This window comes from Canis lupus, chromosome 6 (genome assembly GCF_011100685.1).
Source record: "Canis lupus familiaris isolate Mischka breed German Shepherd chromosome 6, alternate assembly UU_Cfam_GSD_1.0, whole genome shotgun sequence".
In the NCBI taxonomy this organism is placed as follows: domain Eukaryota; kingdom Metazoa; phylum Chordata; class Mammalia; order Carnivora; family Canidae; genus Canis; species Canis lupus.
Genome location: NC_049227.1, coordinates 29,547,076 through 29,619,164, shown reverse-complemented (window position 1 = coordinate 29,619,164; position 72,089 = coordinate 29,547,076). Strand labels below are relative to the sequence as shown.

Here is a 72,089-nt window from a genome sequence, read left to right as displayed (position 1 = left end):
TCAGGCTGATCTTCTGATCCCCTGGAACAGAAGATCTGCCCCTTTTGGTATATCTCAAAGAAAGCTCATTGCATCTATCACCTTCCATGCAACAGCAAATGCACATCATGCTAAAATTTTAGTTGTTTGCCCTGTGTTTTAGAAATGCATTCATAGGAAATGACTGAAAAGAAATAAAGACATCAAACTATTAACTGGGTTATCTTTTAGTCATGATTTTTATTATCATCTAAATGTACTATTTAATATTTTCCAAAATGTCTACAAGAAGCAGGTATCTACTGGTTGGCTTTGTGTTGCAAATTCCATTCATTGGACCTACTTTATAAAATAGATTTACTTTTTCAACAAATATTTGTGAAGCACCTACTCTGCGCCATCTCTGGACCAGCAAACTATGGTCCTCAAGCCATAGCCTCCTTTTATAAATAAAGTTTTATGGAAACACAGCCACTCCTCTTTGTTTACTTTTTGCCTATGGCTGCTTTTGCACTACAGAAGCAGAGTTAAATAGTTGTAAGGCACGCCACAGGGCTCACACAGTCTAAAGGATTTGTTATCTGGCTCTTTCCAGAAAAAGTATGCTGACTCCTGTGCTATATGAGAGACAGTAAGGCTCTAAGTTAGGTAATAAAAATCAACAGTGAACAAAAACAAGACACGTTCCCAGGAATACAGAATTTATCAGATTTTTTGCCCCCTACTTCAAGGGTGTTCATATTCCTAAAAACAATTGCCCTGCAGTTACAGGAAATGTAATGATAATTACGGTATTCACGACTTTATTCTCTATGGTTAGAGAAGATTCTTGGTGGCTCAGAGATGAAGAGTCTCCCAATTTTCTTCTCTGTTAACAATGGAAGCACAATATTAACCTGCTTCCCCATCCCCAACACAGTGCCTGGCTCATAGTTAAGCACTCAATACCCTTTAATTATTATGATCAGCATCATCCAGGGACCCCCAAATGTATTTGGCATCCCGTCTGGGACCCAAACTTCATCCCACATTTAAGGGGCCAGTGTCTGTATGACAAGCCAGCTGAACTCTCAGGTCTGGAGAACTTAACACACTTCTCTTTATCTGAAATCACTTATTTGAGGGCCACAAAACTGGGAGTTTCAGAAACATGAAACACGAAGGCACATGATTCCTTCCTAAACTCAAGCACCACCTCGTCTGGGAAGTGGAGGTGAATAAGAAAGAGATGAGTTTCCAAATCCTGTTCAGTAAGCAAGGTCCCAACGACAAACAACAACCACCCTTTGCTTTCTGCTGGACTACATCTCCTTGGAAACATCATAATAGACCTAAGATAAGCTCAAATGATTCTTAAAAGATCTGCTGTTCCCTCCACAACAGGAATGGGCTTAAGGATTCTATTAAAGAGGCGCACATTGGGTTGGCCTCAGCATTAACCTGCTAGTCATGCAGAAGCACGTCAGAAACAGGTGGAGAGAGAAGCAGGGCTCTGAGCCACCTCTGCAGGTAAATGCTCTAATTAAGAGCTTGGAGTCTGTTCAGCATTCAGTAGGATCCTTCCAAGTCTGTCTCCTTTATTCAATTAAGGAAATGATAGGAACCTTCAATTTTCCCTATGATTTAAAATAATAATAAATGATAAGGTAAAATTTGGGGATGTTTTTAAGGCACATTTCTAAAAGAAACTTCTGCTGAATTTAATCATGCCTGCTTCTAGGAAACAGTCATCAAGCAGACTATTGGCAATTCCAATCTTCCCCCACACAAACACACCCTTTGTCAGCAGCAATATCCAACACAGAATGAATCATTCAGAGCTGGGAGGGAAGCTCTGCATTGCAAAGATAAACAAAACAACAATAACAATTATTATCATGAAGCTAACTTAGCTTAGAGAGAAATGATCCAGGTAAATGTTCAAATTGGAAGGTGTAACAAAAGAAACAAAGAAGAGGGGCACCTGGGTGGCTCAGTAGGTTAAGTGTCTGCCTTCAGCTCAGGTCAAGATCTCAGGGTCCTGGGATTGAGCCTGCATCAGGATCCCTGCTCCGTGGGAGGGTCTGCATCCCAACTGCCTCTGCCCCTACTTTGTTCATTTTCTCTCCCTCTCTCTCTCTTTCTCTCATAAATAAATAAATTAAGTCTTTAAAAAAATGGAGAAAAGCACACATCCAGTAACTCAGCTGGATATATTCAGTGGGCTGCCCGCGAACAGGAGGGAATCGCTGTGCTCTGAGGACCATTTGCTTTTACCATCTTTACTGAATCTAGTGTGTCTAGGATGCCTGAACTTTTATTCATGTGAAGTATTGTTACTCAGGGCCCAACTACCCTAGGTTTTTGCTTTTCTTTTTTATTTGGGAGCCATTTCTGAGATGTGGAATAAGGAAAAGGGGCTGAAATCCTATGAGCCTTGGGGGCTGCAGTGGAATAAGAGTCTAAACGAGACTAAAGAGTCTCGTTCCTAGGTTCTCAAGTACGGCGGGGTTAAACCTGCCTCATTGGATGAATGACCTTGTGAGGATTAAATGAGATACTGTGTGTTAAATACTTATTATGGTGCCTGGGAAACAGGAAGTATATAAAACTGTTAGCTGCCATCATCATTGTCACCATTAACCAGCTGGATCCTGGAATTGATGCTTAAATCCTCTTGATAACATTATATCTAAGTGGATGACCAGCCTTTGTTTGGAAACGTCTAGGATATGAGGCTTATCACCACTATTCTCTGTGGGTCTCCAGCCCTGAGAAAATTCTTTCATGTATTCAGCTGAAATTTCTCCCACTGTGGCTTTTCTCCCACTGTTCCTTGGTCTTATAGTTCTATCTTTTGGGAGTCTAAAAGACAGGGATAATCTCTCTTGGACTTTGTAATAGTTGAAGGTTTGGTTTTACTGTGAGTAAAGTAAAAAAAAAAAAAATTCTGGGAAGCTTTGGCATTAAAGAAAAGATCCTGGGGCATCTGATTAAATCAAGGAGGAGGAGGACAGAAGGGAAGAATGAGGAGGAGGAGGCAAGGCAGGAGAAAGAGTTGGGAAATGGAAGGAAAACAAGGAGGACAATCAGCCTCAGAGAATGCAGGAACCAAGCAAGTTCAAGATCCATTTTATCAGAAGGAGTCAGAAGGCTTACCCACAGCTCCAATAACGTGATTGGCTCCACCTGAGTCAGGTGTCTGCCCTTGGGCCAATCACTTTTGGGCAGGGGACAGAATCACCTACTCCGGGTTGTGTTGGGAGCTTACCTGTTGTTGGGGAAGTAAAAAAGCATCACACAAAATTAAGGTGCCTGGATGGCTCAGTCAGTCAAGCATCTCACTCTTGGTTTCATCTCAAGTTGTGCTCTCAGGGTCATGAGATAGGCCTCCACATCAGGTTCCATGCTCAGCAGGGAGTCTGCTTGAGATTGTCTCTCTTCCTTCCCCTCTGCCCTCCCCCTGCTCACTCTCTCTCCCAATAAATAAATAAATAAATAAATAAATAAATAAATAAATAAATAAACGTCACACAGAACAGCACTAGTATGAAATGAGCAGCCTCCCAGCCACCATACCATGAGGAAACCCAAGTCATGAGTGGGAATCACAGCACGATCCCTAGACACTTGGGAGAAGCTGTTCTCTAGGATAAATATTCTTCAGTTCTCTCAACCACGGTGATTAAATTAATTGTTAATTTAAAATAATTGTTTGATTATTTATTTAGTTTTCTCACTATAATGTTAACCTTCATGAAGACAGAGGACCATGTCTCGCTTATCCACTGACCTATCCCACCACATAGCCAGGGGTTTGGACCACAGCAGGTACTCACATAATTGCTGAATTAACTGATTGATAAATGCACTAATTATCATTTTGGAGATCCTCATGGTTACTCGCTTCCAAATGTGGCTATATCCCTCTCTGTCAATCCCACTGATGGTAAAAATAAACTCCAGTGTCAGGAGGCTTTTTGCATGAAATGGGAAGGAAGGTATAATGCCTCACATCTTATTTTAAATCACCTGACAATTTCATTTATCCTTCTGTTCCTGTTATTTATTCCGGTGTAACACTTTAAAACATAATGGCTTAAAACAACACTAGCCATTGTCTAGGTCATGAATCTACAAATTGGACAGGGCATGATGGAATGGCTCATCTCTGTTCCACATGCCAACAGCTGGAGTAGCTTGGCTGGGGGCTGGAGAATCCACTTCCAAGACGGCTGGCAAGTTGATGCTGGCCATCAGCTAGAAGCTCAGTGGAGGATGTGAGCCAAAACCTCATTTCCTCTCCATGGGTATCTCTCCATAACTGTGCTTGGGCATACTCACAACATGGCAGCTGGGTTCCAAGGGTGAGCATTCCAAGAGAACAGAACAGAGAAATATGTGAAATTTTTATGATGTGACCTCAGAACACACACGCATCATTTCTGCAACATGCTCTTGGTCGAGGTAGTCACGAAGGTCCACCCACTTCAAGGGGAAGGGGCACTGATGTCCCCATGCTACGAGGAGTGTGAAGGTCACATTGAAAGAGCAAGTGGGATGGGAGCTACTGCCATGACATCTTTGAAAAATACAATCTGTCCCACCATCTCGTCTCTTTTGGCGCAGGCAATCAAATTGGGTTTCAGCATTGCAAGTTTAAACACTATTTCCCGATCTTCCACTCAATCATCAATTTTTGAGTCATTTGTGCTAGGCAGAGGATGAAGTTCTGGAAGTACAAAGATAAATGAGAAAACTCTCTTCCACTGGCGAGTCCACAGATGGGCAGAAAAGATGAATAATGAAAATCCAATGTGATAAGTGATTCAGCCAAGATGTATGTATACAGGCAGAGGAAGAAATGATCGATTTTGCCTGGAATAGAAGCTGGTTTACCTTACCACTTTTCCTTAGTGGACATGAGTGCTGTCGGGCTCCTCAGTTACCATTTTGTTAAGTTAATCTGTATATTCCTAGATGAGCATCTAGTCAGAACTCAATCAGATCCTCCGAGTCATATCATGTGGGGGTCATACTAACCACAACCAAAAAAAACAGGACTTCTTGGTTCACAAAGGTGGTAGCAACTGGGACTGATCTCTTGGACTTAACAGGTCCTCGTGGAAGCCTTAGAATTTTCACAGGAGAGAGAACTCCAGAGAAGAACTCATAATAATGAAAATGACTTTTAAAATACTTTATTTTTCAGAACATTTTTAGATTTACAGAAAATTTGAGAAGACAACACAAAGAATTCCCATATGCCCTGAACCCAGTGCCCCCAATAACTAGCACCTTAGGTTAGTACAGTAATTTATTACAGTTAATTAACCAATATTGATACATTATTATTATTAACTAAGGTCTATGGTTTATTCAAATTTATTTAATTTTTACCTAGTGTCTTTTTTTTCCCCCCAGGATCCCATCCAGGATACTATGGCACATTTACTCAATGTCTCCTTAGACTTCTCTTGGCCAGTCTTGACAGTTTCTCAGACATTCTTTGTTGTCAAAGACTGAGACAGTTTTGAGGCATACTGATTATGTATTTTGTAGGACTCCTCTCTCTCAGGACTCGTCTGGTGTTTTTCTCAGGATGAGACCAGGCTTTGGGACTTGGGGGATGAAGACCAGAAAGATAAACACCCTTTCTATCCCATCACATCGAGGGCAAATAGTTTCAGCAAGATTTATCACTGTTGATTTTAACCTTGATCAGCTGGCCTTGATCAGTCTTTTTTTTTTTTTAAGATTTTTATTTATTCATGAGAGACACAGAGAGGCAGAGACATAGGCAGAGAGAGAAACAGGCTCCCTGTGGGGAGCCCAATGTGGAACCCCAGGATTCCAACTTGAGCCAAAAGCAGATGCTCAACCACTGAGCTACTCAGGGGTCCCTGAGCTAGTCTTTGTCAGATTTCTCCATTGCACAGTAACCACCCTCCCTCCTTTAAACTGTCCCCCTTGGAAGGAAGTCACAGTGTGCAACCCATACATTTTTTTTAATAATAAATTTATTTTTTATTGGTGTTCAATTTGCCAACATACAGAATAACACCCAGTGTTCATCCTGTCAAGTGCCCCCCTCAGTGCCCATCACCCATTCACCCCCACCCCCGCCCTCCTCCCCTTCCACCCCCCCTAGTTCGTTTCCCAGAGTTAGGAGTCTTCATGTTCTGTCTCCCTTTCTGATATTTCCTACTCATTTCTCCTCCCTTCCCTTCTATTCCCTTTCACTATTATTTATATGAGACCATATAATGTTTGTCCTTCTCCGATTGACTTATTTCATACTTAAGGAGTGGGCAGCTATGCTCCTGCCTTCTTGAGAAGAGAGTATCTACATAAACTATCTGGAATTCTCCTGTACAAGATATATGTCTCTATTCCTATTTATCTATTTTTTTCAATCACTCATTTATGATAATGTGGGCTCATGGATATTTATTTTATACTTTGGGTTATAATCCAATACTAATTTATTTTTGTTGCTGGAAGTGCTCCCGCTTTGCCATTGGAAGCTCTTTCCTTTGCCCTCCCCCCATTACTGGACTGTCATAATGACTTTTTTACATGCATGTGCAAGCACTAGAACAGAAAGGGTGTGTTATTCTGTGTACTTCTAACTTAATCATTCAAATAATCCTATGGCGTAAGTGCTCCCATTTACACAAAAGGAATCTGAGATCGAAGGGATTCAGTAAACTATCCAAGGTCACAGAGCTCATAAATGGTAGAGCTGGGATGTGAATCCATGCTGGCTAGCTCCAGATCCCTCACTTTTAAAAAGTTGAATCTCAAAAGTACTACAACTTTGCATTGTCCCACAACTTGTTGCAACACAAACATGGTTTGTCCATATTGATGTGTTAAAGAAACCCAGAGGCAGCTAAGGAGTGGCCAGTGGCCATCACTGCTCATGGCCACTTCTCTGTATCTCCTGGCTTCAGTTCTGCACTCCATCACCCCCTATACACAGTCAAGGGGAAAACCCTGCCCAAGGGAAACTGCCCTCGTGGAAGTGTCACAGACTTAGCACGCTGCCCCCTCACAGGAAGTTGTGGAAAGACATGATGGACACGTAGGGATGGATGCTAAACCTGACATTTTCAAAGTCTGAAGGGGTGGTATTTTGGGGCTTGAGTGGATCTTCTCAGAGGCACTTAAATTAGATTTCATGAACCCACTCCACCCGCTCAGGAGCAAGCCCTCAGCACAACACACTCCCTTCCAAACCCTGGAGCTGAACTCCCTCCATCTTCCCCTCCAACCCTGTAAGTTGCCAAAACAGCTTCAAGGGAATCTGTGGAGAATTGCTATTCATTTTTACACTGGGTTGGTTTAAAGCTCAGAGCAAAAGAAAGAACACAGATGCAGGTACCCTTCTGAAAGCCCCATAAGTACCCAGAGATCTGGATCCAGAGACAGGATCCAGGATCCCTATGCCATGTGTACAGGCTGCATGTAGGGAGTTCGGTTGACTGATTTCTGCTTCCCTGTCCAGCCCAGCCTGGAACTACCATGCAGAACGTTCACTCCTACCCTCCCCCAGGTTGGGCACCCATGGTCCTGCCTCCCCCAAGTTATGCTCCATTCTTCCTAAGCTACCAGCCTGCTTTCTGTTGGTAGAAGACAGTGGCATCTTGCACAATAAAAGTCCATTTTAGCAATTTCTCTGCTGCCTCCGTGAAAGGGGGTGGGGGGGATTCTCAGTATGAGGGCGGCCTTTCTTTATCAGTTTCTGCTTTGGAAGAGGGGAGTGCCATCCTTTAGATTTCTTAAGGAAATAGAGCAGAGCCAAAGTAGTCGGTGGCACTCAGCTGGGGTTCAAGACCTCGTTCATAATGCCTAAAGAACTTCAAAAAGTTTCAAGGACAATACCTAGCGTAATACACTCATTGGCATCTAAAGAGCCTGAGAAAACTAGGCCATGGGTATAATGAGCGGCAAAAATACTGATGAATGGAAGGAGAGACGCACCAGAGTGTCCCTGCGAGCTTTTGCTTCCTACTTTAAGAACAAAATTGGGTGGGAGAAGTGGCTTTCAGAAGACGTCAGAACCGCCTTGCAATTCTGGCAGGAGCTAACTTTGTTTTCTAAATTTAAAGACATCGCAGCTTCTATAATTTGTCTCCAATGAAGCTACGCCATTTTTTTTGAGTCTTGATTTTATTGCTAACTTGCTATATGGCCACAGTTACCCTCTTGGAGAATATTCCATTTTTATGGAAATGGGGTTTAGTGCACATCCTTATGGGTAGATATTTACCTGGAAGCTTTCCTCATTAGGCACTTTAAGGAGATTGGCTAAAATGGTCAGGGCCCTCTGAGACAAATCAGGGTGTTTCTGTCCTCCAGAAGCATAATTACGTAGCAGAGAAAGTGAAATTCACATGGACACGTAGTCTGGGATACACACACACACACACTCACACACACTCACACACACACACTCACATACATACACAAATCCCCAGAGCTACTGGCAACTCACTAAGTTCTCATCTTTTCTAATCTTTTACTGACTAATATACTTTCCAGAAAATAGCAGTTAATTCACTCTAGAGGCAAAAGGTTAGTTGCATGCCAGGACACTTCCTCTGTATTATGTCAGGGCCATTGGTCAAGGTTAAAGAGTATCTTGACCTTCTGCTGCGCTCTTCTCAACAACCTTCTCCCTGTGGACCACCATCCACTAGCATGACCGTAACACGGTAGCCCACAGAAGGAGAAGAGAGAGATAATCAAAGTGAGTTATTTTCAGCTGGAAGCTATGTTCAAAGACCTCATCGATTCATTTATTCATTGGCTCCCTCCACAAATATTTACTCAATGGTACTCTCGGTGGTCAAGTACTTTACCAGCATTGAGAATACAGCCAGCGAGCAAGATATTCACAGTGTGGGGAGAAGATGGAAAATTTTAAAAGGCTGTTATAACACAGGATCACAAGCTCTGGGATGGGGTAAGTGTGAAGGCGCTGTGGGAGCCCAGATGGTAGGCACCTTCTCTCCTGTGAAGCAATAAGGGAAGACTTCCTGGAGGAGGTGACAGGGAGGCTGAAGCCATCCAAACAAGCAGGAGCTGACTAGGTGAGGAAGTGTGATGAGCAGGCTTAGCAAAGGGAACAGCAGGTGCAAAGGCGTGGAGGTGGGAGAGAGCGTACGGCATTCCTGACGGAGGTTGCAGTAGGGGAGGGGAGGGTTGAAACTTGAGCCCACAGAGATCCATTCAAGTACATAACAGAAGTCCACGGAAAAAGCACAGAGAGCTTTTAAGGAAAGAAGTGGCAGGTCAGATTTGCATATTAGGAAGACTTCTGTGACCGTGGTAGGCGGGGTGGAGAAGTAAAATCTGGGGTTGCCCTAGAGATCTCCAGTGAAGACAGCCGCCCCTTGTAGGAAGCACCCTCCTACATACTGCCATCCTTACTACTTAGAACAACCAGGCGAAGAGCCGTAGATCTGCTCCCATTTTACAGATGAAGGAATCAAAGTGTGAAAACACCTTCTCAACTTGGGCTTTATGGCTATTTGGGATCAGATACATCTTTGTCTGGGGGCTGTCCTACACATTGTAGGATGGTTAGCAGGACCTCTGGTCTTCACACATGGGCAGAACCCTCCCGCCAAATATGACAACCCAAAATGTCTTCAGACTCCACCAGATGACCCCTGGGAGGGCACAGCCACCCCTGCTTGAGACCCACTCTTGGAGAAACTCAAACCCCACTGTTCACGCCAGCTGGGACTTCTATCTCCAGACTCTGCCCTCTTTGGACTCCACTGAGCACACTCCCCACTTCCTTGCCAGCCTCATCTCTTCTGGTCTTGGCCAATACATCGCTTGCATCAATTTGCCTCTAAGGCTTTACTGGGAATCTTAAGAAGAGATGTCACTTTCTCTCATCATTTTAGTTTTCTCATACATTAAAGCAAGGACTTTTTTTTTCCTCCCTTGAGAGCTAAAAATTGTTACCGCACTAGAAGCGAAAGAGTTTTTTTTCTCATCACATGTGCATTTCTATACATGTCCTTTCAAACCAGTAGAGCACTGGCATCCAGAATGAGGATGATTCACATGACATCAGAGCCCATTTCTGCACAATCCCAAGGTGTGTCTGCCCCTGTCTTGGGCACTGCCATTCATTTGGTGATTTGAAGTTGCCTCTTATACATTTTTTTTAAAACCCTGAATTATTCTTCTGGTGGATCTGCATCAGAAAGTTTTCCTTGTGATTAAATCTGCAGATGTAAAAAAAAAAAAAAATTGGAATTTCACAGAGTGGTACATGCAGCGAGAGCATGGTCGAGCCAATTTCCTCTGTTCCATCTTTATGTGGAAGTGTGGCGGCTGGGGAGATTGTCTTCCCCACACTCAAATTACCCTGCCAGACAAAGAGAATTTTTTAGAAGAGTCCTGAGCATGTAATTTTATTACCTTAGCATCGATTTTAATATAATTCATGTAATTTCTTCTACAGGAGAAAAGTTATTTTCCTAAATGCTTGGTAAAATGAGAACTGATGGATTTTTGACTCCCACCAACTCTCTTCTGTAGAATTTTCTACTAAAAGAAGAAATGCCAAGAGGTGCTCAGCTCAAATAGCCTCACCTGGGAGCAGAGAGTGTTCATGGGGTTTTTCGAGCTTGATGATTTCTAATGACTCTGTATCTCAAAAGAGACCAAATGCATCTTTAAAAACTGCCATCTTACACCAACACCGAGCCAAGGTCAGATTTGGTCAGGATTCTCAAACTCTGCACCTACTGCCATGGGGGGTGGATCATTCCATGTCGTGGGGGTTGTCCTTGTGTTGTTGAGTGTTTAGCAGCTTCACTTGTCTCTACCCATTTGATGCCAGTTGCACAGCACACCAGTTGCAACAACTAAAAGTGTCTCCATTCATTGTCACATGTGAGTATCACTGAATTTTGCTTCTTTGTTCCAGGACCTCTCTGGTCTATTTCTGGGACCCACCTACATAGAAGAGAGGAGGAAGCTGTATTCAGTGCTGCTCAAAATTAATTCATGGGTGATCCAGAGGGGCTGATGCACACACAGCCCAAGAAAATCAAAAAGGTTGAACTATCCAGTGTCCAATACCATGACATCCCGTAATTTCTTGCCAGTACCTAAGGGTCAGAGGCTGCTAGAGCTGGACATTATTCTCTGGTCTGCTATGTATTTAACAAATGTTCTTATAGTCTACATGTGCCAGGCAGTGTTCTAAGGGCTTCAGAGAAGCAGCTCATTTAATCCTCATTACAATTCTAAGAGGTAAGAACTATCGTCACCCCATTTTACAGATTAGAAAACTGAGACACAGAGACATTAAGTGTGAGTTAGTGAGTAACATATCAGAATCTGGACTAAGGGTTTGATTCCCTCATCTGGGCTCTCTATCAGTAGGCTATGGTGCATGTGCTATGTATTAGGGAAAGGGAATTGAATTTGGACTCAGATTCAATTGGGCTCAACTCCTGGCTCTGTTGCTTACTAGCTGGTGAACTTGGTCAAGTTCCCTGACATCCCTAATCCCAATAACCTCCCATCCCCAACACCAACACGCTGGCTTCAACATATGAACAGCTGGGAGAGTGGACATAATTCAGCTCATAGCAAACTCCTTACCCCAACAGTTGCCAGCATGATCACTTTAAAACCAAAGTCAGAGTATGCTACTCCCCTGATTATAATCCTTTACTGGGGACTCACACTTAGAAAGGAAGTGGGATCCCAAACCATGAACTTGCTGCAGGATCTAGCCCCTGCCTGTCTCTCCAAACTCATCACCCACTGCTCTCCTCATTATTTACTACGCTCTGACCACACTGCCATTTCCTCTGTCCCCAGCACACACCAACTCTGTCCCTGCCTCAGGTGCTTTGCATACCCTTCCCTCTGTCTGGAACACTCTTCCCAGACCTGTTCGAATGACTGGCTCCTTCTTGAGACCATTGAGACCTCAGCTCTGATGTCAACTATTCCTTCCAGGCCACCCAAAAGTTACCCCCACTCACAGTTCCTGTTTGCATTCTATCTGCTTTGTTTTCTTAAAAACACATATCAATCAGTGGAGCAACTGAAATGGCTCAGCTAGTTAGGCATCATCCTTCAGCTCAGGTCATGATCCTAGGGTCCTGGGATTGAGCCCCAATCTAGGCTGTCTGCCCAGCAAGGAGTCTGCTTGTCCCTCTCCCTCTACCTTTCCCCCTCCACCCCATTTGTGTGTGCTGTATCTCTAAAATAAATAAATTAAGATCTTTAAAAATATACACACATATGAGTTTCTGAAAAAGCACATGCCCTTCCAAACAGAGCAGAGGCTCTCTGAGAGCAGAGACCATGCTGGTCACGTGCACCATCATAGCCCAGCACCTGTCACCAAGCCTGGCACCTCACAGGAGCTCCTTAAATAACCCGTGAAGGAGGCAAGGAGGACAAGGCAGCCTTTCGGCTCAGGCACACGCCTCTCCCTCCACCAGCTCTCTTTAAGCGCCCCCCAAGGTAAGTGGCTCATGAAAACTAGAGAGAGTTATGTCCTGCAGTCACCAGATCCACAGCTCAAGAATGAAGCAGAATTAGACTTGGAAATGACATCACAGGCAAGCCCACCCCTCGAGGCCCTGTTAGGACCCCAAAGAGCCAACTGCTGGTTGCCTCCTCCCACCACCAGATCCCAGAAGGAGAGAGAAAACCGAGCCCCCATCCTTCATTGTGTCTCCTGATGGGCATGGGGAAGGGATGCTGATTGTCTCCTTGCGCCAAAAATCTCTCCAATCTTTCAGTCCCGGTGGTTACTTTCCTAAATAACAAGAAGAAATAAATACACAAAAGAGGAGAAGCCCAAGTCGTGTCTGTCAATGGGCTCAGGCACAAGCAGTAACAAACCCCTGTGACCGGGTGCCCAAAGGGATTCCTCTGCTAAATCCCACCCCCGACAGAGAAAGCGATGAATTTTTCTTACCTTCATCCAGCTGCAGTGCTCATCCCAGCAGCCCAGCGCCAGCTGTGCAAATAAGACCACCGAGTTCTCTCTGTTCACACTATTTTTGTCAGTGGTTCCTACCTGCCAGCAACCAGGCCCACAGAGAGCCCGTAGATGTGTCTTATTGAATCCACGGTATAATTTTTTTGTAGTTAGTGGACAGCATTTGAAACCAACCTCTCTAGAAAATCAAGCTAATGTCAGTCTCCTGTCCCTGCAATGCAAAATTCCTCCTGGCACTGAGAAATGACTGTCCACTGTGGCATTCTAGGATTTCCGTTCCATCCTAGTATCCACTCAGCCCACTTCACTCATTGATTTTACCTGTCTGGACTCCATAAGGATTAAGTGGGCAACCCCTGCTGTGTACACACACACGCACACACACACATGCACACACACTCAGTAGTAATATTAATAGACTCGGAACTTTTTTGCTGGTCAATAGCATTGCATGGCTTGAATGGAGAACATGTTGGAACACGGGTCTCTTGAATCAGATGGGAAGATCCAAAATTCTAAACGTCTCCTTTGCCACATACTAAGCAACCTCCTCACAGGTGATAAAGAAGAGAAGCCACCCATCCTAATCAGTCTCACCCCACAGAACCAGCATTTGCTGTGATGAGTAGGTAAATGTCGTTCTCATAGGGACACACAGCAGGGCAGGAATCTGGTTTTAAAGACACTCAATATGGCAGAGGTGGCTAACTGTTCACCCAAATCCATTTCTTCTTCCTGGGCATGCCTACTTCTCCCACCCTTTCTTGTGATTGGGTGTGACTGTATGACTGGTTCTCACGAACAGATGCCGCCAGACGCTGATGATGATGGGGTGCTCAGGGATAATGCAAAGGGACAGGATGAAAGAAGGTTGGGTCCCTGAATCACCATACAGAGGTGAGCCATCCAACAACTAGAAACACCCAGCTGGGACTGGTTAATGAGAAAGAATAATCATGTGTTGGAGCCACGAGGCATTCTGATGACTATCTGTTGCCTCAGTTTTGTCTGTCTAATACCCCCTTATCAGCTTCCAAGAAAAACAAATTAAAATAAAAATTCCAACTGGGTGACAGGCACTGAGGAGGGCACTTGACGGGATGAGCACTGGGTGTTATACAATATGTTGGCAAATTGAACTTCAATTAAAAAATATTTTAAAATAATAATAATAAATAAATAAAATAAACACTCCATGTACACACAGCTACTTGAGTAGCTGCCATTATGAAGTATCAAATGTGTGCCAGGCACTCTATGTATTATTCCTAATTGTACCAGTGATTGTAGATACTATATTCTAGTATCATGTTACATACACTACATTCTGACGTCATATTATAGACACTCAATAATGCTGAATGAAGTAATATGAGTAATGAACTCCTCGGAGCCTCCCACCCATGTGCTATTTGATACTCCCACAACCTTGCCCTTTCTAGGGATACCCTCTCACACATATACCTTTGTTCCCCGACCAATTTCTGCACATCTTTCAATCCTCAGCCCAAGTATCTCTTCCTCCAAGAAGTCTTCCCTGAAGGCCCAGGAAAAGCCAATAACCTTTCTTCTGTGTTCTCACAGGATATCCTCTCTACTTTTGTCCTTGTTTCTACCACATTATATTGAAATTGCATGATCTCCGTTCTCTCCCCCCACTAATCCATAAATTCCTTAAGAACAAGAACCAAAAAAAAAAAGAACAAGAACTAAATTTTTTTTAATTTTTATATGGAAAAGAATGACACATACTCAGTGCTTAATAGATACAATTTTTCCTCATCTAAACAGAGGCAATGTAGGCTGGAAACATAAAGAATTTCCAGTGAGGTTTAGGCAAAACTTAAGTTCTCATTCCAGAGGAAATTAAGACCATCTGAAACTCCTCACATGGGAGACTGACCATCCCTTCTTTCACTCTGTTGGTACCACTTAGAATGCAGAATGATAAACCACATGGACTAAAATGGATCAGACACATGGCAGGTGTTCAATAAATATTTGCTGAGTGAATGAACAAATGTGTGATTATTCCCCATCATTAAGGGAACCATTAGCATGCGTAGGATGATGAAATGCACCACCAACCAAAATCCTTTTCTATGAACCATGCTACCGAATGTCATTTAGCACCTGTAAAATGTAACCCATATAAATTCTGAGGGCCCATGGGGCCCAGATCCCACTAGGAATCATATATAGTGAAGCACAATCTGCCAATCAAAGCAAATGAAAAAGGAAATTGCATTCTCTACTTGGGTCTCTCAGAGGACATTATGAGGGAGCCAAGTCATAAACTTGAGCCAGACTTCTTGCAACACCATTTCCTCTCTTCAAATTTCTCTCATCTCAAAACATCTCCAGATCCTCTCTCTTGCCAACCTGCCGGAAAACTCTACCCAACCTCAATACTACAAAAGAATTGTTCTTCTCTCCTCTTCCCATTCTCCGTCTACTCTTTGTCACCCTTCTGACTTCTCCTCTTCTTCCTTTCTACTTCAAGGAAGAATCCTGTCCTATGACCTAGAGTCCTGTCTTTCACTTTCCCTGTTCCCCCATTTTTTTCAACCTAAGGAGCCTGGAGGTGACTGGACTGGCAAGGACTCAATTCTCTTTAACGTGATGGTGGAGGAGGGAGGTGACAAAAGCTGGAAACACCACATATTAAAAAAAAAAAATCTCATCCCCATACACACATGTTCTTCCCTCTGCCTAGAATGCTTGATTTTATTTTGCCCTGCTCAGTGTTTTATCACCTCAAATGTTCCTTTTCCAAGACTATCCTCTTCACTCCTCTCAGTGTTAGCCACCAGGTGGCGGCCTGGCTTCCCTAGCGCCAAGATTGTTCCACCATTAAAGACTCTTCAGGGTGTCATGGGAGCATGTACACCTGTCTCATCCCCAGCCTTGGGAGCCTTTTAGGGAATGGGGCCACCTCCTTTGCCCCTCTGCCCCATAGCCTCATGCAGTGCCTGGGACAAGGTAAGCTCTCCGTGAACACATGCTGAATAAATTAATGGGAAATGCCTGCTAGCCCACCTTCAGAACTTTATCTCTCTGACTGAGGTTGAAAATGTAGTTAAAATGTGACTCCTCCTATAAAGCAATATCTTAAAGCTTCATTCGCTTTTACCCTTGTATCAGGAGAAAGGGCGGCCAGGAGGGCACTGAACATCTCAAGAAAAAGTTGAATAAATTAAAGGAAGATGAAGACCCTGTAGCCAAATTTCCTTTCTCCCCAGTTTTTGCCAAAGAGCCTATAATTTTGAACTTCTTCTTCACTGGTGATGCTTAAGAATACTGGAGTTCCCAGAACTTATTAGGTAAAGAAAGACATGTACAAATCACCAACACAGAAGTGTCTGAATCTTCCCATGTACACCATGATCTGGTCCAAGTGGTAAATAAAACCCTGGAATCAGACGGGTATGGGTCCAAATCTCCGCAACCTTAAGCAAGTCTCCTGCTCTTGGTTTTCTCATCTATAAAATGAGGATAATAATTCACTTACCTGAAAAGGCTGTTGGGTGGAATAAATTAGGCAATATACAGAACATGCTTAGCACACTGTCTGGAACACAGTAGGACTCAATATACGTTTCCATTATCATTTTCAAATATGAACTTGACTCCAAAGACAACCCCAGTGTCTCTGTCATGGACAGATAGATGGCTAAGCAACAGCCAATGCTGACACCCGTGAGAACTGAAAGGACAATAAACACAAGAAGGGAATGGTTCCGGAGGGAAAGTCAAAGAGGGATCTATGGACACAGAGATTGGCATTACCTGATTTCTCCCTAATACGCCATCCCCTGCCATTACCAGCTGCTGAGATCAGCCACCTGCTAGGAAATCATCAGGAGAGAAATGCCACATCACAGTTCCAGAATCTGAGCACAAAATACTACAGACTCAAAGGAAAAACATATGGTACGACAGGGGGGGAAAAAAACAGTGTTGAATGTCTCCAAGAAGCAGGACTAATCAGATGAAGGAGAGACAGCCACCACCATGAAGCAGTTTGTGAAAGAGCAATCTCTCCTAAATGAAGAAACACTAAATAAATGGCTCCCAGAGTTCCAGGAGCCCTGAAAAGCCCTCACGCAGAAAGAGAGCATCTCTGTACCGAGCATCCTTGGTGCACTGCGCCAAGCCACGCTGGAGCTGGAGGTGTGCTGGAGAGAAAAGCCATTACCAGCTACTGTGAATCCCCTGTGATGATTTCCCTTCTGCCTCCAGACTCCTGTGAGGTGGGCGGCACCCTCCTCAGAGGAAGAAATCGGCAAGGAGAACAGTCAAGGTACCAGGTGCTCCCATAGCAGCCTGTACTGACTGTGTGTTTTCATTTTCTGTTATCTTGATGCTTTGGCATATGGGGCCCTGCTGACCTGGCGGGACTGCCCCTCCCAGAATTAGCTCATTCCTGCAGATGGACAACTGGGAGTGCACCTTTCCTATGCAAACCCACCAACCCAGAGCCCAGAGCACACACCGCCTGCATCTCAGGGCTGTCCCATTCCAGACTACCATCCCCATCGTCCAAATCATCCTGGGACCAGGCGCCAGACACCCAGGAACAGCCCTAACCTTACACCCTAGGGCCTTCTAGAATCATTCACACTGACCAATCCTAAACCTGATTCCCCTGCCTCACTCTTGCCCTCCTGAGGAGCTACCCAGTAAAGATTCCAGCTCATGTTTTCCCCTCATTCCCTCTGCCTCCTAACTTACCATGGGTCTTCCCTATGTGCACCCCCCCACCATGATGCGGCACTTTCCTTCTCTTGGGAACTGTGAGTATAGCAAACAGACTTCTCAGTGGCAGCCATCTCCTGATCTGTTGACCATGCTGAGCCTAAATATTAACAAAACATGCATTTAAAAACACAGCCTAGGGCAGCCCAGGTGGCTCAGTGGTTTAGCGCCGCCTTCAGCCCCTGATCTTGGAGACCCAGGATCGAGTCCCATGTTGGGCTCCCTGCATGGAGGCTGCTTCTCCCTCTGCCTGTGTCTCTGCCTCTATGTGTGTGTGTGTGTGTGTGTGTGTGTGTGATGAATAAATAAAATAAAATCTTTTTTTAAAAAAAATTAAAAATAAAAATAAAAAAATAGAAACACAGCCTAAGCCATCTGCCCCCAAGAGATCTTTTGTATTCAGATCTTGGAGCTCAAGTAGCCATCAGATAAAAACAGCAGAGATAAGGGAGCTCAGCAAAGCATTAGTTGGCTTGCACTGATCATGACCTTGGGGAGTTCTCTCTTGCTAACCATCCAAGTCTATCTTCTTGAGGTCTTCCTTGTCCTTCAGGTCACCCCAATCCCTCTAGTGATGAGCTGTTGGAGAGGTGACATTTGAGCTCAGATGTGAAATGAAATGAAGGAGCCAGTCACACATATGCACCAGGAGAAAGTGTTCCAGGTGAAGGGAACAGCAAGTGCAAATGCCCTGAGAATGGAACCTACGTCTACCTGTCTCCTTATCAAAGGCATGACTTAGCACGACAGTTTTGAGGTTTATGATGATAAGTAAAAGAAGCCAGACACAAAGGGCCATGTATTGAATGATTCCATTTATATAAACAGCCAGAATCTGCAAACCCATGGAATTCAAAAGCAGATTAATGATTACCAGGGCCTGGGGTGGGGAGACACAAGAATGAGGGAATAAGATTTCTTTTCCGAGTGATGAAAATGTCTTGGAACTCAACAGAGGTGCTGGTTGCACAACATTGTGAATGTTCTAGATGCTACGGAATTGCAAACTTCAAAATGGTTAATGCTAATTTTATGTTGTATGAATTTTACCACAATCTTTTTATAAAAAAAAAAAGCTACCTCTTTATTTCCTCACACCCTGCTCTCCTAGACTCCACACCCTCCAAATGAATCTTTTTTTTTTTAACTAGGCTCCATGCCCAGCCCAATGTGGGGCTTGAACTCTTGACCCCTAAGATCAAGACCTGAACTGAGATGGAGAGTCAGACCCTCAACCTACTGAGCCACCCAGGCACCCCCCAGGAGTCTATCTTTTCCTAGACTTAGTGCTATTTATTTGTTTCCTCCTTCCATTACCCATCTTCCATCTGTGCCCAAATGTGAATAACTTTCATAAGCACAAACTCACCAGAAGACCAAGCCAAACAATTGAGATACCAGGCTTTCCACAAAGAAGAGCCAGTATTCAAAGAGAACAACAGGTCTCACTAGGGATGGTGAGATGGATATCTTGAGTGCAGCAGCAGCCCTAACTAAAAAGACAGCATATCCACCATTTCACCCATGTCCTGCCTCTGCTTCCCCCTTCTGCCCCCTGAAGAAAAGCCCATTATTAATAGACTCAGACCACCTCTTGCCCAATGAGGGCATATTTCTTCTGTTTCTTTTGTTTTTAAGATTGTATTTATTTATTCATGAGAGACACAGGCAGAGGAAGAAACAGGCTCCATGCAGGAAGCCTGATGTGGGACTCAATTCTGGAACTCCAGGACCACACCCTGAGCCAAAGCCTGACGCTCAACTGCTGAGCCACCCAGGTGTCACTATTTCTTCTGTTTCTTCCAATATTTCTGTTTCTTCCAATATTTCTCTAATTCCAGCCTCTTATCTGGACCTTCGATTGGAATAGTCTCTTTCCTGCTTTCCACACCTCCCCACCTAAGATCCTTCACACTTGGAACTGAAGACTTTTTAATAGATCAGTTTATCACGTTAGTGCCCTGATCTGAAGCATCCAATGACTCCTCATTACTAATACAAAAAAAGTTTAAATTCAAATGGGAGATGCCATTGCAAGATGACCTCAACCCCATCTTTCTGGCTCCAGCCTGATTCCTGATGGACTAGATGCAGTCACTAAAGCATTCTTTCACGTCTCCTCCTTCTGTTTGAAATAGTTGCCCATCCTCCTCTTTCCTGACTCTAAAACCTGTCTCATCCTTCCAGACCCAGGCCTGTCCCCAAGTTGGGGCACACCTTTGCTGACTCTCATGCTCAGAGTTAACCTCCCTCGTATATTTCCAGTAGCATTGATAAGGCTGGTTTGCTCATGGTAAGACCATCTTGTGCAGGCTAGGAACACCTTGGAAGTAGACTTCACCTCAACGATCTCCACGCCCCCAGTCTCTAACAAGGACTGGCCCACATGCACCGAGACATCAGTTTGCAGAAGTGAAATGGCTTGAAAATTCTCAAGGGCACCAAGAGGACTATTAGCATGGTGTCCTGAACTTCCAGAGCCTCCTCACTTCCATGAAAATAAGATCCGTGACAGAGACCTTGGAAATTAATTATTAGGACATCTCTATGCTCAGACACGGGCGTCCAGATACTTCTGTAACACTCCTACAAAATGGCACCATCAGACCATGTTCTCCTTTCTTAATTCATTAATATTTGACTTCTCTGGCCCTTAGATGTCTTGAATAGTTTAATTACAGAATCCTATTACATGCTCAGGGATTTTAAAAGAAATAGATACAATTTTCATAAAAGTTCTATGAATCTGACTCAATACATGAATATATTTCAATCCAATAAGTATTAATAATTAAAATTTATGGCCCACTTACTTGGTGCCAAGAATTATCTCATTTAATCCTGACTACTGTCTTAATGAGGTTCAGAGAAGTTAACTATTTGCCCAAGGTCACACAGAGTCTAACTTAACTGACACCCTTTGCCAATTTCCAAAGTTGACTGTCTTACCATTTTTTTATTAATAGGTACGACTTACGGAGCCCTTACTACATTCAAGATGGTATGCCCATTCTCAGAAATACCAGGAGATTAATGCTGCCCTCCTTTCCCAACAACTGACCCTACTCCTTGGATCTAGTAACACAAAGTCTGCATTCTACCCCAATTCACAGGGATGCCCAGTGGGATGAGGCCCCAGTGATCCACCTGGATAATACACCTTTTCCTGGCTTCCCTTCCCTTGCATGAGTCTCTCATTCTTCAAGGGTATGTAAGAGGCTGGATAGTAAATATTTTCAGCTTTGTGAGCCAGGCTGTCTTTATCACAGCTATTCAACTCCACCTTTGTAGCAAAATACCGTAGAGACAACATGTCAAAGAATGAGCATGGTTGTGTTTCTATAAAACTTTATTTGTAAATACTGAAATTTGAATTTCATATAACTTTTCCAGATTGTGAAATACTATTTTTCTTTTGATTTTTTTCAACCATTTAAAAGTGCAAAATCTAGGGGCACCTGGGTGGCTCAGTGGTTGAGCATCTGCCTTTGTCTCAGGTCATGATCCCAGGGTCCTAGGATTGAGTCCCACATCGGGATCCCCTCAGGGAGTCTGCTTCTCCCTCTGCCTATGTCTCTGCCTCTCTCTGTGTGTCTCTCATGAATAAATAAACGAAATCTTTAAAATAAATAAATAAATAAAAGTGCAAAATCCATTCTTAGCTAGTAAGCAGTAGTTTGCCAATCCCTGCTTTGTAATATTCTTCTCAATCCTACTGTTAACCATATGAGACAAAAACCATCATTGTTCCCATTTTCCAGATGAGGGAAACTAATGTTTAGGAGGATTAGGTGGCTTTAAGATAACACAATGGGGAAGGCTCCCAGGTGATTCAATCAGTTAAGCATCCAACTCTTGATTTTGGCTCAGGTCCTGATCTCAGGGCTGTAAGACTGAGCCCCAGATCAGGCTCTGCCCTCAGTGGGGAGTCTGTTTATCCCTCTCCCTGCTCCTCCTCCCCCATGCCCTGCTCTCTCTCTCTCTTCCTCTCTGTCTCTTTCTCTAAAATAAATATTTTTTTAATCTTTAAAAGAAATTTTTTTAAGATGCACAATTTGGGTAAATTGCAACCACTAACTGTGATCTGTGAGGTCCTGGAATGGTCCTCTGGAATGCCTATTCAAAAGATCTCAATACCCAGTTACTTTAGAGAATAAAGGGATGCCCTCCCTGATGGTTCTTGAATTGGTATCTTCCTCTCTGCACACCTTGGCTCTAACAGAGCAGCGTGGTGACTCAACATGCAGTACTGGCAGCAGTTGCACCCAGATGCCAGCCGAAAATGGCTTGCTAGAACACTCCTGAGAAACAGCTGCTCATCCTTACTTTGCTAAGAAACCATGCAGTGTCACAGCAGGACAGGAGAGCTTGAGAAAATGCGAGGGTTGGCTGAGCGATGCCTTGGAGACAGGACAGCTGGAGCAAGCCTCTATTCACCTGCCGTTCTGTTGGCATGAGACTAACCCACATTTCTCTATAGCACTTATGTGCATATATAAAGACACCTGCAAGTATGGTTAAGAACAGAGTACATCACACACCTGGGGCTAAAGAGAGCTTGGCTTAGATGAACTCAAAGCTTGAAGCCTGCATGCCAAGTCTTAAGCTTAGTCAACATAACACTATGAAAGTGTGTTATATTCCCTCCACCTGGTCTGCCCCATGCCCCTGTGGACACCAATAAGAGGTAGGACCTACATGGTCCTTACCTTGCGCCAGGTATTGGTCTAAGACATTACATACAAGAGTTCATTTAATTCTCAAAGCAATTCTATGAGGTAGGTGCTGTTGGCAACCCCATTTTACAGATGAGGCATCTGAATGGTCAAGGAACTTGCCCAGATCATCAGTGAGTGGCAAGTGTGCCCAGTGTGTTCATGGGCTCTCTGAACACAGAGCTGAGTTTTGAACTAACTGGACTGACTCTAGAATCCATGCTTTAAGCCAGGGCTTGGCGGATTTTTTTCTGTAAAGGGCCAGATAGTGAATATTTTAGGTTTTGAAGGATACAGATGGTCTCCATCACAAACTATTTATTATTATTATTATTATTATTATTATTATTATTATTATTATTATGTAACCCTTTAAAAATAGAAAAAAACATTCTTATCAAGGACCATTCAAGAACTGCGTTCTGAAGACCATTATCCTATGATGTGGCCATGTTAAAAACGGGCCTCAATATTGGCCATTGAGACATAATGGAACTCTGCTGCAAGGGTTTCTAGGACCTGGGTAGGCTTTAACTTTCTTGGCAAAAAGTTAAAAATGCAGCAGCCATTACCCTTTTTTCTATTATCCAGGTTTGGATGAAGAAAGGATGACTAGAGAAGCACGCAGCCACCCTGACCATGAGGGAAAGTTCAAGAGAATACAGAGATATGAGACACAACCATATTAAAACCATGGAACCATTGCCAGCCATTGCCTAGATTTGGAATTCTCATTACAAGAGAAAAACACAGTCTGGAATGGTATCCTGGAACTCAAAAGAAAGCAGTTCCACATAGTGAACATAGGGGGCACAGCCCTAAAGATGTTTCTCTATGAAAGGGTGGTACACGTAAGTGTGGGGCATGCTGCATCCTTATGTGGTACACATAAGTCCAATCCTAGAATGTACAATGTATGAAGTGCTCCTGAATTTTGCATGTTATGGTAAGAGAAAGCCTTTCCTTGCACAAAGGTACAGATTCCGAGAAGGGACTTATCAGTTGAAGGGAGTAGCATATTGTGATTATTTCAGTTTGATTCAGGCAATCACTCTCTGAGACTATGGGAGCAGGTGATGCTACACAGCTGCTCCTGCTATCATGTGGTTAAGGAAGAGGAAATTCCTGGCAAGGGATACTAGATATCCCAGACTATAGTGTGTCCCAATATAAATTCCTTAATGTAGGGAAATCACTGTGGTGAAGATCAGAGGGCTGATCCGAAAGGCTCTGAAAAGTCCTGCAGTAAAGGTACCTGTACAATTCTGCTTAATTCAATGTTCCTCAAACTCATAGAATCATGATATTCTTTTCCTTTTGTAAAAAAAATAAAAATAAAAATAAAAATAAATTCTTAAAAATTAGCTTAACATTCCATAATATCAAACTATGGATTTTGTGTTTTTCAAAATTCACTTAGAGAAAATAACCTACAACAAACCTAGCTTCTTTTTCTTTTTTCTTTTTTCCCAAGATGGAGAGGGTGAGCGTGAGCAGTGAGGATGAGCAGAGGAAGAAGGAAAAAAGAGAATCCCAAGCAGGCCCCACACCCAGCACTAAGTCCAACATGGGGCTCGATCTCACAATGCTGAGACCATGATCTGAGCCACAATCAAGAGTCAGATGCTTAACCAACTGGGCCACTCAGGTGCCCCCACAAACCCAGCTTCTTGAGTGTCCCAGCATTTTCATACTGGAATTGATACAAATTTATTTAAACACAGACTTCTCCAGAGAGCAAGGTGGCGATGAAAATAGTCAAATATGGCCTGAGATGAAACAGACCTTAGAAATGAACCAATTCAAAGTTCTCGTTGTACACGTGAGGAAACAGAAGATCCAAACGGAGTAGTTTGCTCATGGGGCCAATGACTCTAGCTATTGGTAGAACATGGGCTCTCTGAACATAGAACAACCTCTTCACCACAGTGTGGTCTCCTCCAATCTCCAATGCTGTATCCTAAAGCATTAGCTTTCCCACATGGACCTTGCCCTACCATGGTAGAGCACAAGACCAGTAAAGGCCCAGAATTTGGCTCAGGACCATCCATGTTTTCCCATTTCCTCAGTACAAGTTAGTATAGGTTAAGAACTATTTTCAGGGAAGAATGCCTAGCAAGGAATTCAAGTTCCACTACTTACTAGTTGTGTGACCATGGCAAAGCTACTTAACCTATCTGTGCCTCGGTCTTCTCATCTGATACATGGGTTCAGTGGATCTCTACTTGATAGGCTAGTTGTTAAGAATTAGAGAATATGCTTCAAATGCCCTGGGCTGTGCCTGGCATATCAAATAAGTGATCAAAAAGATTTGCTTTTATTACATAATTCCATTTATATGAAATATCCAAAAATAGGCAAATCTTTAGAGGCAGAATGTGCATGAGTGATAGCCACAGGCTGGGGTGAGGGAAGAATGAGGAGTAGCTTGTAAGGTGTACAGAGTTTCCCACTGGAGGGAGAAAACTGATCAAAAATTGATTGTGGTGATGGCCACACCACTCTGTGAATTGTAAACTTCAAACTGGTCAATTGTATGGTATGTGACTCACAGCTCAATGAAGATGTTAAATAAAAAATAAGGGTGCACTTTGATTGATTTTAGGGGAGGAACCACCTCAAAGTCTAGACGAGAGCTCTGCACTTGGAAAGGCAGTCAGTGCTGTGGAAGTGAATACACAGTTGATCCTTGAGCAACACAGGTTTGACCTGTGCAGGTTCACTTATACACAGTTATTTTTTGATAAAGACAAGCAATGTGTTTTCTCTTCCTTATGATTTTCTTTTCTCTAGCTTACTTCCCTGAAAGAATACAGTGTAGAATACATACAAACACAAAATGTGTTCATCAAATGTTTGTCATCGGTAAGGCTTCTGGTCAACAGTAGGCTACTAGTTAAGTTCTAGAGGAGCCAAAAGTTATGTGTGGATTTTTGACTGCATGGGGGTCCCACCCCTCATCCCCGCATTGTTCTGAGAGTCAACTGTATTCTATTTTCTTGTTTCTGAGATGCATTTTTATCTTCACATTTTAATTCTTCTGAAATTGGGATGTGTCATGTAACTGATATGTATATTTAATGTCACTTTTTCCTCCAAAAGTGAGCTGCTATTAAATCAATCGTTTGTTGACGACAGTTTGTCTTACAATCAACTGCATCCAGGAATTAAGAAATATGGTAACTATGATCCCAGCAATCCCACCTCTGGGTATGTATATCCAAAGAAAATGAAATCACTGTCTCTAAGACATATCCACACCTCCATGTTTATTACAGCATTATTTACAATAGACAAGACATGGAAACAACCCAACCATCCACTGATGGATAAATAGATGAGGAAAAAATTCATATTTTTTAGAGAGAGAGAAGGAGGGAAGGAATGAAATATTATCCATCTATAAAAAAAATCAAGGAAATCCTGCCATTTATAACAACATGGATGAACTTGGGGGCATCATGCTAAGTGAAGTAAATCAGACAGAGAAAGACAATAGACAAATAAGAAAGACAAATAATGTACAATCACTTATATGTGGACCCTAAGGGACACTGAACCCATAGAAACAAAGAACAGACTGGTGGGGTGATTGCCAGCAGCTGGAGGGTGGGAGATGTGAGGAGATGTTGGTCAAATGGTACAAATTCTCAGCTACGACATGAGTAAGTTCTGGGGGTGTAATGTGCAGTACACTAACTATAGTTGAACAGTACTGTAAGGTATGCTTGAAAGTTGCTAAGAGTAGATCTTAAAAGCTCTCACCACGACCAAAAAATAAATAAATAACCGGTAGTGGATGTGTTAACTAATTTTGTTGTGATAATCATTTCACAATATATATATGTGTACCTAATCATTACCTTGTACACCTTGGCCTTCTACAATGTTTTATCTCAATAAAGCAGGGATGGGGGACAGGGAGGCTGGGGGGAGAGAAATGTGGTAACAAAAGATTCACCCAAACTTCCACTGATCATTGTTCCGTGCCAGACCAGCGACAGGCAGGCGGTGTGCTCTTGGGGATATTCATCATCACTCAATGGGACCTTCTCCCACCAAAAGAATAAAGGGAAAACAAGCTAAGGAAGACCTTCCTTGGCTTCCAGGGCTACATTTCTGAGTTTTCTTGGTCGAAAGCTCCCTGGCATCTCTCCTAAAGAAACCAGCCCGGCTGATAAACTCTCGTCAACGCCATGGCTTTCTCCCCAACACCCAACGATCGACTTCACCTATATTCCTTGTAACAGGTAGCAATATGCAGAGCCATCGTTAACTCGTAGCTACATTCTCTGGAGATAGTACTTATGTATTGCTTAAAATAATAATTAATAATAATAATAATAATAATAATAATACTGCAAAGTGCCCCAAAACTCAGTGTTCTGAAAAAAGGTTATTTTAGCTCACAAATCCTCTTGGCCTTATGGCTCTTTATTTTTTTATGATTTTATTTATTTATTCATGAGAGACAGAGGCAGGGGGAGAAGTAGGCTCCCTATGGGGAGCCCGACGTGGGACTCGATCCCAGGACCCCGGGGTCACGCCCTGGGTCAAAGGCAGACGCTCAACCACTGAGCCACCCAGGCGTCTCTGGCTTCAGGGCTCTTCTGGTCTCAGCTAGATGTCCGCTGGCATGGCTGAGAGATTCAGTTCCGCCCCACGTGTCTGTCCCTCGTCTCCTCTTTGGGGCCAGCCTGGGACGGCCCCGCTCAAAGCAGGTACAGCCCACGGGCCCACCACCAAGCATCTCCCGGCCTCTACCAGCGCGCCATTTGCTCACATCTCATTGGCCAAACCAAGTCACATGACTGTCCAGAGTCAGAGTGGGCGGGATCTGCAGAGTCACATGACACCGTCCTCTCGCGAGAAGTACAGAATGGGTACCATTTTTTTTTTTTGCATCCAAGGGAGCGGGCCTGAGGATGCTGCTGGTACAGTTTGGGGGCCCCGTTCGTTGGTATTAAGCAGGAGAAAGGAGCGGGTTTCAGCTGCCCGAAGTGGTGACATTTTCCTGACTTTGCCTTAAGTGTTTTGTTTTGTTTTGTTTTGTTTTGTTTTGTTTTGTTTTGTTTTGTTTTGTTTTGTTTTGTTGGAGGACAGAAATAGAAGCCTCCCATGGATTTGGAATGTCAGGTAAGAAAACTCCAGATACCTGAGGATACCTGAGGACTGGAAGGAAGGAGAGAAGACGGGCACTCAAAGACATCCGGAAATTTGCCATGAAGGAGCTGGGAACTCCAGATGTGCGCATTGACACCAGGCTCAACAAAGCTGTCTGGGCCAAAGGAATAAGGAATGTTCCATACCGTATCCGTGTGCGATTGTCCAGAAAACGTAACGAGGATGAAGATTCACCAAACAAGCTCTACACGCTGGTTACCTACGTACCTGTCACCACTTTGAAAAATCTACAGACTGTTAATGTGGATGAGAACTAATCGCTGATTGTCAAAGGTATAAAACTGAAAAAAAAAAAAAAGAAGAAGAAGAAGACTTTCCTATCAAATGAATAAAATCACAGCCTCAAGAGAGGAGCTCCCTCCCCGCGGCGAGGAGGGTGGGGGGTGTCTACGCCACCTGATTACCTGAGAAATCCTCAAGGTGACCCCATGCAGGGACTCCAGGCTTAGGGATGGGGAGATGGGGGCGGGGGGGGCGGGGGAGCCTTCCACCGAGCCACGCACTTTCTCAAGTGGTTCGAAAACCCGCGGGCCGAGCCTAAAATCAGGGAATTAAACCGAAGTAAGAGACTTCAGGCCGAATCATTTCCATCAAAAGCAGCAAGCCTACGGGGCCCCGCCGTCAGGTGCAGACCATCAAACCGGAAAGTGTAAATGAATCAGGGAGATTAGACGGATCCATTGGAAACGGAGCAACGTGCCTTTTGAAAGCCCGAATTGGGGGGGACCTGGTGTGTCACCCGCAGGAAAGCTGCCCTCCGGTTCCCGCCAGCCCTTGGAACATTCAGTGTTGCCCCCTGGAAAACTTTCTACAAAGAAAATAAATAAAAGTGTCTCTTCCCCCCACCCCCACCCCCACCCCCCAAAATCCCCGCCTCGGGATATTAACTCTTTGTGAAAGCGTCTCTAACAGCCTGTTGTGTGTTTTAAGGAGTTGAAACGTGTGCCTCGATTGGCTGGGATTTTAAAGAGAGGCTCGGTCCGCCTACTGCCTCTGGCGTCCACCAGTTCCCGTTTGATTCTGCATATTCATAAAATGCTCGGCAGGACAAGGCGCGGTTCAAAGGCGCTTTCCGCTTTGAGGACTTCAATCAGCTTGTTCGTCGCCACTCAGCAGTTAATTCCCTGAGCTCCTCAGACACTCCTACTGGGCATTTGAGCAGTGAGTGGGCAGAGAGCGAGGTGCAGATTTCAAAGGCAGGTAATGACCTTTGTCGGGATCTGGGAGAAAGGGTCGGCCAGATGGGCTGTGCCCACTTCTGATTAGCAGGGACATGAGAAGCTTTTCCCCCGGTTCCAGCTTGCAAATACTTTCTATTTTTCTTCCCTTCTCCCTTGGGGATTTCTATTAAGCAAGAAGGCGTTGTAAAAATCCACAAAACAAAAGAGGAATAACAGAAAATGCCTGCCAGGAATGTATCAAGACAAAGCTTCCTTCATAGCTCTTGACGTCATCATGCCCTTCTGTCCACCCGTGTTGTCACCATCTTTGCTCAAGGCCACCTTGACTTTCATTTGGTTTGGAGCAATGGGCTCCTCACTGACCTCCCTGCCTCCACCGTGGCCCTGTGTCCTTTCCACCATGTGACCTGAACAATATTTCTGTTGTGTTGGGCATCTACCATGTATCAGGTGAGGTGCTAGGCTCTGAGAGAGAATGGTGGGCAAAGCCAAGCCCCCAGCCTCACCAAGCACAGTGTAGTGTGGAGATTGGTTTTGTCACCTAACCACACAAGTAAGTATGAAGCTGCCTGGAGGAGGTGGAGGAGGTGGATGGAGGTTGAGGATGTGACCACCTGGGGACATGTCACAGAAGGGAGTGAGAGATCAGGAACCTCCCTGAGGAGGTGATGGTTGAGAGCCAACTGGAAGACCTTCAGGAGTTAATGTGACACAGGATGAGTTTGAGAGAGGAGTCAAAGAACATTCTAGCAAAGGGGGTCAAGCTTAAAGCCCTGTGGTGGAAGGTAGCATGGCAAACTTTGAGGATCCAAACCTGTCCATCTCCTGCTCCCCTTGATCTTAAGAAAGAGACAAAAGTCCCTTTGCTGACCTCAAAGCCCTGCATGACCTAGCCCCTGACAGCCTCATCTCCTTCCATTTCTATCCCACCTCTCAGACTTCTACCTTCCAGCTGATGCCAAACGCCTCCCCCACACCTTCTGTGGGACTCCTTAGAGCAGGAAGAAAAGGAATCTCATTTGACCTCAAGCATCTAGTCAAACATCATACTAGATATTTGTGTGTGCACAAACACACACACACACACATACACACACGCTGGATCACTTCTCCTATGAGGTAGATGCTGGTATTGCCTCACTGCATAGGAAAGGAAGTTGAGGCTTAGAGTGGATAAGCAATGAGACAAAGATCACATACCATAGGAGGTAGGGCTGGGATTCCCACCCCAGGGGGCTCCACCAGAACCCTAACTAACTAACCTTATACTGCTTTCCTCCAACACAGTGGAAATCAGGAAGAAGAGGTTGGGTGAGGTCTTGGGTAGAGCATCGGGGAGATCCCATACAGTTCTTCCCTTGTGCCAAGTCCATTAGGTTGGTAGTAGCAGTGTTGGAGAGGACTCTGAGGCCACATGCAGGCTTCCAAGACAGCCTGTTGGGTTTGATCAGCAATGACTGCTATGAGTGCAGGACAGGGAAGGGACAGCACATGTACTAGGGATTTTTCATCCCTGGCCAGCTGGATGCATACTCTGGAGTTCTCCCTCCAGTTCTCTTCTCCAGATTTGGGAAGTATAGACCAGAGTTCCTTCTCTTAAGACTTTCCTAGGCCTTCTCTGGCCACTTCAGGGCTGCTATTCCAAAGACCCCCAACTCAAGTACAGATAAAGTCCTAGATCCAGCTTAAACCCATGTGAGCCAAGTCTCCTCCCAACGCCCTGACATTTCTTCCCACCAGGCTTTTCCTCCCAGGAACCCCACAGCCCCACCTTGTAAGAGACTCAAACCCACCCTCCCCATCATGCTAGTTGGCTTCCTCTTCAAATCCACCCACAAAAATCAAATGCAGAAAAGTGAGAACTTGATGATCTCAGACTCCATGACCAGCCTTCAACCATCTGGAGGCTTCCCATTTTCAGAGACCCTCACTGCTTTCCCAAAACCTCTACAGAAACTTCATTTGCACTTGGAAACCTCGGCGTTGTCTCTCCTATCAGTTTATTACAATAACCCCTACGGGGTTGGCAGGATCCAGAGCTGCGCCCAAGCCTGCTGGTAGGGTTTCAGCAATTTTGACCACACCATCCGTGTCAAAAAGAGCAGATCCAAGTGGCTGCTCCTTTTCACCACACAGTACTCCTGGAGCTTGGCGCTTTCTTGAGGAAACATAAATATGCATGCCCCTTTCATCCCCTGCCCCGCCTCCGCTCTGATGCTCATCTTGCAAAGAACACTTCCAAAGACTGAAAGCGCATTCAGCTGTGTCTGCCTTTTTTTAAAGGCAGCCTTTAAAACCCTCTCTCCGGGTCTAATTATCTTTTATAGGGAGACTAATGCTTTACCTCATTTCTCTGTATTTTTCAGGTTTAGTAGCCATCTCCCCACCCCCCACCCCGTGATAACCTAGCCACATTACAGAACACAGGAGGATGGGGACTGCACAGGACCCCAGAGTGCTTTCCGTGGGAGAGACAGAAGGAAATGGTTGGGTCCTTACTGGGAGCTTTCACTGCCATCAGAGTCAGATCTGGTCTGGCTCATTTGCATTTTCTTGTCTCAGTTCTTCCATTTTAAGGATGACTCTACATTAAGTAGAAAGCAAAGTTTGCTTTCCCTGCTTTGTTTTGAGAGCCTGTTGGAACAGGGATTTAGAGCATAGACTCTGGAGTCAAACTTCTCGGGCTTGATTCCTGGCTGCAGTCCTTATTAACAGTATGACTGCAAGTTGCACACCCTCTCTGGCCTCAGTGTACCCATCTATAATATGGGATTAATAGTAGCAGCTCCCTTGCAGTTTCAGGGCGGTGAAACCGACTACTATTTGTGCCTAGAACAAGGCTGGAACATAGTAAAGCCATGCATAGGTGTTTGCTAAATAAAGTTAACATTCTGATAAAAAATCTCTGGCCTAGCACCTCTCTTCCATCCCGACGAACAGCTGTGTCTCAGAATGCTGTGTGGATGAGTGAGGACAGACACTAGAAAGGCAGCTGCCGTGGATTTTGCAAAGGAAATGGAAGTCCTTGCCCCTTTGCAGCTAAAAGATAAGGTCTCAGGAAACGCTCGTATTTTTCTTTTTTTTTCCCCCCTCCCCACACGATATCTAAAAAAGATTTAACTAGTTGTCAGTATTTTTAAAGGGGTTGTTTCCAATGAAAATAAAATTTTACGGATTCTCTTGAAAAAAATTTGAAGGTCCACCTGACAAATTAGCAACCATCCAGTGGATGGGGCAGACCGGGCTCAGCAGCCCCGCTGCCTGCCTGCCCCACTCATGGGCCTCACCTGCTGGGAGAGGTTTGAGGTTATCTCCCCCCAACCCTAGGTTCTCAGTGTGATTCTACAGTAAGGAGGTACCCAACTGTCAGATGCATGCAAGTGGATTTGAACAGATCGGCTCCTGTTTCTGGCCTGGGCATCTGGTCAGATGTCTCCTGGGGCACGGTGGGGAGGGGGGCGGGTGGGGGCGGAGAGGAGTTTGTAAATCACTCCCTGTTGAGAACCACTGGTTTACAGGTAATCAGGTATTGTTGGGAAAAGAATAGTATTAGTACCTTTTGATTTTAAGAGTTTTAGAAGGAGGGAAGCCTGGGTGGTTCAGGGGTTGATCATCTGTCTTTGGCTCAGGGTGTGATCTCAGGTTGGGCTCCCTACATGGAGCCTGCTTCTCCCTCTGCCTATGTCTGTGTCTCTCATGAATAAATAAAATATTTTTAAAAAGAGAGAGACAGTTTTAGAAGGAAATACTGTCTACCTTCATTATATGGGTCCCCAAGGAAAAGATAAGGGAGCATGTGACAAGTGTGTCAGGGGCAGATGCAAGACTACTTGTGCCACTCATTACCACTGCAGCTGTGCTTGAGACCGAATGTACTGGCTACTGTGTTGAGATGTCCTCAGCCAGATTTGGTGCCAACAGATGATCTAAGGAAGATGATCCCAGTGGGCCAGAGGGAGCCCTGAATTAGCTGAGGACCAGCTCAGACCAGCTCAAACCCATTGTTCCATAGCGATGCTGCATGGCACTAAGGGGCAATGGCTTCAGGTTCTCCCTGTGAATCAAACTCCCTTGGGGATCTCTGGGTGGCTCAGTGGTTTGGCACCTGCCTTCGGCCCAGGGTGTGATCCTGGAGACCCAGGATGGAGTCCCTTGTCAGGCTCCCTGCATGGAGCCTGCTTCTTCCTCTGCCTGTGTCTCTGCCTCTCTCTCTCTCTCTCTCTCTCTCTGTCTTTCATAAATAAATAAATAAATAAAATCTTAAAAAAAAAAAAAAAACTACCTTAGACTGTGTAAGTCCCCAGTTTTCTTGGCCAATTCACGGAAAGGTGAGGAGTAGGGCCCCTAAAATAGATATTGAGCGTCCTGCTTATGTCTCCTGTGGGGGCTTTCACCCATTTTGATTTTAAGTTGAAAAACAAAGCAGTATAGCCATATATGCACCCCATGTTTGTGACAAAGATGATTCTGGTCACCAGAAGTTTTGGAATGAATTGGAAGACACTGCATGGAGTACAAAAAAGAACACTCTTCCTGACAGCAGCCCCAGCTCTGCCACATATTAGCTATGCAGTCTTGGGAGAATTACTTTACCTTCTAGTGTGTCAATGTGTTGAGGGGGTCTGTGACCTCTGAGGACCTCTGCATCCACACACTCTGCTCATAAATAGGGCTTTAATCTAACTCAATGAACCATTTAGGGCACAAAAAGAGATAATGAACTCCAAATGTCAAAGATCATCTACAGTTCCTTGTTCCAAATTGTGATGGCTGAATCAGGCTGGAGGGGTTTTTTTCGTTTGTCTTTTTTTAGGTTTAAATTAGTAAACAACACAGTAGAGGTGATATAAGAGGGCTCCTGAGTGGTTCATTATTTTGTAAGAATGGAAGCATAAGTTTTTACTTGCAAAAAGAGCAGCTTAAGAGTCATATAGAAAGGATGCAAAATATATATGGCACCATGTCAAATATCACTAATCAATCAGGATGTTCAGCCTCAGAATTGTTCCCAACACAGAAAGCGGGGAGGTCATCAGCAGTGGACTTGAGTTGGAATCTATTTCATGTCCTTCATCTAGGATCATTCTCCTATTTTACAGGTCAGAATCTTGAGTCCTTTGACTCAAAACTAGAGTCGATGGCCCAAAGTCCTGGAACGCATCAAAAGCAGAAACAGAATCCTGACCCTTTAATTTTCTATCATTTCGTATTTTTTCAATTATTTATATATTTTATATTATTTCTATTTTCTATTTTTTTCAATACCATGCCACCTTAAACCGTAGGAAAACATAATCTAAAGGTATTCTCATTAGAACTAAAACTCAGGTTTATCTCGTTGCTCTAGAACAAAATTTCTAAAAAAAAAAAAAAAAAAAAAAAACTGTTAACAAACAAAATATAGGACTAGCTGACCATGCTGGAAAGTCAATTTCTGAGCACCTGGGTGGCTCCGTCAGTTAAGTATCTGTCTTCAGCTTAGGTCATGATCCCAGGGTCCTGAGATGGAGCGCCACATCAGGCTCCCCACACTCAGTGGGGAGTCAGCTTCTCCTTCTGCCTCTGCCCTTCACCTCACTCATGCTCTCTCTTTCTCTCTCAAATAAAATAAATGAAATACTTTTAAAAAGTCAATTTCCTTTGTGCTTCATCAAAATGGGTTTCTAAAATGCTTTTCTTGGGGCACCTGGGTGGCTCTGTTGGTTAAGAGTCTGATCCTTGCTTTTGGCTCACATCATGATCTTGGGGTCATGAGATGAAGCCCTGCATCGGGCTCCACACTCAGCAGGGATTCTGCTTGAAATTCTCTCTCTCTCTCTCTCTCTCTCTCTCTCTCTGCTGTTCCTCAAAGCATGCCCTGTCTCTTTCTCTCTCTCTCAAATAAATAAGCCTTTTTAAAAATAAATAAAATAAAATGCCTTTCCTGCCAAGTTATAGCAGCTATGGAGAAGGAATTTGAGTATTACTAGAAAAAAAATGACAAAAATGAGGTTTCAGCCACCCTAGTTGGATATTTCCAAGAACTAGAATTTCTAGAATGTGCTGTTATTAGCTCAGAAAACACTACTAGCCCTACAAAGAGTTATCATCAAGTACTACACAAGCCACTTTGGCAACAGCTGCCTAGCCCATGTCTACAGAAATTGTCCTGATGCCCTACACAGAGAAGGTGCTCAAAAATAAAAGACAAATGGAAATTAGCTCTTGGGTCCATATTAGTATGAGTTAATATTGAGCTATAAAAAAATAATTAAAATCTGTCCCTGCATTACTATCCATTACTGCTTATCTAATTGCTGCTGGAATCTACAAGAGGAGACTGGTCTTAAAAACCTCTTATCTCATAAAGGTATTTGTAATAGAAAAGTGAATGATGGGAACCAGGAGACAAAAAGAGAGACGGTCAGATTTAGTCAAAACCAAAGGATATTCTTTATGACACTAGAGCTACAAGTAGCTCTTGAGACATTTAACAAATCCCAATGACCGGGATTTGTTGAATACAGAGAGGTTTGAAATGGGAGGCCTAGGACCAGGGAAAGTCTGTGGCAATGATTCCCATGAGAGATGATAAAGAGTGAACTAATAAGCCAGTGGCAGGGAGAAGAGCCATCAGGTGGGGGATGCTAACAGGAAAGTTTCATTGGGTAGACTCAACAGGAGATGACAACGGGAATGAAGGGAGAGGGCAAGCAGCTGAGCAAGCCTGTAGGAGACAGTGTCTTCATTAGCACAGTTGTGTAGCCATTAGATCTGCAGCCAGATGTGGTCTTGGGGGTATGCCACTGTCCCCCATCATGTCAGCACAGCCTGCAGGCCTCAGCTGGTTGAGCCGCAACCCTGGTTTCTTAGCAACTGTGGCCTTATCCCTGCCCACAAGGCCCTCTGTAGATCCCAGGCAGGGCTGGGGAGGGTTGAGCTGGCCACTTCCAGGCTCATGGGAAGGATTCGGTGGGTTTCTTTTTTTTTTTTTTTTTTTTTTTTTTCGGTGGGTTTCATTGTTTCCTGAAGACCAACCTGCAGAAGAAGGTAATGCACGTTGCCTGGGAAAGCAGATCCACAGCCTTCAGGAAGTGGATGCTGACATCACAGAGCTCCACCCTCCTCCAGAATCCTCATTACTTGAAAATATCCACCATTTGGGAGTTGGGAAAACTGCGTTGTGACCAGGGCCTGCCTGGCCAGATGTCTTCAAAGGGAGATCATAAAAAAAAAAAAAAAAAAAGGAGATCATCAAATTAGCAGCCTCCTTGTCTGCCACAATTACATTACTCCTTCCCATCCCTAATCAAATCTCATCAGACCTTAGCATGCCACCCTTTCCCTGATGGAGTATGAGGAAACCAAGCTGCAAAATGGTGGTACAGGAGGGCAAGCCCCAGTTGGGAGACCATGAAGAGATCAGGGAGGTAGGGAAACCTCTCTGAGCCTCAGTTTCGAAGGTTTCCAAGATCTGAAAATGGTTCTAAATAATTCACGTGTCCCACAGGATTATTGGACAGATGACATGTCATCTGTCAGTGGGCCCACGAGACACTCTGAAGAGAGATCCAGTGTTTCTACCATCACCAGCCTCCCAGATGTTCCTCCAGCTTCCAGCATCCTGAAACAGGGTCACCCTTCCCAACAATGTTCACATAGAACAGCTCAAACCATCACCCCACCTTTTGTGTTGAACTTAACGAGCATGCCCGGTGGTTCTGAGGATACTCTGCAGCATACACTTGGGTTCACCCCATCACTTCCTAGAAAGCATTTCTGCTGCTGTAGAATGGGCTGATTCTGGAAATCTCCTAGGACATTGGACGTTAGATGTCCGGCCCTCTCATTTCCCTATCATTCATCCAGGCTGTGCTGGAGGGTGGGGGACGTGCCCCGCATTAGAACCAAATATCCATCAAGGCATTTTTTCTAAACAATAGAACTTTCCAATCCCTGAGATTGATTACACCATTTCTTTGGAAAGCAAGAGAAGCTCTCTGCAGCCAGCTTTTGTTGAAGATCACAATAAAGTTCCCTGCTGCTCTACTGTACTGACGTCAAAGCATTTTGTGAGATCTCTCCCCTGGCATACTCTCCTGCCATGGTTAACCACCATGCTCGCCTAGAGTCACATTATGGCAAAACAGCAGAACACCACAACAGAGAGCTTCCCTAGGGTAGATCCCTTCTTGGTTACCCAAGGAAGCTGGGGCTCCGGGAGGGGATATGACTTGCTCCAAGGGGCTCGGAACATGGTGGCCAGCCAGTGATGGCCAGCACGGTGTCCACACTGTTTCTCTGGTGATTTCCACACTGGAGTGTGCACATCAGAAATGCCTGGGGCAGGCCTATCACCAGAGATGCTGATTCAGTGAGTGTGAATTGCTTATGGGGCTTCCACTGCAAATAATAGAAATTCCAACTCAATAAAAAAGCTTATTATCTCACATAGCAGAAGTCCACAGAGAAGTCAGGCCCCAGGGCGGCTTGGTTCAGCTGCTCAGAGGTGTCATGAGGATCCCAGGCTCTGTCTGTCTCTTCCCTCTGCTCCCTCTGCTCGGTGGGGGTTGGCTTTCCACACTCAGAATCAACAGCAGCCAGAGGACAGAGAGATACTATTTCTTCTCCTGCCTTTTCTTAGGAAAGAGGAAACTTCCCTGGAGCTTTCAGCAGGCTTCCCTTTACCTCTCACTGGACCACATTGGGTCCAATGCCCCTTCTTGAAGCAATCACAGGCAGCAAAATACAAATTCCCTGAGAGAAGTCAAATTTCACCAGATTCGTTTTCCTAGCGTTTTAAGATGGCATGGGCGGAGAGGCATACGACTGAACCACAAAATCTGGACTCTGTTAGGAAAGAGAAAAGGGCTAGAGCAGAGCCGAGATGGATGCTAGATAAACAGGAGTGTCCACTTGCAAGGGTCTAGGGTCAGACCCAAAGATGTGCCTTCTGGAAGCTTCCAGATGATTCTAAAGTACACGGTTCATGAACCACACTCAGAGAACCGTGGCCCACACGGTGCTGCCTATATAAACACTCACTCACATTCATGCCTTCACCCCAAACCAGAGGTAGAAATCCCAGGAACCTCCAAAGGCTCATCTCATGAGAGAATTTTTGAAGTCTCAAAACTTTTAGGTTCTATTGCTCAGGACAAACCACCTCTTAGGGGCATTTCCGTTTCTCAGAATGACCCTTTCTCCCAGTTTCCTTTTCTCAATTCCAGTTCTACTGACAGCTGCAAATCTGTTTCCACATTTCTCATGTAAAACCAAGAGTAATCACAAAAACAAAACAAAACAAAACAAACAAACAAAAAACCCAGCAGTAATCACAGGAGTAAATCAATGGCTTTGCTGGCATGCCCAAGTTCTGCCTCCCGCCTTATAAATTCTTTTAGTTACTATCTTGGCTTCGTGAAAATGAAGACACCTGATGACATAATTTTAGGAGCTGAGGCAACCACTGCTGCATTGTTTTCTAAGTTACAAGGAAAGTCCTTTTGGTCCCCAGGGGCCAGAGGGAGGACATGCCCTTCAGGATGACGTCAGGGTTCAGTTGGTTATATATCAGACCCCCTCACACCTACCTCCCCAGTCTGGGTCACAGAACCTACTGTCATCACAGTAAGCGCTGTGTTTTGAACTTACCTATTTATATGTTTGTCTAGATTTGGGGCTCAGTGAGGGCAATCACCATGACTTTCTGCCCTTCTGGCCTTTTTAACAATTTTGCCCTCTTCTCAGGATGCTCTTCCCCGAACCCCCTTCTCATGGTTCACTCTCCTGGCCATTTCCAAAACACTTTAGAGCACTTATTTGGAGTCGATTTCCTCCAGGAAGCCTTCCCAGATCCCCAAATGCTAGCAAGCCTTTTTGGTTCTTCCAATACACCTTATACGTGTATTTAACGCTTACCTCACCAGACTGTCATTCCCCTGCTCTCTGTGTCCCTCCCAGACATTTAAATTCGTTCCAAACCTGTTACAAAATCAATGATTTCTGTGAGTTCCTGATTTCTTCCTGCTTCTCTGTGGCCCTGGGTCACACCTATGCTGGTGCCTCTGTTTTAGCTCTAAGACTATTGCATTAGGTCACAAACAGTCCCAGAAACAGGGACTTTCAGTGTGAGTCCTCATGATCCTCATAATCAGAAAATTCTGGGCAGCACGGACTCAGATCTGGCCCCTGGATTTCATTTTCATGCTGAGAACTCTCCCAGGGGCCACAGAAGTCTCAGGAAATGCCACATTATTTTTTCATCTCAACCCCGGAAAAGACATCATCATCATCATCATCATCATCATCATCATTATTATTATTATTACAGTACTTTACAAAAGAGCAAGATGTTTAAATGAGCAATAAATTATACATGTGGATCAAGATACAACTGCAGGGATTTTCATAGCGACATTCTCTACAATAAACATTGAAATCAACCTAAATGTCCACCAATAGGGAACTGGTTAAATATTGTATATTTTAACCACACAGTGGAATTTTAAGCAGCCATTAAAATTGATGAGGTATTTCTAAATTTGTTGACCCAGAAAAAGGACCATGGCATAATGTGGAGTTAAAAAGCAGGTTACAGAATAAGACAACAAGCACGATGTGATCTCATTTGCATGGAAGTATGTGGGGGTGTATGTGTGTGAGAGAGAGAGCGAGCGAGAGACAGAGAGGGAATGTGTATTTAGAAATATCCGGGAGAATATTTATCAAAATGTTAACAGTGGTTATCTCTGGGTAGTGGGATTTTGGAAGGTTTTTTTTTTTTCTCTCTCTCTTTCCTCTTTCATATATATATATGCACATATCCCCCAGTACTGAGTGAATCTTATTTTTATTACAAGCATATGTTTTTACAGTGGGGGAGGGCTCCTTCCTGGCTTTTGCAACTTTCAAGGAAAGCCTTAAACAGGAGCAGGAGCCAAGACTACCCCCTCCTTGACTCATAATGGGAAAAGAGAAAGGGGTCATGAGCTGACTGGCTATAAATGAGCTGGGCTTCCTTTTTTAAACATTTTGTGCCTGCAGCCTAGAGCCACTCTCTCTGCTCAAAAGAATCTGAAACTGCAGACCCCCTCCTGGCCCCCAGTGGGGGCATTTACTCCAATTACCCACTCCCCTGATGCCTGTCTGCTCCCACAGAGCAGAGATTTTCAATAACATCTAGAAATTTCCAGAAGGATCCGAGGTGTGGTTTTGTTTTGTTTTAAAGATTTTATTTATTTACTTATTCATGAGACACACAGAGAGAGAGGCAGAAACACAGGCAGAGGGAGAAGCAGGCTCCTCGCAGGGAGCCCAATGTGGGACTCGATCCCAGGACCCCAGGATCATGACCTGAGCCAAAGGCAGATGCTCAACCACTGAGCCACCCAGGCATCCCTGGAAGGATCCATGGTTAGCCAAGCCATCTTCCCATGAAGGTTCCACCAAAAGGAAGGGTCCCCTCCCCTGATATCAATACTGTGGCTGTCAGACTCCTTTGAAAGTCTTCAGACATCATCCCTTATTTTGCCACCCGCGGGGAAATTCTGGTTTAGAACCATTGGTCTCCTCTAATCCGGGGCCTTCCGGAAGAATACAGCTCAAAAGCCCACCCACCGCCATCCCAAACCATTTAAGCACAACAGGACGGTGATGGAGACTAGGGAAAAGCATGAAAAAGTCCTTTAGAGATGTTTGGGGCCTGGAGCCAGCAGCACTGAAATGCTCACTGACTTAAATGGAATTCTGCAGCAGTTCCAGGGGGTTGGCCTTGAAAACACTGCTAATTAAGTGGGGCCAGGGAAAGGTGCAGGATCTGTAAGGCACGGAAACTAGGATCTGAAGAGGTAAACCCTGTTCTGCGGGCAAGTACCAAAGGCGTGGGTGAAACCACTTAGAAACCCAAAAGGTGAGCCACCAGAGCATAACTTCAGTAAAACCTTTGCTCTTTCAAGTTGCAAGGACAAACATGAGGGCACTAGCATGAGCCAAAGCTGCAAGCCATCCTTGATAACTGCTTTCCCACACCCCTCCCTTCAGACAATCTGCAAAACCTCTTGGCTCCGTCTTGACCGTAGATTACAAATCCATTGCACCTCCAGGCAAAGCTCACCAGGGAAACAGAACCAGTGGGATGTATAGACCATGGGTTGGGGAAGTCATTTAAACTGTGTGTCCAGGGCAGCCCCCGTGGCACAGCGGTTTAGCGCCGCCTGCAGCCCACGGTGTGATCCTGGAGACCCTGGATTGAGTCCCACATCAGGCTCTCTGCATGGAGCCTACTTTCCCCTCTGCCTGTGTCTCTGCCTCTCTTTCTGTGTCTCTATGAATAAATAAAATCTTTAAAAATAAATAAATAAATAAATAACCGTGTGTCCATAGGGATGCCTGGGGGGCTCAGTAGTTGAGTGTCTGCCTTCGGCTCAGAGCGTGATCCCGGATTTCCAGGGATCAAGTCTCACATCAGGTTCCCAACATGTAGCCTGCTTCTCCTCCCTCTGCCTGTCTCTCTCTGTCTCTCTCTGTCTCTCTCTCTCTCTGTGTGTGTGTGTGTGTGTGTGTGTGATGAATAAATAAATAAAATCTTTAAAAATAAATAAATAAATAAATAAATAAATAAATAAATAAATAAATAAATAAACTGTGTGTCCATAGGCTGGCCAGTCAGATGCAGCCACAGGAGTGAACAGGAGGAGAGTACTTGTAGAATAATATTTACTAGATGCACAGATTCTAGAGAGGGAGTCTTCACCGCATCCAGTGCAGAGGGCCACGGGGGCGAAAACAGCAGGCAGCAGCAAGGGAGGAGCTCAGGTCAAGGTTTCCATTAGAAAGGCAAGGCAAAACGTGGCTAGCGGCTCAGGATTGCCTAGTTGGAATCATTGCGGCAGGCTTTGGGCTCCAGGGTGGCCTCCAGCTGCCTGGTACCTGCCCTGGGATGATTCAAGCAGAGGAAGAGTCTCCTGGGGAGTGAAGGCTGGATGCAGGAATCTGTCTGGCTGTGCATTGGTGAGTTTGCGTATCAAAGGTGTGCTTCCCCTGCTGGGCCCTTTGCCAGATTTAGCTCAAAGGGGCAGTCTCTCCCCAGCCAGAAAGATTTTTTTAAGGTATCAAAACGTAATAACAAACAGAAAATTTAAAAATATATGTACAGCAGAGATAAAAATAGAGATCTCTATCTAGCTATCTATACATGGGCATGTAGCTATGTGTACATATGTGTGTCACTCGTCAAATGTCATTGGTGCTGAGCTTGAGAAACCCTGGTCTATGTCATTTAGAATCATGTGATATCACAATGACAGAAGCCGTTCCAGACCTCATGTACTCACAGAGAAAATAAAAGGGAGGGTCTTTCTCTGAGTACTCTAGCACATGTCTAAGGATTCACTTTCCCCAGGGACGCATCCCTACTCAAATCGTCATCGTGGCTAGTAGTATGTGACTTGCTAATTCGGCACACAGGCAGCAGAGCCCACCCACCATGGCAAGAGTCAACCCTATCTAAATCACCTGGCTGAGAATGGTAGAGAGTGAATTTGGCCAAGGAATGCCAAAGTACTTTTTGTTATGATGGCAAATGATGCTGGGAAGGCAGCCAGCAAATGTCCCTGGGATAGGGGGGAGCAGTCCAGCCATGGACTACATTTCCCACCATGCCTTGTATAGAGGTTGGACACTCCAAGGATCATAATTGGTTTTCACCAATGCAATGAAAACCAAAGTGGAAGTGGAAGGCCCCAAGGCCACAAGATAGAAGGAGGCCGCTCCCCCCAGTTCACCAGGTGGAAGGCTACCTGCCCCCTGAGAATACCCACACTAGACTCCTATATAAGCTAAAAAATTTTTAGTGAACCATCAATATTTATGGTTTTTGTTACCGTTAAAGCAGCTAGGACCACCCTAATACATGCCCTAAAAGTCTATATTATTATTCAAGGTTTTGGGTCCCAATTCTCCAATGTATGAATGTGTGTGCATGAGTGTATGAGTGTGTGTGTGCGCCCATGTGCGTGTAGGCTTCCGCACACCGACTAGCTGGAATTCAGGAATTCAACCCCATTCAACTCAATTCTGACACAATCTACCCAGAGATCAGTTTCCACAGGTAAAGGTCTCAGTTCCACAAAACTCCTCTCAACCTCAGAAGCCAATCACTACACCAGGTTGTTACCTGTATTTCTGACCAACTGCCTACAAAACAGAGGGACTCAGGACCCTCTCCTCAGGTTCAATTAATTTGCTAGCATGACTCAAAGAACTCAGAGAACATTCTACTTACTAATCCAGGAACAAACCAAGACAAAAGAGACCTGGAGAACCAAGTACTCGGGAAAACGCACACCTCTCAGGGAATCCACCTGTGCTCACCAACCTAGAAGCTCTCCAAAACCTGTCCAAATATGGAGGTTTCTTTAGATGGGTATGGTATGGTTGATTAAATTACCAGCCCTGGGGCCCTTGGCGATTGATTCGGCCTTCAGCTCGTCTTCTCTCTGGGGGATGTCAAGGCATGGGATTGAAAATTCCAATCCCCGGAATCACAGGTTGCCTCTTTTGGGAACCACCTCCATCTTTAGGTCTTTCCAGAGAACCTCATTAACATTAACAAAGGACACTTCCATCACTCTCCAGATTTAGGAAATTCCAAGGGTTTGGAGAGCTACTAGCTAGGAATTATGGTGACAAATAGATGTAAGACATATATATCTGATTCTTCAGATGACCAAAATATATTTCCTGTAAACCACGGTATCACAATTACTTTTTACATAAGTAATAATATATATATTTTAAATCTAGTCCTTTTTGGGAGAAAAAAAGTCATGAGCTTATTCTTCCTAATTTGTATATGCATGATAGGAAACTATAAAACAAGTCACCATTAGTGGGCTAGCAGGAAAAAAGCCATGAAGCTTTGAAAAAAGCCTAGTCTTAAATCCACCACGTGTACAAATCTGGGGAGGGTGGGTGGGAGGCTTCAAATACTGCATTCTGAAGATTCTCAGATCAAAGGACCCGACTCCTATCTAGGAGATTAAAGACCATCTGATCGACAGATAAAGCACTCACCTCCTAGGTGAGAGATTTATAAAAACAATAATGTCTCCTTTTATTTTTTATTTCAAATAGCTATGTTCCCAGAAGAGTCATGTATTCCTTCTCTTTTTTCAGGTATTCAGTAACCATTTCGTGAACCCCCACCATGTGCTGTGTAGAGTTGGGTGTAAGGGATGCAATGGTGGATGAGTAGAACCCTTCCTCTCAAAGAGCTTATAGGTTTGGGACTTGGGTGGGCTAATAAACAGGCAACCACCAAAAAATTAAAAAATAAAAATAAAACAGAAAGAGATATGCTGTGGTTGAAAGATTCGAAAACACACAAGCAGGACATGGAACCCAGTCTTAGAGGGCAGAGACTGTTGAATCCCTGCAAATTGTCCACTCCCCCCTCCCCGCCTACATTTCCCAGCTTCCTCTGCAGTTGGGCGGGGGTCACGTGTCTACTTCTGACCAATGGACTGTGAATGAGAGTAACTCACGTCACTTCCGGGCTGAGGCCACCGGGAGGGTTTCTGCCTCCCTCCTCGGCCCTAGAGCTCAGCAGGGAAGGTCGAGTATCAGGTCGACGGACGTGTTCCTCCAAGAGTGGCCCAGCCGGGGAGAAACAGGCCCTGCCAAGCTTTGGAGGTGGCTGCCTGGAAGTCAAATTCGAATTAAAAAGATCCAGTTGGGCAGCCCGGGTGGTTCAGCGGTTTAGCGCTACCTTCAGCCCAGGGCGTGACTCCGGGATTTTGGGATCGAGGCCCGCATCGGGCTCCTTGCATAGAGCCCGCTTCTCCCTCTGCCTGTGCCTCTGCCCCCCCGCCCCTCTTTCTCTGTGTCTCTCATGAATAAATAAATAAAATCTTTTTTTAAAAATCCAATGTTTTTTTATGATTCGTTTACATCGGAGTTTTAGAAACTTCACCGCATCCATTTCTTCACATTCGATGGCAATGTGACCACCTTTCCATTTGGAGCTTCTCCCTTTAATTGTTCCCCACATTCTGCTTGAAGCAGCCAGGAAATAAATCCGGGAGGGTCCCCCCTGGCTGCTGCTTAAATGAACATTTTAATGCAACACTCTTCAAAAGAGACACAGCCTCAGAGCTCTCCTGGAAGTCTGCGCTTCTGTGTCGGCATTACTAAATTCCCACTTCTGCAGAATAAGCCTTTTTCTTTACTTTTCAACCGTGCTGGAAATGGTCTGCTTTAAACCGCTTAGTGATACAGGCTGCTTGGGCCCGTCCACCGCGCCCCCCTGGAGCTCGCCTCCCCGAAGGTACCACAGCAAAGCCCTATGCAAAAACCCACCAACAGTCACCCAGGGGGCTTCCTGCAAGAACCCCATGGATTCTTGGCCCACGGATAATCAGTGTGAGGAGCCGAGGGGTGGAGCTTTTTACCTGGGGCCAGTGTCCATGGAATTTCCAATATTTATTTATCTATCTATCTATCTATCGTAAGAAGCACTTCCAAGCCAGTGATAAGTGGAAGGAGAGGGAAGGTCGATTCACAGTAGGTTCACGTGTGGAAATTCAAGTCCCAGTTCTCAAGAAAAATATTTTCGACCCCAGTTGCCAGAGCAAAGGGATCCTTCTCATCATCTGCCACACCAATAAAAAAGAAAAGTGAAGCAGGGGCTCTGGGCTGCCATTTGGAACTGAAATAATTCTCGAGATGAAGCAGCAGAGAAGCTGGGCATATTCTGCAGTTCTAAAAGTAGCCGTAGATGAAAAAGAACAATTTAGCAGAGTCATATAGGGGAGAGGGCACAAGCACTATGGTGCAATGGACCTGAGTTCACATCCTGGGTCCTCTCTGACCTCAGTCTCCTCTTCTGTAAAATGGGGTAGCATCACCTACCTTGCACTGTTGTCCTGAGGGCTAAGACAGATAACGTGTCCAAACAATGCTGTTGCCAAGCAGCTTCTAGAAGCTGCACATACACTAGCTTGTTTAATCTTCACTCGAACACTGTGAAGCAGGTGCAATCGATATCCCAATTTTGCAGATGTGAAAATTTAACAGAGAAGTCCAAGGGCTCACCAGAGACCACAGGACTGTGGATAGGATTCAAACACGGACAGTCTGGCTCCCAAGTTCATGCTATTAGTTGTGCAGCATGTAGCTAAGTGTTCAAATTAGCAGAAATAATGTAGTGTTAAGTCGCAGGGACATTGGTAGGGAACATTTGTAAAGCCCCACAGTAAATGTTCTATAGGTAACTCATCCAATCCTCACAATACCCGGGTCACGGGAGGATCATTACTCTGTGTTACTGATGAAGAGGAGCATAAGCAAAGGCACAGAGGCTTGAAACAGTGTGGGGACAAAACTTGGAGATTGCCTTCTTTTTCCAGTACAGCTTTGGAGTACCTGCTAAAATCTTTGCCACCAGAACATTCTAAAGCTCCAGTCATGAGACCCCTGTTGCACTGTAAGTAAACTGGTCTGTAGAGAGAAGGAGGAAACTGTGTGAATAACAAAGAGCTTAACCCTACCCTAGAACTTTCCAACTCCAGTTTCCTAGAGGCTCTGGTGTACCTCATTTTCCGTCTTTGGACATTGATAAAATGGCCTGTTGTATCCTTCCAATAAACCACTTCTCTTTAATTTGAGTTTCTAATTCCAGCAACTAAATGATTTCTGTCTATATTACAGCATAATTGCTGTCAGTGATTATCCCCACATTTCAGACAAAGATGTGGTTGACCACAAATGCTTTAGACCTAACCATTCCAAACTTACTGATGTAAAAGTTATTGTGTATGGTGTATACTCCAAAGGATTGAAAACAGGTATTCAAACACATGCAGGTACATGCACGTTGATAGCAGCACTATTCACATTAGCTGAAAGGTGAATACAGCCCAAATGCCCTTCGATGGATGAATAGAAAAACAAAATGTGATATTTGCCTATAATGGAATATTATTTAGACATAAAAAAAAGTCCTGATAGAAGGGACTTTCTGGACGAACCTTGAAAACATGCCAGTGAAAGATGCCAGATACATAAGGTGATAAATTATAGAATTTAATTTTTATTTATTTATTTTTTTAATATTTTATTTATTTATTCATGAGAGACACAGAGAGAGAGAGGCAGAGACACAGGCAGAGGGAGAAGCAGGCTCCCCATGGGGAGCCTGATACAGGACTCAATCCTAGGACCCCAGGATCACAACTTGAGCCAAAGGCAGATGTTCAACCACTGAGCCACCCAGGTGCCCCTGTATAACTTAATTTTCATATGAAATATCTGGAACAGGAACACCTGGGTGGCTCAGTCAGTTGGGAAACTGACTTCTGCTCAGGTCATGATTCTGGGATCAAGCCCCACATCTGGCTCCCTGCTCAGTGGGGAGTCTGCTTCTCCCTATCTCTCGCCTTCTTCCTCTCCACCTGCTTGTGCTCGTTCACTCATTCTCAAATGAATAAATAAAATCTTTTTAAAAAGAAAAAAGAAATATCCAGAAGAGGCAAATCCATAGAGATAGTAGAATAATGGTTGCAAGGGTCTAAGGGAAGGGGGTAATGGGGAGTACCTGCTAATGAGTACAAGGTTTTGTTGTTGGTTATGGAAATGTATGCAACTAAGAAGAGATAGTGGTTGTACAACATTGTGAATATAATAAATGACATTGAACTATTTACCTCTAAGTGGTTAATTTTATGTTATATGAATTTAGCCTTAACACATTTTTTTAAAGTTATCATTTATGCATATCCTGCAATCCAACAGTTCCACTTCTGGATGCATTTCTTTAAAACAAAATAAAGGTATAAGGGTGTTTTATTTAAACACTGTTTACAATAGCAAAATATATGGGAAAAGAAAAATGCTTATCATGACAGGGGTGGCTAAATGTGGTTCAGTCATACAATGGTTAAAATCACACATAGTAGTCAAAAATAATGAACCAGATCTCTATTATCACATGGAGCAGTTGTGAAAACATATTGAGTGAGAAAAGAAGTTGTAGAACCATACACACACAATGGTGTCATTCATAAAATTACTTAAAACTCATTAAAGTGTATGTAGATGTGTTAGCTACAAGCTTTAAAAAATGTCAATCAGGTGAGGATGTGGAGAAAGAGGAACGCTCTTGCACTATTGGGAAATGCAAGCTGGTGCAGCCACTCTGGAAAACAGTACGGAGGTTCCTCAAAAAGTTGAAAATAGAGCTACCTACAACCCAGGAATTGCACTACTAAGTATTTACCCCAAAGATACAAATGTAGTGTTCTGAAGTGGCACCTGCACCCCAATGTTTATAGCAGCAATGTCCACAATATCAAACTATGAAAGAACCCAGATGTCCATTGAAGATGAACGGATAAAGATACACACACACACACACAATGGAACACTACTCAGCCATCAAAAAAATGAAATCTTGCCATTTGCAATGATGTGGATGGAACTAGAGGGTATTAGGCTAAGCAAAATATGTCAATCAGAGAATGGCAATTATCATATGATCTCACTCATATGTGGAATTTTAAAAAAATAACAGGTTGTGCCTGGGTGGCTCAGTGGTTGAGCGTCTGCATTTGGGTCAGGTAGTGATGCTGGGATCCTGGGATCAAGTCCCGCATCAGGTTCCCCACAGGCAACCTGCTTCTCCCTCTGCCTGTGTCTCTGCCTCTCTCTCTCTCTCTCTCTCTCTCTCTGTGTCTCTCATGAATAAATAAATAAAATCTTTTAAAAACAAAACAAAAAACATAACAGAGGAGCTTAGGGGAAGAGAGGGAAAAATAAAGCAAGACGAAATCAGAGAGGGAGACAAACCATAACTCTTAATCATAGGAAACAAACTCAAGGTCACTGGAGGGGAGAGGGGTGGGGGTGTGGGGTAACTGGGTGATGGGCATTAAGGAGGGCATATGATGGAATGAGCACTGGGTGTTATATAAGATTGATGAATCACTGACCTCTACCTCTGAAACCAATAATACATTTTATGTTAATTAGTTGAATTTAAATTTAAAAAATGAAACAAAAAACTAAAGAGAAGGGATTAAGGTGTTGAAAATAAATAAATAAATATTTTAAAATCTCAATCAGGAGCATTTTAACTTTATGGAAATGATTGCCTCTTATGAGCAAAGAGGGAATGAGAAAGAAGGGGATGTATGTCCTAGTTTGGATTCTTCTGAAAACAGAGCCTAAAATATGGAGTTTTTTTGAGTGGCAATTGCAGGAAGTGAGGAAAGAAAGACAGGCAGGGGAGAAAAGCCCATAAGGCCTGTGTTAACCAGAGGGTTTGCTGTGGCAGCTCCATCTCATCCAAGACCCTGTGAAATGTCACAAAGGAGTGTGCCTCAGAATAGATACACCAAGGGACAAGGGACAAGGAATCAGAGATACTTGTTTTCCCGATTCCCATCTGTCACTGTTGGAGGGATGACCTCCGGGCATTGCTTCTCCAGGCCCTTTTGGATTGCCTTGTGGACGGAGAGCAAATTCCCTGGCCATGAGAGGAAGGCCTCCTCCTCCAGAGAAGCCGGGAGATACAGGCTTTTGAGGTTCGTGCCCTCAGGATGCACAAAAACTGTCCATTGTAGCGGGAAGGGGCCTCAGACCGGTTCAGGGATGTGACACAGGGCATTCCTGTGTGCTCCAGGGGAATTACTTCATCGGCAACATAAATACCTAGGGGAAATATGATAAAATATTATTATTTGTTCATTCCACCCAAAAGGCATATGGGTGATTGTTATACCTTCTGCTGCTATTTCATGTTTTTCTGTATTTTGTCTACTTTTGTCTTTTTCTATATTTTTCTTTTAATTTTATTATTTTCACAATGTTGTGCAAACTTCATCACTATTTCTTTTTTTTTTTTTTTTAAGATTTTCTTTATTTATTCATGAGAAACACAGAGAGAGAGGCAGAGACATAGGCAGAGGGAGAAGCAGACTCCCTGTGGGGAGCCTGATGCAGGACTTGATCCCAGGCCCTGGGATCACAGCCTGAGCTGAAGGCAGATGCTCAATTGCTGAGCCACCCAGGCGTCCCAAACTTCATCACTACTTCTAAAACATTTTTATCACCCTAAAGAAAAAACACACCCATTAAGCAATAGTTCCTTATTCCCCCTTTCCCTTGGTAAGCTAATCTACCTGCTATTTCTATGAATTTGCCTGGTCTAAATATTTCATACAAGTGGAGGTCGTATTGTATTTATCTTTTTGTGTTGGCTTTTTTCACTTAGCCCAGTGTTTTCATCCATGCTATAGCATGTGTCAGAACAATATTCCTTTTATGGCCAAATAAAATTCCTTTATATATACACCACATTTTGTTTATCCATTCATCTGGTGATGGGCAGTTGGGTGGCTTCCACCTTTTGGCTATTGTGAATAATGCTGCAGTAAACATTGGCATACAACTATCCGTTTGAGTCCCTGTCTTCAGTTCTTTGGAGTAATTACCTATAAATGGCATCACCAGATCACAGGGTAACTCTATGCATACTTGGTTGAGGAACCACCATACCATTTTCTGAAGCAGCTGCAATATTTTACATTCCCACCAGCAAAACACAAGGTTCCATAGTCTCTGCATCCTTGCCAACACCTGTTGTTTCCCTTTTCTTCATAATAGCCATCCTAATAGGTGTGAAGTTGCATTTCCTTGTTGCTTGGATTGACATTTCCCTATTGACGACTTTGAACATCTTTTATATGCCATGTTGATGTCTTAGTTAGAGAAATGCGTATGCAAGCTTTCTGTATTTTTAAAACTTTTTCAAAATAAAAACATAAGGTTTCGCAGCATAACATGGCGCCTGTTGCTTGAATAAAACTGCCACCTTTTTCAGGAAAGTTACTTTCCTGATATTTCTGACAATCAAAGTTTCACTCAACTTCATGTCTCAGCAAATTTCAGCCCCAACTGTATCATCCATTCCCTTGGTCAGTAAGTTCCCTGAGAACACTTTTGCAAAGCTTCTTTTCAATATCTGAGATGACAGGCAAATCCAACTTTGGGCAAAGGTCCAAGAAGTCACACTCCAGGAGGCAGGAACTAACGTAAAATCAAGTTGTCAGCTTGTCCTTCATTCTGGACTAAAAAGACATTGGGGATTTGGGCTTTTTCCTTTGGTTTTTAAATAGAAAAAAAATCATCTTTTCTCACACCATAATCACAGAACCAAAAGTAGGGAAGAGAAAGATTCAAAAAAAGGAGGGAGTATTCACTCCCCCAAATGGACAAAGGCATCAATTTTAGTTTATATCCAATCTCAAGTCCTCTGAAAGATATCAAAGTTTATAGTAGAACCATTCTCTTCACTAGAGTTTGTAGCTAACCAATTTTTCCCTCTGTTGACATGTCTATTGTCTCACATTCTATGGGAATAATGAGCTTCATTCAATAGCCTCCAGTGTTTCCTTTCCCTAGTTGTAAGTTCTTTCTATTCTTTTTCCCCAAGCCCCTGGCTTTCTTCCAAACACTTTCTATATCTTCTACCTCGTATTCAGTGGGAGGCGACTCCATGTGCTTGGATCCAGAGTTTGGAGAGCAGATCATCAGGTGGGAGAGCCAAGGGTTATAGACTGGCCTTTGGTCATTTAATATAATTTTATTGCTGTTGACCTCTCTGAATATTATCTCCTTTTTGTGTGTTAACAAAAGCAATCATATCACTAAAGATAGCCAAAACACTGACTTTATCTGGCTTAAACAATAAAGGCATTTTTAACACATCTCATTTAAGAGGAAGTCCAGAGGTCAAGCAGGCTTTAGAGCTGATTGATTCAGCCGCTCAATGATGTCATTAAGGACTTAGATTCTTTCCGTATCACTGCTCCACCAGCCAAGCATCAATGTCATCCTAAAGCCAGTTTCCTTCTAGCCATAAGAAAGCTATCAACTACAGACTTCACTGTAGGTATCCCACAGAAGGCAGCAAGCTTTCCCACCATTTAGGTGATGATAGAATGTTCTTCCTTCAGTCAATTGCACTAATGTGGGTGACACACTCACTCCAGTATCCAGAGGGGTGCTGAGCACTAATTACATTAAGTTCAGCTCTGGAACCAAACATTGGCAAGAGGGTTGGATTCATCATAAATGGCCTAGGCTGTACATGGCCCCTCTATGGAGCTGAGAAAGAAAGGATTTGCTGAGTAGGGGATGGGGAATAACTGGGGAAAAAAAAATCAGAATTTTATTAGGAAGGAGAAAGACAACAAACACTGAGAAAAACATGGTGATAACCACTGTGTTACATATCAGACTTCTTTAAAGAAAACGTAAATATATATAACTTTTTGAAGTTTCTATTTAAGCTATATATAAGAGCATGTAAATATAAAGAAAGTCTGATACATTTTATAAGTATACGTAAGTTATATAAATATAAACCTGGTATACAGCTATTGAGCAGTTGCTTAATAGCTGGTAGTTTTTATGAGCCTGTAATAATTATCAGCATATCTTAAATTCCTATAAGACCAAGCTTCTTAAGGGCAGAAACTATTAACGAGATCTTTAGTTTTCATAATAAAAGGTCAAGTTTCCACCGGTGTATCTGGTATGAAATCATACACTACATTCCCTTTCGGGTAGCAATAAAGGGATTGGATTATTCATCCATCCACCCATCTACCCACCCTGCATCCACTCAATCAAATATTTGTGTTTTCAGGCTCCTCAGAAAGCACACAGAGGGAAGCAGGAGAAACACAGTGAAACTGGAAGTCCTCCAGGCATCCCTGGCACCCCAGTGGCTATGAAGCAGCAACCGACAGGTAGGAGTGTGGCTTAAGGGGAAAACCAGCCACCCTGGCATCTCCTCTTCACTACAACTCAGATAAGAGCCAAGAATCCCCACTGAACTTGGCTTGAGTGGACACAGGATGTAGCCCTCAGTCATCAAAATGGTGAGGACTTGTGGTCTCACCTTCAAGGGTAAGTGGGCCCTCAATCAAACAGTTTCAATTAACAATCCTTCAGGAGGGGGTCAGTCAAGGGATCAGAAGCCTGAGAGAAACCGAAGCCCAGCTTGGGCAATTACCTCTCTGCCTCTGCAATCTTCACCCACCCACCCATCCTGGCTCGCCACAAACAGCAGAACAGCCTCCCACAGAACTAAGGCCAGAGCACACGCTGTGTCAGAGCCACAATCCCAAAGAAATCCGCATTGCAGCGTGTTAATACTAAGTGCATAAATACATGGAATTGGTAACTGAAGCAAGCCGTGATGGGCAAGCTTTTCTGTTCCTTCCCCACCCTGCTTCTCATCTCCTCTTGGTCCTGAACATCAGTCCTCTGTCGCGGATTCAGGCAAAAATCCTTGGGAAACTCAATAATATTTACGCATTTTGAATAAAATTTCCGCATCTTGTTAGCATAGCAATGTAAAGCAAATACAGATGAGAGCAGTGGCTCTCTGCTTGTGTGGTCGTCCAAGAGCCCTCTCTCCAGCCAACCCAGTTCCTACTGCAGGGATCGGAGTGCCATCTTATGGTAAGGAATAAAAAGGACACTGCTTTTGGAGCCAGTAGCATCCTGGCAGGAGGCGGAAAGGGGCGGTGGTTCCAAAGCCACTGGTGGTTCCAGTGCACATCTTCCTGCCATCCAGGAGGAGAAGAGAAGCAAGCACTCTGGTCCATATTTCCTCTCTAAAGTTGAGCCAAATCTAGAAAAAAACAAAAACAAAAAAAAACAGAAAACAAATCCCACCACAGCTTCCTCACCCAGATTCCCAGAAACTCATCTCTTCTCACTTTCAGGTGCTAGAAAGGTTGGATAGCTTAGAAAATATTCCTTCTTGTGTACTCAGCATACATAATCAGTGGAACGTAATCAGTGATTTGACCAAGAAACTGAGGGATTTTCTTTTTCCCAAATTGCGCTTTACTGGTAAAGATTCACCAGTGTCCCTGCTGGGACAGATGTGGCCTCCCTGGGTAGTGGTGGGAGCACATGAATGTGGAAACAAGTCTGGTGGGCAGATTCTCAGAGAATTTTTCTGGCTTTACTGGGTTTGCCCACATTATGGCATTATGCACTTCCAGGTTGTAGGAGCCAGCTTCTGCAAAATCCTGTAGAGCCCTTTACTCTTTGCAACATGGCCCCAAATCTGCCCTGGGGCTCCATCATCCTTTCCTTTCACCATATCAACCAATAGGAGTAGCAGAGGCTGTCATCCGGAGCGCTGGCAAGACTGTGTGCCTCCCTCACGGGACTGCAGGTTTAGGTAAATTGATACAGGTGACCTGCTTGAAGTTGCACCTGGTGCATAATAAGAACTATGTGTGTTGACTAGTGTCACTTTTATTGATACTATCATTATACAACATTTGATGCTTGTCTTTGAGGATCCCAAACTTTGTGGTATCTAGATATTTAAAAACCTGCACCAGCCCTAATACTTGAAATTTCAACAATTGCTAATAAGAATCAACATTTATTAATGCCGGGCATTTTTTTCTGATGGAATTGTCCTCAACTGGGGATAGTTATGACCCTCAGTGGGCACTGGTAGTGTCTGGAGACATGTTTGGTTATCAAAATTAGGAGGAGGAATGCTACCAGCATCCAGTAGGTTGAGACCAGGATGCTGCTAAACATTCCACAATGCACAGGACTATGCCCTCCTCCTCAAAACAAAGAATATCCAACCCAAAATGTCAATAGAGTCAAGGTTGAGAAGCCTTGCTTTCATCATTTTATACATGCTCTCTCTTAATGTTCTCTACACTCCTGTAAGGTAGGCATTATTATTACTCCATTCTATAGATGAAGGAACTGAGGTGAAACAAAGCTTTACAACTCATTCAAAGTCACACCTTTGTCAAGTGGAAATGGGTTTAGAACCCAGGCCTTTCTGGCTCCAGAGCTTGGGTTTTCAATCTCCCCCATGGGACCCTTCCAGCATCTTGGTGCTGGAGACACACTCAGAACCCCCCTAAGTAACATCAGTTAGTAAATTCCCAATTATATATATCCAACACAGAAAACACAAGGAAAGGAGAATTCCAACTCTAATAATTGTACCCCAATCACTATAGAAGCCCTAAAAGTATTCTGGAACTGTAAGAAATGCAGCTGCCGCTCTGTAGCCCTAACCATATCACCAGGCTCTGAAGACTCTGGAGCAGGGTTTGCCAAACTACAGCCCCCAGGCCAAACCTGGACCCCTGCTTTGTTCTGTAAATAAAGTTTTATTGGAACACAGCCATTTTGTTCATTTCTATATTATCTATGGCTGATTTCATGGTCTAACAGCAGTGTTGAGTAGTTGCAACAGAGACTGTCTGCCCTGTAGAGGCTAAGTATTTACCATTTGGCTCTGTATAGAAAGCATTTCCAGCCTCTGCTCTAGAAGAACATGGACAACTGGCTAGTTTGAGACACTCATTGCCAACATTTGCCCTCTGTTTAAAAGTCCTGGATTAGAAGGTCTGCCCCAGGCCTTACTGAACATCCCTCTGCCCCACGGAACTTCCTCAGCACAAATTCTGGATAGAGACCTGGAAACCTTGTCCAGCCTAAATTATCTCTGTTCTCCCCTTTCTGCCACAGATAACACAGTCTATCAGTAAAACCTAGGCTGTGGACTATGAGAAGGCCCCAAACCATTCTAACTTTGTTCTACGTGTCTCATCTTCCTGTATCCCAAACAGGTGATATCATAGTCACCAAAGCCACCAGGAAAAAACATTTATTAAACACTTGAATGGTTTATCAAGCACTTTTATAATGAGGTATGAACTCTTTTAACCTTTACAGCCACCTACAGGCTAATTATAATTATTTTCCACACTTTACAGATCAAAATTTTAAACAGATCAGACCTTGCCTTTGCAGATTGCCTGACCAGGTATAGGAAAGCAATCTGCCTCTATCGAAGAAAATCTTTGTCTTCATCAGTCTGGCTAGTGCATAATATGTCATCTTATTCAACAAACATATTGAACGAGACAGGTCCAGGCATTAGCAATGATACATAAAAACACAAGTCCTGACCTCACAGAGCTCAACTATCTGTAGGCTATGAGCAGATAATGAGAAAAAAATACAGTGAGAGTTCTAGGGATAAACCTGATATTGTAGGAGCAAGAAGTGTATCTAACCCAAGCATGGACACCTAACCCAAAGAAAGGACACCTCAAATGACTCTTGAAGTACAAGCTGGCAGTGGGTACAGCCTGGGAAAAGATGCAGTGGTGGGGAAGAGTTCATATGAGCAAGTCCATGATCCTAAGACCACCTAACTAGCAAACAAACCATCGGCCCCAAATATGGCAGTCATCACCCTGCTAGTGATCCCCAGTGGGTCACCATCACTCCCCACCAGAGGTCTCAAACCAGAGACCCCCAAGGAGACTCAACCTATAGATATATAACTTCTTGATGTTGTCTAATTTCAACATTTTCCTCTTTGCCTCCTTGACAATTACACCAGCTGTTCCATCTGCCGGGACCCTCTCATCTTGTCCTTGATCACATGGAAAATTTCTTTCTCATCTTTCAAGATTTTGATAAAATGCCATCATCTTCTCTAGGATAGTTTCTCTGAACGCTGCCAAGCCTCAAAAGGCACTTCCTCCTGGGTCTCATAACACCTTGAGTCTTCCTCTGTGCTTTCCAAACTGTGCTAACCATAGTCTACACAACCACTGTATTTTATATTGTGACCTAGCACACAAAAGTTTCATAAATTCTCTTCTCTCTGCTTGATTTCTGCTTCAATTACTCCAATTAATATAGTCTCACATACAGAATGCTAAGATTCCTCCTGTTGATTGTATGTTAAGAACTATAATCATTTCCGATCTTTCAATATTGTAACCCCACAGCCCTCAGCACTATGCCTAGTGGACTTTTAATCCTCCATGAAAGTTTTTGGAAACTGAGTAGAGCACTCCCAGATGTACTTACATAGGGGAGGGGCACTCAGTTGCCAAAAGGACTGAACACCCAAGACCTAAGGAAAGGCAGGCCCTGTTCTTTCATGCCACATAGTCAGGCTCTCATAACTAACCCTACCCTATATTTTCAAGAAAGAAATCCATGGAGGAATGTCCATGTTGGGCATCTGTCCATGTTGGGCACATGTCCATGCCCAACATGGACATTTTCTTTCATTATACCTGAAACTTCACCAGAGACTTTGGAGTCCAAGCCCATGCTCCCACCACTTTCTCTTCCACCACAACATAGATATAGCCCACCTACCTGGACTCTAGACAGAACTTTCTAAGATGGTAGACAGTAAGTTCCCATCTCAAGGGAAAACTAGAGATTATACTTCAATTCCCTTTTTAAATGTCCATATTACTTGGTTCAGTAATATTCCTCTCATGATCATTCTCTAAAGAAATAATCAGAGGTTTGGTCCAAGAGTTCATGTTCAAAGATATTCACTGCAGCATTATTTACTAAAGTGAAAAATTAGAAAAAATTAAAACTTCCCATCAAAGGAATTGGAATAATAAATTATGGTACATCTATGCCATGGAATATTAGGCAGCTATTTTTTAAAGTACCTTTAAAGAACATTTTAAAATGTAGGAAACTTTATACCATGTTAGGTAAAGAAGTAAGAAAAAGTTGTATATACAAAGATGTTTAGGGAAAAACAGTATTCACATCTGTAGCTTACTTGTACCACAAAAATAAGATGGATGAATTGATAGAAATATGGACAGATGAACAGAGGGAAGGAGGGTGGGATGGATGGATATATGGTTGGGTAGAGGGGTGGATGGATGGATGGATGGATGGATGGATGGATGGATGGATGGATATGTGGATGGATGGAGAGATAGGTAGGGGGATGGAAAAAGGGAAGAATTGATGGAACAAAGGGAGGAGGGAGAGAAGAAGGAAAAAGTAAGTGGTAAAACTAATTAAGAAAAATGTTAAAGGCAGAATATAATGATTGGAATATTCACTATACAATTCTTTCCATTTTTTGTGTGTTTAAAGTAGTTTTACAATAAAATGTTGAAAAACTATAAGCAAAGTATAATAACTTTGTAATATATAATAATATATGTTTATAAACATATAAATATGACTGTATTTATACAGACATTCATACAGGTAGATGCTCATTTAGATAATACTAAAATAAAATAAACCCAAGTAATAATAGTAGTTATTTCTGGTAGTAGCATTATTGGTGATTTAAACTCTGTTTTTAGCTCTCTTTTCTTTTTTATTTCCCAAATTTTGAATAGCAAGCCTGTATTACTTTGATAATCTGGGGGGAGGGGGAAAGTATTTGAGAAAAAAAGATCACTAGAGAAGAATGTTCAATGCCCCCCTATTCTCTTGTTTGCAATTGAAAAGCTGGGAACATCTCTGAAAATAATAAATTGTAAAGAACAGAAGATCCCACTGAGGCTCCCGTCTGGGCTATGACCCTCACAGGCAGTTAGAGGGAAAGAAAACTGGAACACTTTTCTGGAACAAAGCCAGGACAAATCTGCAGCTAGGACTTGGGTATCGTGCTAAGGTGCTCATGGCAAGTGGAATAGTTTTCCTACAGGGGACCCTCTGGGAGACGGTCTGGGAACTGAATGAGGTGGCAGTTATGACAGTCCCTAGAGCCTATTTGACCATACACCCTGAGTCGAAGGCTATGAGTCAAAATACAAATCCTATTATCACTCTCTGTTCCTTCCAGACACACAAAAGCATTTCTGTGAGCATTTCTCATCCTGGACCAGAAAGAAGGACAGATGGTCCTGTGTGGGAGAGGCCCAGTCCCCAAGATCCCAGAGCCCCAGCCCATCTCTGTTCTTGGAGCAGAATCTCCCACCCAAACATGCCAATTCTGGGCCACAACCCAGTTTCTAACCATACTCCATTTATAAGCCCAAAGTAGGTGCAAGTCACTTTTTTTTTTTAAGTTCAAAACTATGCTTAGAGTTTACACAGTCACTATTAAATAATAAGACTATCAAAGAGATCAGGAATTTTTTTTTTTACCCTTAAGCCATGCAGATCTGTCAAACAATGATCAGTGAATGTGATATTTGCCATTTCCTTTTAGGTGTTGGTTTTCCCCTAAGTTTCTAGTTATAAATGGACCCTGTGAGTTATTTTAGACTTATGTCACTTATTCATGTAAATCACATTTCATGCCAAGTCCTCATATTCCAAATTACTTTATTGATAAATGATATTAACTGAGGCAGCTCTGACCAGCAAAGAGAAAAAATGATTAATCCTACAATTCTCAGTTGTAAACCTTGTGGCAAAAAATATATATATGTATATTCATTCATTGAATTTCAGCAAATACTTATTGCATCTCCCCCATATGCTGAGCATTGCCCAGTAAATAATGGGAATAATCAGGTGGGTCAGGGGAGATGGGAAGCAAGCAAAAACAAAAATAAATAAACTGCCTCCTCAGTGTTTATATCCTACTAGGGAGAGAAAGGCAAATACAAAATGAATCTATGAGAAATAGAAGGTGTAAGCGGTTGAGAGTGGTCGTCCAAAAGATAGGCCTACCTGAAATCTGTGAATGTAATCTTCTCTGGAAGAAAGGTCTTTGTAGATACTTGGGGACATCAGGATGAGATCATCCTGGATTAGAATGGGCCCTAACTCCAACAAGTGTCCTTATAAGAGAAGAAAAGAGGGGAAGACATTAGAAGGAGGTAGACTAGAGTGACATGTCTACAAGCCAAGGAACGCTTGTCTACAACATGTCTACAAGCAGCCACCAGGATTAAGAAAGAGGAATGGAATGAATTTTCCCATAGAGCCTCCAGAAGGAAGCAACCTGCCAACATTTGATTTCAACCTTCGGACTTCCAGAACTGTGAGACAAAATGTTTCTGTTGTTCAAAGCCACCAGGCTTGTGGTCAGCTAATAGAGAAGGAACGAAAACTACAGGAAAAAAAAAAATCTTTGTTATTATTTATAAAGGGGCATGTGGGATGCTGGGGAAAGGTGATTCTTTAGATGGGGGGAAGGGAAGGCGTGTCTGAGAAGGTAACATTTGAGCAAAGACTTGAAGGAGGTGAGGGGCGAGCCGTCTGGATGATGGGTTCAGAACTTTCCAAGGAGAGTAGATAGGAGGCCATAGGCTGCAGAAGAGAGGGAGAGAAAAAATCCTGGAGAAAAAATGATGGTAGGACTTTACAAGTCTTTGTGAGTCTTTGGGGTTTTGTTCTGAATAAAATGAGCTGCTAAAGGATTCTGAGCAAGTAAGGACCAACTCTGACTTTCACTTAAAAGGATGAGATGCAGGTGCGGTGGTCAGACCAGACTGCAGAGAACCAGGAAAGGGGTGGGGAGCCCAGAGGACCAGACAATCATGGTCATGCCACCCAGGAGAGAGGTGACAGGGCCTGGGACCCAACTGAGAAGGGCTGAGAAGTGGCTCAGTTCTGAAGGCAATTTAAAGGTGGAGCAAATGGGATTTGCTAATTGGCATTTCTGTCTTTCTTTGGTATTTTAGGGAAGGACAAAGAGGAGAACTGGCCTTCAAATGTTCCTTCGAACTTGTTTTCGAATGCTCAACAAACTCCAACTTGGTGAATTCTTTCCAGAGCCTCTCCTCAGAATGGAGATGGGGAAGTCCAATAAAAGATGCCCACCCCAACCTCTGCTGCTGAGCAACTCACACACTCCCCAGGGCTCAGCCTATACCTCTGTATCCCTGCAATTCTGTCAAAACACAGAAAAGGAAAAAATATGTATCTTAATATGTATACATTAGGAAAATATATATTCCTAAATAGATGTGCTTTAGGAATATACATGCACACACACATATATAATTATATACATATGTATATAATTTAGGAATTATTATAGAATGATTTAGACAACTAACATGGAAAGATCTCCAAGATATATTATTAAGTGACAAAAAAGAAAATATATATAGTATTCCATCCCTTGGAGATAGGAGGGGACATTATACTATATATTTATATTACAGTTGTACATGCATAAATTATTCCCAGGAGGATAAACAAGAAACACCAGGGAAGGAGACTGGGTAGATGAGAGACAGGGAAGGGAAGATTTCCTTTCCAGAGTGTGTCCTATAGAATCCTTTACCACACATATATTATCTGTACAGAATACTAAATTTTTATAGAACCATAACCTCACAGATATTTTAGGAATTTATTATAGGGGCCATGCATTTCAGCTGTGATTTAATGTGTTCGAGACAGTGTTAGTAGATAAATGCTGTTGGGTGGTAGTAGTTGGAGGAACCATGTAGATCTTTTTCATTACTTGTATTTTAAACATTTTATTATGAATGATTTTAAACATAAACAGACGTAGGCGGAATAGTTTAAATCAAGGGTCGGTAAACTCTTTCTGTTAAGGGGCAGATAGAATATATTTCAGGCTTTGCAAGCCAGATGGTCTCTGTTGCAACCAACTCAGCTTAACATAATCAGCCAGAGAAAATATGTAAGCAAAGAGGCATGGCTGTTTTCTAATAAAACTTAATTTACAGAAACTGGCTGTGGGCTAGAATTGACCCCCAGGCCATAAATTGCTGATCTTTCATAAAAATGAGGACCCATCACCAGCCCCAACTACCATCAACCCCCAGCCAATTCTGTCTCATTGACTGCCCTAAAATTACTTGGATGGAATTCCCAGACATCATATCATTTCATTTTCAATGTTTCCAAACACACTTGCAAGAGATAAGGACTCATCTTTTAACATCATATCTAAAAGGTCAATGGTAATGTTCCAAGATTATCAAAATTCAGCCACTATTCAAATTTCTGCATGTCTAACAAACATAATACATCCTATAGATGTTTTTCTGATCTGATAAAATTAATTAAGATCTTTTTAAAAGTTTCTTTTGTACTTTATTTCATTGATTCTAGCATCTTTTTTAGCCCTATGTTGGGTTTTCCTGAAAAAAAATTAAGTCTAACATGTAATCCAGGACACTCTGCATCTCCTCCAAAATATTTTTATTGCAATCTGAGGAACTGCCACCAAGTGGTCGGTAATGCCAAAACTATCATGACCTGAACTGCTCGTCACCTGTTCATGATTCGGCTCAACACATCAAGTATCGTTGCGCAGAGTTATCAATCACTTCCTTCCAAGGTTTCCAGCATTTGAAAAGGAAAAATTCATCTGCTGTGCCAGTTGTCACACTCCTAGGAATTCATCCTAATAAAATATTCAGTGATACAGTCTGAGATACCTGATGAAGGGCTGCATGAGTGCATTATTTATAATAGTACAATATGAAAAACAACCAAAACATCCAACAATAAGGAAATGACAGCAATAATTTCAATACTGGATCATTAACTGGTTTGTTAAATACAATACTAGTGGAATATTACATATTACACAATGATAAAAAATCATGTTTTTTGATATTCCAGTTGTAAGTCAATGTTCTTGACAAAGTATAAAGTGACAGAAAACAAAATCTTGGGGCACCCAGGTGGCTCAGTGGTTGAGCGTCTGCCTTTGGCTCGGATCATGATCCCAGGGTCCCGGGATTGAGTCCCACATCAGGCTCCCTGCAGGGAGCCTGCTTCTCCCTCTGCCTATGTCTCTGCCTCTCTCTGTGTGTCTCCCATGAATAAATAAATAAAATCTTTTAAAAGAAAGAAAGAAAGAAAGAAAGAAAGAAAGAAAGAAAGAAAGAAAGAAAGAAAGAAAGAAAGAAAGAAATCCAAAACCATGTGCATGTATAATCATGTGATGATCTCAATGGAAAGCAATAAAATGTTACGTCATTACTTCCAAAAATGGGGTTATATAGCTTTAACTAAATATTTACTCTTTTGGAAACTTCCCTGATTTTCTTAACATGCATGCTTTACTTTTAAATCAGAGCAACAACTATATTAGTTTTATAAAGATTTCCAGGTCTCCTCTAGTATGTGTGTCTCTGTGCTTATCTTTTCTAGCTCTTTCCCCCTTGTTTCCTGCCTTTGTCTTGCAAATTTAGCAGGGAGTAGATCATCCCAGTAATTTTGCTCCGGACCCAAAGGCCACCATTCCCACCGGCCCTGGAGGGCAGCAGCCCCATGCCTTCACAAACCCAAAACCAATGGGGAGTTCAGGGCAATATCAATGATTCAATATCTCACCCCATCTGCAGAAATGGGCTGACTTGGGACACCCATTTCCTGCCATCCACTCTCCTGCCTTGGAGCGTAACACTCAGCAGGCAAAAAACACAGCAAGAGCTTGTAGGTGATTGTGTGGGAAAACTAGAAACGGTGTAGATGTCCAGTAGTGGGTAGGGGCTACATAAATGACCGCCAATAAGGAAGCAGCCATTAGGAATCCTATCATGGAAAGTAGTGAACAGCAAGGAAGGGGCCTGGCCATGCTGGTGGCTTCATGATCTTCCACATTCACCTCCATGTCTGTTTTCAACTCCTCCTTCACTCCGTTGTTCTCTCTACTCGCCTTGGTGGGCCTGTTCACAGTTCCTGGAGCAAGCCAGGTGTGCTGTGGGCTTTGAGTTTTCCACTGGCTATTCCTTCTATGTGGATTGCTCTTCCTCCTTCACCTTCTCCAGAGCTTTCCTCAGAAATCACCTTGCTCAAGACACATCTCATCCAAGATGTCAACTTCCTGGAACACACAGGGACTCCTCATGTCCCACTTCCTGCCTTTATATTTTCTTATATATGTATATGTGTGTGTGTGTGTGTGTGTGTGTGTGTGTATTACTCAACCATCAGAAAGGGCAAATACCATTTACATTGATGTGGATGGAACTGAAGGGTTATGCTGAGTGAAATCCAGAGAAAGACAATTATCATATGGTTTCACTCATATGTGGAATATAAGAAATAGCACAGAGTGAATTGGAAGTCACCAGTGAGGGAGAAAAACCATGAAAGACTCTTAATGAGAGGAAACAAACTGAGGTTTGCTGGAGGGAAGGGGGTGGTAATGGGGTAATTTGGTGATGGGCATTAAGGAGGGCACATGATGTGATGAGCACCGGGTATTATATGCAACTGATAAATTATAGTGATATAGTGCATCTGAAACTAAGTATGCACTATATGGTGGCTAAGTGAATTTAAATTTAAAATAATAATAATAATAATAATAATAATAACAACAACAACAACAAAAGCAAGATGCTTGAGGACCAAGGCTTTTGCCATTGCTGTATACTCTGTGCCCAGAGCAGCCCCAGGAACACTGGAAGGTGGAATGATGGGTGAATGAGTGACTTGACTTTCTCTCATCATGTATCTGTGTTTCTCACATCTCCTACGATGAACAAACACTACTCTCATAGCAAAGTACCTGGCAAGCTGTTCTCAAGGTTCTGCAGTAAGATAATCATAGGTGGTTACTTCATCCAGGTAGGCACAGAAAATTCCTTAGAGAAGATCCCCTTGTTGTCTTCCCTGAACTCCTAGGTGGGCAGGTTTCAGGTTCACAGGCACCCATCACCCTGCAGGAGGAGTAATGAGATCCTTGCGGCCTGGCAAGTGCTGCCCCTTAGAAGTCCCTTGACTCAGAAGCTTGGGAGAGCATGGGCAAAATTGTCAAGGGGACATGCGTGTCTGGGGAGAAGGATGAAGAGTGACCCCCTCCTGTAATAATGATGTTGTTGATGATGATGATGATGATGATGATGATGATGATGAATCTTGCCAGAACCTCCAGAATGCACTGAGATGGTGAGTTTTCAGAAACCAATGCTGCAAAGGAGATGCTCACCATAAGGGCCTCTGAACCCTGATCAGACCTCGACACCACACCTTGGAGGTGGAGTGGGGGGAGACTCGTGTTAGCTCAGCACTGGAAATGATCCCCAAGTTGAGGAAAGACTGCAGGGTAATGGGATGAAAGCCCATGCTGCAGACCAAGTGGGACCCCCAGCAGTGAGCAAAGAGGCACTGACCTGGGTGGGCTAGTTTCCAAATCACTAATTCTCTTCTTACCTGTATTCAGAAACTAAAGTTTGAACTGAGTAGCCTCCCCTGAGACTCATGTGTAATCTAGGGAGGGGTTGCAGTTCAAGAGGGAATACAATGGACCTGTTGTCAGTACGAATATTAGATGTGGTTAATTTAAAAAAATAAATTTTAATTAAAATTAAATTAAAATATGGGGAGCCTGGGTGGCTCAGCCGGTTGAGAGTCTGCCCTCAGCTCAGGTCATGATCCTGGGGTCCTGGAATCCAGCCCTACATCAAGCTCCCTGCTCAGTGGGGAATCTGCTTCTCCCTCTGCCCCTCCTCCAGGCTCTTGTGCTCACACTCACGTGCACTTTCTCTCTCTGTGGAATAAATAAATAAAATATTTTTAAAAATTAAATTAAAATGTAAATAAATTTTAAAAATAAATACCTTTAATTAAAAATTAAAAGACAATGCTTTACTCTCATCTGGAAAAGTAACCCGTTTTGTCTGTACATTTTTTTGTCTGTACATTTTAAATAAATTAATTATCTAGGAGGTAAATAAATAATATATAAATATTATATACAGTAGTAAATAAATAAGTAGGTGACTAGACAAACAGGTAAATAAACAGTCTGTTTCAAAAGAGAGGGAGAAAGAGAGAAAGAAACCCTCAAGTCTTTGCAGGATATGCACTCAGGCTCTTGATTAATGCGAGTTCAGCTTTCCAGAATGTTATGCTTGAGTTCATGTCATGAAGAAGCAGGTTTGCATCCATCCTATAGTGAGGAGAAGATGCTCTTTCAGAGCCTTTGCATCTATCAGCATCCTTAACCATCCTCCTTCAGCAGAGGTTTATTAGCTTCTTAGTTATTCTATTAGTCATTCTGCTATTAGGAGGGCAAGAACCATTTCATTTTTATGTGGCCAGATCATATCTTGCAGTTGGAAAACATGGTTATGAAACAACAGCCTAAGAGCCAGGGAACCGCCAGCCGGTGGCTCTCTCTCCTGCAGTGTTAATGGGAGGCCGCCATTTCTGAATGTGGCTGTGTTGAATGCCTTAAAGATAACTTTAGATAACATTTTCTGCAAAGATTTTAATTGCAGTCCCAAAGCTGTTAGATGAAAGCACTGAGCATATGTGTACGGCCTATTTAACAAAGCCAGCACAGGGTTAGGTATAAACGCTTATGCAGAAACAGAGTTGAAATGGGGCACTTTGGGAGAACATGGTGCAAGAGGAAAGGGTGTATTAGTCATGGTTCTCTAGAGAAACAGAACCAAGAGAAGATAAATGATAGATGATAGATAGATAGATAGATAGATAGATGATAGATAGATAGATAGATAGATAGATAGATAGATAGATAGATCTAGATAGATAGATAATTTCTTAGGAAGAATTGGCTCATGTGGTTATGGAGGCTGACAAGTCCCAGGATCTATAGCTGGCAAAGGAGAGATCCAGGAGAGCTGAAGGTATATGATCCAATCCAAAAGCTGGCAGACTCAGGACACAAGAAGAGCCAATGTTTCAATTCAGCTGTGAAAGCAGGAAACAACGGATGTCCCAGCTGAAAGGCATCAGGCAGGAGGAGTTCCCATTTACTCAGGGATGAGTCAGCCTTTTCTATTCAGGCCTTCAACTGATTGGATGAGGTCCACTCACATTAGGGAAGGCAACATGCTTTACTCAGTCTACTGATTTAAATGTTAATCTCATCCCAAAACACCCTGGAGACACACCCAGAATGATGTTTGACCAGGTATCTGGGAAGTCCATGGCCCAGTCAACTTGACTCATAAAATTAACCATCACAGGGCATTTATGGAGTTACACAGGGAATAGGGTGGCATCCATTATTTGGATTCATGGGGTAAAAAATGATGCTCAATTTAGCACCCAATTGGGAAATTACTCTTCTCATCCATTGGATGAACACTAATTAGCTATAAATGCAAGACACATGAAAAGATGGTCAACATCATTAGTCATCATGCACTAGAATGGTTAAAGTTAAAAGAACTGACCATACTAAGAGCTGGTGAGGATGCCAAGCAACTGAAGCTCGTGGATATGCAAAATGGGGTAGCCACTCTGGGAAACAGCTTGGCAATTTCTGTAAACATTCGCTTACTTTATGATTCAGCAATTCCACTTCTATTTCCACAAGAGTAAATGAAACCATATGTCCACAAAAAGTCTTGTAAAAGAATGTTAATTGCAGCTGTGTTCATAGGAGTTAAAAACTGGAAACAACCCAAGTGTTCATCAATACAAGAATGGATAAATAAACCACAGAATATTCATACAATAGAACAGTGCCGAGCAATAAAAAGGAAGGAACTTCTAATCCATGCAACAACAAAGATAAATCTGACAGACATAAATAAGACTGAGCAAAAGAAGTTTAAGAATATACTAATCTATAAGATAGAAGGTAGAATGACAGTTGCTTTTGAAGGGGAGGGAGGTTAACCAGAAACGGGTATTGGGATCTTTCTGGGGTGATGAGACAATGCTCTACAATCTTGATAGAGGGTTGGGTGATACAGCTGTAAACATCTGCTAAACTCATTAAACTGTACACTTAAAATCTGTGCATTTTACTCTCTATAATTATGAGAGTAATTAAACATTTTACCAGTACAAATTTGCAGAAAGTGCAAGTCCCAAGATTGGTATGAGACTAAGAGCTTTAGAGGTAAACAAAACAAAAACCTGCAAACTTTCTTGGGCAGAGATGGCAGGCACTTTGCTGTCTGAATGAACTGGAGGGAAGCCAGATCCCTGGGAATACAGCTGACAAAATCCTTGTCATTAAATCAGAACTGTGTTAAATCAGAGACTGAGAATAAAGTTCTAGAAACAAAGAATGCCTACCACTGTCCTGGCACAGACTAGGAAGTCCAAGAACAGTGACAGAAGTATAAACAGGATCAGTAGCACGTGTTGGACACAAGGAGAGCAAGCTTCAAGCCAACATGAGTGAACTGTGTTCTCTTAGCCATGTCAGACTAATCCCTCTGTACTTCCTTTCATGATTACTGTAAATATTTGACTTGAACTAATTCTACAGTAAACTACCGAGTTCTTATCCCATCAGTGGATTCGTTCTTTTTCAGCTAATTTTAATGGTGTCTTCATTAAGTCTTGAGTGAAACAGAAATAATAGCTAATAATCACTGAGGACTTACTAGGGGCTAGACATTGTGCTAAGTACTCAACATGCATTAATTCATTTAATCTTGCTCCACCCATGAAGCAGATAGCGACTCTAGAATTCCTACTTTACAAATGAAGAAACTGAGACTCAGTGGGGTAAAAACTTGCCTCAAGTTACCGAGCTAGGAAGAGAGAGGCAAGATATCAACCCAGGCCCTTGGACCTCAAAGACAACTAACAACTGTGCTCTATTGCCTCCTTCCAGGAATTTCTCAAAATGCACAAGATGCTACCCAACCATTGTACAATCAGGGAGATTCTTGGAATCCTTTACACAACATATGAATGTCTGAGAAACCCACAAAAAAAGTTGTGACCAGCCAAGGCCAAGAAAGCTGTCCATTCATATATTCATTAGTTCACAAATATTTAAGAGCCTACTGTGTGTTAGGCATTGCTTGCCACTGGAAAAAAATAGAACTGAGAGCCAAAGGCTATTCTACTACACTTGGTAACACCCCTCTCCAAAATGCGTTCACAGACAACAAAGCAGAAAACTGCAACCTGATGGCCGGTACCCCTTTAAGAAGTCTAGGAACTCAAATGTAGAGTCGGTGTAGCATCCACCAAAAATCTGCAAAACCGCACCTATAGGCAATCTGGCATAAGGCTTAATAACTTGTACCTGCTCAAGGGGCTGTCTCTGCTTCTTGAACAGTTTTATCAGGCCCTATGATTATTTTGTAATGTAGAAATTGATCATTAATCAATGTTGCCTAAGCAACACAGAAGAATAAATCAAGACAGGCTCCTCAACAACAAAGCTCTGGGAAATTGCTGGCATATTAGCATATTGATTGATTGTTGAGACATAGCTCTCCTGGGCTGAAGGGGGATGCAGGATGGATGACACCAGGATGCACAAACAGCTACTACAGGATGAGCAGAATTGATGAGACAGCACAGGGAAATGTAGAATAAATGCCCTAAGAATGGCAGAGTCACATACTGAAGCAGAAAGAGCAGGTTTAAGTTCTGGCTCTGCCAGCACTAGCTGTGTGTACCTCATTGCCCTCTGCAGGCTCAGCGCCCCTGTCCTTACAGATGATCTCATCTTTACAGCAGGGTGAAAGAATTCCTACAAGGCTGACCGACCGAAGTTAATTGTTAAGTGGATGTGAAATTGTCATGTAAACAGTTAAAGTGCAAAAATGGAGGTATTCAGGCTTGGAGGTGCTCTTCTCTTCTCAAAATTTTGACTCAATTAAAAACTAAGAGCAGGGAGCCTGGGTGACTCAGTATGTTAAGTGTCTGACTCTTGATTTTGGCTCAGGTCATGATCTCAGGATCGTGGGATGAAGCCCAGCATTGGCTCCATGCTGACTGTGGAATCTGCTTAAGATTCTCTCTCCCTCTGCCCCACCTCCCCCTGCTCTCTCTCTCTAAGGAGAAAAGGTGTAGGCTCTCTCTCTCTCTCTCTCTCTCTCTAAGGAGAAAAAAACAACTATGGGCTAGGATGTATCAGAACACTGGGTTCGTTAATGTTGAACCCAATCCCTTTGCTTACTTCCAACATTTCTGTCTCTTCTTGCCTTTGCTTAAGCAGAGGAGCTGGAAAAATAGTAGAGGAGATAATGAGAGGAAGGGGAGAGGGAAAACACACTTCCCCTGCAGGAAGAGACCATACACAAGGAGACATATCTACACCATTCTCAGTAACCAGATAAGCTACTCCTCCACTCACAGGGAGGAGCATCTGAGCAATGGCAATAAGGATGCAAGCTTCCTCCCCAGAATGTTCTCTCTTCAGCTTAAGTATCGGTAGAAATTCCAACTTTTCTACTAACAGTCAGTTGATTGATGGCTCCAATAGACTCCCACAATTCATTTTCCCAACTATTGCCACATCCCACTGTAGAGCCTGAAGAACCTAACTACTTGATTTACTAGACTCCCTTGCAGTTAGGACAGGTCAGGTGACACAATTCAGACCTAAGTGAAAAAGTACCGGATGGGTAGGTCGTCTGGGAAACACAGTGTGTCGGTTCCTGGATGAGGTCTCAAGAGACATCAGCTGTTTTGCTCACTCTCTCCCACTTCAATTCACTCTAAGACCATGCTCTGGAGAACCACTGATCCAAAGAGGACATAAGACATGTGGAACAGACTGGAACCCAAGCCTGTCTTCTTAACTATTAAAATTACAGCTACTCCTATGTCCCAAACATTCTCTCAGTGGGCTGGAAGGGTACTTAAACCATTTACAAACAATATCTCTTTATGCCTGTGCTAGTCAGCTAGGGTTGCCATCACAAAATACCATAGACTGGGTGGCTTAAACAGCAGAAATTTATTTTCTTGTAGTTCTGGAGGCTGGGAAGTCTAAGGCCAAGGTGGCAGCACATTCAGTTTCCTTCTCGCTGTCACCTCACATAGTGAAAAAAGAGAAAGCTCTGGAGTCTCTTTCTTCTTATAAGGGCACCAGCCCTATGGATGCTTAATGAGATCACTTAACTTTTAGTCCTCTTTACAGGCCCTGCTGTATCTGAATATAATCACACTGTGGGTTAGCACCTCAACATACGAACTTGGAGGGGACACAATTCAGTCTGTAGCGATGCCTGAGATATAAGACTTCAGCGCCCAAGGAACCCGCACCTCCTCTTCAGGAAACACTGCAGCTGGTGTCTGATTCTGCTAATTCAAACCACAATCATTTTATTGTTTGTCACCATAAATGATGTACCAGAGGTTGTAACATCCATCCACTCAAAATGCAAAGGCTAAGGGAAGATCAAGATCTCTGGGGCTAGTGTGAAGGAAGGAGAGAAATGTAGTAGAAGAGGGTGGAGAAGAGACAGGAGAAGGCTGTGTAGAGCTAGCTGAGCATGGGAAGAACTTCATTTTGGGGATTGAAAATACTAGGCCTACAATCCTTGGACATTTGCATTTAAAAAGGAGGAGAGGAAAAGCTATGTTTATTGTATGCCTATTGTCTTTGTCATTTCAGTATGCTATAACCCAAATCCAATAAACTGAGTAGCTTAAGCAACAAACGTTTATTTTTTTAATGGTTCTGGAGACTGGGAAGCCCACTATGGAAGTTCAGGCAGATGTGGTATTTGGTGAGGCCCCACTTCCTATTCATATATAGCCATCTTCCTACCGTGTCCTTACATGATCAAAAGTGTGAGAAAGCTCTCTGGGGTCTCTTTTATAAGGACACTAATCCCATTTATAAGAGTACCACTTTCATGACCTAATCACAAAGGCCTCGCCTCCAAGTACCATCACATTAAGGATTAGAAGTTCAACATACAGGCTTTCAATGGGAGAGTGGGGCATAAATATTCTGTCTATAGCACCTATAATAAACATGCTGTCTCTAGCACTTATTGTATCCTAGGTACTCTCTCTATGTTGATCTTTACACTTAAATATGGAGAATATATGCTGATTGACAAACATAATCAGCAATTCTAGAGATCAAGTAAATCAACAGTAAGGTGCAAGGGAAAGAGGTGTGTATTTAAACATCTCTGACCTTTCCTTGGTTCAAGATGAAATAAATGCATGATTTCACATGGAGAACATGAAGGTCATATAAACAGCTCATTAAACTCAGTCATACACATAATAACCTGTTTTTCTATTCCACCTAGTAGGTTAAATATCCAACTTTTAATTTCCAAATGGCCTTAGGCAATCATTGCAATTACCATCCTATTCAACAGTAGAGGTAATTTAAACTGTGGGTTGCATCTCCATCACACAACCTATTTGTAATATGCAATTCTAGCTTGGATTCCAAGGATAAATATAACCCTTCAAACAAATGCAAGTTGAAGGTAATTCACAAATAATAGTTTGCAAAAAAACAAACAAACAATGTGCAAACAGTATGATTAAGAGAATTAGCTTAAGAAATACAGGAATGAATAGAAGAATTCAGTAAGATGGCTGGATACAAGATAAATATACAGAAATCAATAGCTCTCCCACAAATCAATAATTGTAAAAAGATACCAAAATTACACACACACACACACACATATAATGACTTTAACAAAACAGATCTGGATTTTATATGAAAGAAGTACAAATCTGTTGTTTAAACACAAAAAGAATGACTTGCATGAATATGTACCAAAAAAATTACCTTTGTAAATGGTCATGATGTGCCAAACACTGGGATAAATATTTTACAGCTATCATCTACCT

The 72,089-nt window shown here is 43.1% G+C and overlaps 1 protein-coding gene across 1 annotated transcript; it reads left to right on the top strand.

Moving 5' to 3' along the window:
* Positions 1–27,067: 27,067 nt before the first annotated feature.
* Positions 27,068–27,872, top strand: LOC119876337 (60S ribosomal protein L31-like). Its single transcript, XM_038538928.1, has 2 exons — positions 27,068–27,314; positions 27,592–27,872. Exons 1-2 carry the CDS (start codon positions 27,068–27,070, stop codon positions 27,870–27,872), a joined length of 528 nt encoding a protein of 175 aa, XP_038394856.1.
* The last annotated feature ends 44,217 nt before the right edge of the window (positions 27,873–72,089 follow it).

Bases quoted from the DNA above. Each gene is read 5' to 3' on its own strand.
- LOC119876337 (XM_038538928.1), top strand. From the start codon at position 27,068: ATGGCTGAGAGATTCAGTTCCGCCCCACGTGTCTGTCCCTCGTCTCCT. The intron at 27,315-27,591 runs GTACCATTTTTT...CAGATACCTGAG, and splicing joins TCGCGAGAAGTACAGAATGG to GATACCTGAGGACTGGAAGG.